Source organism: Salvia miltiorrhiza, chromosome 1 (genome assembly GCF_028751815.1).
Source record: "Salvia miltiorrhiza cultivar Shanhuang (shh) chromosome 1, IMPLAD_Smil_shh, whole genome shotgun sequence".
Lineage (NCBI taxonomy): Eukaryota > Viridiplantae > Streptophyta > Magnoliopsida > Lamiales > Lamiaceae > Salvia > Salvia miltiorrhiza.
The window spans coordinates 29,100,711-29,172,799 of record NC_080387.1 but is presented as its reverse complement, the minus strand read 5'-3'; the positions used below and the strand labels follow the sequence as shown (position 1 = coordinate 29,172,799).

At 35.1% G+C, this 72,089-nt stretch overlaps 3 protein-coding genes and 1 long non-coding RNA gene across 4 annotated transcripts; 3 read left to right on the top strand and 1 right to left on the bottom strand.

Annotated features, from left to right (window-relative positions):
* The first annotated feature begins 15,240 nt into the window (after window positions 1–15,240).
* On the top strand, window positions 15,241–18,601 carry LOC131018656 (uncharacterized). Its single transcript, XR_009100089.1, has 6 exons — window positions 15,241–15,712; window positions 16,350–16,436; window positions 16,900–17,018; window positions 17,835–17,932; window positions 18,088–18,112; window positions 18,387–18,601. It is a non-coding gene; the product is annotated as an uncharacterized LOC131018656 (long non-coding RNA).
* Window positions 18,602–39,493: 20,892 nt separating this feature from the next.
* LOC131005848 (uncharacterized) lies at window positions 39,494–40,102 on the bottom strand. The gene has a single exon (XM_057932952.1). It carries the CDS (start codon window positions 40,100–40,102, stop codon window positions 39,494–39,496), a length of 609 nt encoding a protein of 202 aa, XP_057788935.1.
* A 16,492-nt stretch (window positions 40,103–56,594) lies between these two features.
* Window positions 56,595–58,063, top strand: LOC131005838 (protein KTI12 homolog). Its single transcript, XM_057932942.1, is given in 2 exon segments — window positions 56,595–57,432; window positions 57,435–58,063. Coding segments are annotated over 2 exon segments (669 nt in total). The 5' UTR covers window positions 56,595–57,392.
* Window positions 58,064–64,886: 6,823 nt separating this feature from the next.
* LOC131018650 (protein KTI12 homolog) lies at window positions 64,887–67,816 on the top strand. Its single transcript, XM_057947368.1, has 2 exons — window positions 64,887–65,253; window positions 66,677–67,816. The coding sequence occupies exon 2, from the start codon at window positions 66,677–66,679 to the stop codon at window positions 67,583–67,585; it is 909 nt and encodes a 302-aa protein (XP_057803351.1). The 5' UTR covers window positions 64,887–65,253; the 3' UTR covers window positions 67,586–67,816.
* Window positions 67,817–72,089: the final 4,273 nt, after the last annotated feature.

Genomic DNA, 72,089 nt, shown 5'->3' with positions numbered 1-72,089 from the left:
AAGAGAGATTCGGATGGTGAAGTCGCAGCTTTTAAAGCTAGACTGGTGGCGAAAGGTTATACCCAGGAACAGGGTATAGATTATGATGAGACATTTTCGCCGGTTGCCATGCTCAAGTCTATCCGAATACTCCTTGCCATAGCAGCCCACATGAACCTTGAGATTTGGCAAATGGATGTCAAGACCGCTTTCTTAAACGGTTTCCTTGAAGAAGGAAGGGACATCTATATGCAGCAACCTGAAGGTTTTGTGAAGAAGGGCGAAGAGCATCTTGTGTGGAAGCTTAAGAAGTCCATTTATGGACTTAAGCAAGCTTCGAGGTCATGGAACAAACGTTTTGACGAGGTCATTAAATCCTATGGATTTACTCGTTGTGAGAACGAAAGTTGCGTGTACCGTTTAGATGCCAATGGTGACGTGGTTTTCCTTGCACTTTATGTAGATGATATCCTCCTCATTGGCAACAATGTTGAGCTATTATCGGACATAAAGAAGTGGCTATCCGAACAGTTTCAAATGAAAGACTTAGGAGATGCAGCGTATATCCTGGGGATCAAGGTCGTTCGTGATCGCCAGAAAAGGATGTTGAGCTTATCTCAAGCGTCTTACATTGATACTGTGATTGCTCGTTTTAGCATGCAAAATGCCAAGAAAGGCTTGCTACCTTTTAGACATGGCATTCCTCTGTCTAAGGACATGTGTCCTAAGACGCCTAGTGAGGTTGAGGAGATGAGGAAGATACCCTATGCTTCCGCCGTAGGTAGCTTCATGTATGCGATGCTATGCACGAGACCTGATATTTGCTATGTCGTTGGCATGGTTGCAAGATATCAGTCGAACCCTGGATCAGGACACTGGACTGCGGTAAAGCATATTCTCAAGTACCTGAAACGGACTCGAGATTATAGGCTAGTTTACCAGTCAGACAGTCTATTTCCTTTGGGTTACACCGATTCGGATTTCCAGGCTGACTGGGATGAGAAGAGGTCTACCTCTGGTTATGTGTTTACCTTGGGAGGTGGAGCCGTATCGTGGCGGAGTGCAAAGCAGAAGTGCATTGCAGACTCCACCATGGAAGCCGAGTATGTAGCTGCTTCGGAAGCTGCTAAAGAGGCTGTATGGTTCCGGAACTACCTCTTGGATCTAGGAGTGGTCCCTAATTTGCCTAAGAGTATCATAATTTATTGTGATAACTCGGGTGCAGTGGCAAATTCTAAGGAACCCAGGAGCCACAAGGCGTCAAAGCACATAGAGAGAAAGTACCACATCATACGAGAAATCGTAAACAGAGGAGATGTGCTAGTAGAAAAGATTGACACATTGGAGAACCTAGCTGATCCTTTCACGAAAAGCTTACCGCAAAAGACCTATGAGAAGCATGCTCAAGGGATGGGATTGCGGTTGATGCCACCCACTTAGAGAAAAACTTTCAGTATAAGTGGGAGAGATGAAGTGAAGTTTTTGTAATAGCTAGTATTTAGACACATTGTATACTAAAAGTTTTGCTTTAGTATAAGTGGGAGATTGTTGGATTTGTATACTGAAAGCAAGAACTTTAGGCTTGTATACAATGATTCCTGTTATTCACTATTCTTATCTCCTATCTGATTGTGTTCATGATTGCATATGTATGTTCTTTATCTCTGTATAAGTAGATTATATGGTGTGTTGTAGATCACAGAAGACCATATAATTGGAATAACCTTAAGAGATATAATATGATCACAGCCGAAATAACTCTAGGACAAGTTATTGGTTTAGGCTGCAGTATAGATGGAAGTAGTTTGTCTTGGCTACTTGTCTATACTGGTACGTCTTTACGTATTGATAGGACCACAGTTTGAGATGTATTCTTCTATCTGACTTAAGTGAAGAATCAAGATCTCGGTGACTTATAAATCTTAATACTAATAAGTATTCAGATATATATGTTAACTCGTATATCACTTTGACTTACTATGGGTGAAAGTTATATACTAACTCGAGTACTCTGTATCTTGGGTGATAGCGGTTAATATATGATATTTGATTATCTGTATTAGTACCCGTATCCGGTATAGGATAATGACATCCCCTTAAGGAGCTCAATAAGGTTTATTACGCTAAACCCTGCAGGTTGATTAAGTTCAGGCGTAATAATAAAGATTGAGTGGTACTGCTTAAGGAATTATTAAGAGATTAATTAATTTAAGCTGTCAGAGCTGTAATTAGTTAATGGATGTCGGATATTTTAAATACGGAGATTTAATAAGTCTAAATACAAGCCCCGACTCATCACCGGCAATAAAGGGGTAAGTCAGTATCGGTTCTCTAGTGGAATGAACTGATATTTATAAATTAATTATGGTCTGGGCTGACCATGGATAAATTAATTTATTTGAGGCCCATCTTTATTCCTTGTATCTGGTCCCTGGGCTGGCCCAATGTCTCCAAGCCCTAGAAGACAGTAATTTTCGGCCCTCTCACTTTAAGTGGCGCCTCCTCCCTCTTTTCTGTATTATTAATACAGCTGTCAGCTCTCAGGAAAACACACTGATAAAATTAGGGTTTTGAGAGCAGAGGGAGGCGCAGAACGTGTTTTTGGCTTTCTGTCTTGGGAGTTCTCATAGCTCGTTGTCCATCCAACGTTGGGAATTGAGCGGGATACAGTCGAGAAGATCAGAGCTGGAGTCTGAATCATTCGACGCGATCATCAATCATCTGTGCATCCGATTCTCAAGTAAGTATTTCCTAACACCTATGTGCAGCTGTTAAATTCATAGGAGCATGTTAGGAATTAATCGTTGTATGATGAATTAATAATAATCCAAGAAACGATCATCGGGCAATCGAGTATTAATTCAACTTAATATTCCTTCATCTCTCCCTCTTCCCTTATCTCTCACTTCTCGCCCTCTTCTGGTCGACGGCAGCTGCCACCATCGCCGCCTCCGCGTTGACAGCAGCACAGCCCAGACGCCGTCGCCACCTCCCTGCCCATCTTCGCCGGCCGCCGTGGCGCGGCAGCGCCCGGCGACGCCTACTAGCCAGCTCCCCCTTCGCCTCTCCTATTTTCCAGCAATCATACACCCGATTTCCCCTTGTTCTATGCCACAAACTCCATCTCCACTTTCTTCTCCTATTTTTCCCTTTTCTGTGTAATTAATAATATCTGTGTTCTATTTGATTTCCTTATGGAAATTACAGAAAATGGATGTATACATGTTTTGATTTGAAAACAGAATTCTGTTGTAAAGTTTTGGTTTTTGGGCAGATATGAAAACAATGAAGAAATCATTGATGTGCTGGAATAGAATTGCATAATCTCTGCACATAAATTTAAAATTTACCACTGGAGGCGAGAGGAACAACACTGGAAATGAGCAGCTGTGTTTTCGAAATATTTCCAGAAAATGAAAGAAGCTACTTTGATAAAAAAGTGAGGCGGTGTTTTAAGTAGGATGAATACAAGATTTCAAAAGTAATCTGATAGATGAAGTGAAAAATATAATTGTGGCTGAGGAATGGAACACGTCCAAAATCAGAAAATGTGGCTGAAATTTTGAGTTGATAAAAAAAAAGCATGTATATCCAAAAGCAATACAAGTAAGTGAAGCCCAAAATAAATAGACTACAACTAGTTTTATTCAGGCCCAATAATATAAAAATATATGCAAATATTCATTCAGCCCAATTATGTAAATATTTATTGCTAAGTAAAAAAATCTGTAATCTAAAATTAATGATCTAACTAGGGGCGCGACTAGATTCATCACAAACTCGACTGATATATATATATATATATATATATATATATATATATATATTAATAACTCGAAACTATAATAATTTTCAAATAAAAATTACAAAGGAAATAAACAGTTTTGGGCTGTGACAAATGCAGCTATATTAGTTTGACATTTCTCACAACTCAAAGCTCTCTCTTTCTCTGCCAAGCAAAACACAACCGAAGAAGGTAAGCTTTGAACTTTGATTCACTTCATCTCTTTCATGTTCCATCTTTCAAACTTTTAAAGGAAGCAATATGTGAAATCTTCTTACAGCCCCACTCACAGAAGTCCAGCTATACCACACGTTTCTGGCTACACAAATTCAACCGAAAGCTCTAAGGGCTTCATCTGCAAACCACACCCATTTCACCTCTATTCACGGTTAGCACCCTAAATTCGGTTCAACGAACCCAAATCTGAAATGGACAGCAAGCAACATTTTTTTGCTTTCATGTTATATTCACATATGAATTGAACCAAGACTTTTGAACAAATGACAATTACAAATGTATCTGCAAACACTCCGTTCATGTATATATATAGATATAGGGGAGGGCTAGAATAAAAACACTCTTAAGTGTATAAAATATAAATGATTTTCAGCCCTTAGATCATCAAGATCTACGGTTGATTCGCAACCCTGTTGGATGAATTCGTGGTCCTGAGTTCGAATCCCAAAGGTAACAAAAATTTATTTTTCGCAATTTGTAACTCTGTTGGATAAATTCATACGTGTTCTACATAAAATTCGTACATTAAGAAACGTTTATATTTTATACATTTAAGAGTGCTTTTTTTCTAGCCCACCCCTATATATTAATATATATATATATATATATATATATATACAAGCATGTCTGTTTTTAAAAAGAAAAAGAAGAAAGAAGGAGTCTTGTGCTTTGATTGTGCTTGTCATGTCTGGGTGTTTGCTATTGAGTTATCTGTCAACTTTTCCACTATCACCCCCAAAAAACCAAACTCTGCCTTATGTAAAGTTGCCAGAGTACGATTAACCTCTGGATTTGAAATCACTACTTATATACCCGATATTGGCCATAATTCACAAGAACATTATTCAGTCTTAGTAAGAGGGGGGAGGGTTAAAGATTTACCCAGTGTAAGATATCACATTGTTCGATGAACCCTAGATGCTGTCGGAGTAAAGGATCATCAACAAGGGCGTTCTAGTGCGTTGTAGATTCTTATCCAAGACTTGTATCATTTGATGATGCCATGTGAATGGCTAGAAACATGTGAAGTGTATGGCTAACCCAATAACGAAAGTTTCATAAGGGGACTGGAGCAGGCTACCATGAGACAAAAGATCTTCTTTCTAAAGAGATTCGATTCGGAACTCTTATATATCCAAGGTTCAATATTGAAATCATTTCAGAGGTTTTCCCTGACTTTGTCCGTGTCAACAAACAATTCGAAATACCTCGACTTTTTTAGAACAGGTCCGAATCAAATAGCAATGATTTGAAGCACACTATTTCGGAAATCCAATGACTCAATCGTATGGATATGTAAAATACAGGATTTCCAATCCTAGCAGGAAAGGGATTGTGACACCCAAATCTAATTAAAATTTAAATGAAAATTTATGCGGAAAAAGCATGAATATAAATAAATATTTAATGAGAAAATCATGAAATAAATACTTTTATTATAAAATACATTACAAATAAAATATCGTTTTCTTAAAATAATTTGTTGCACCATTCGACCTTCCACGCGCCTCCGATGTTAAAATACCCGAAAATGATTAATATGGGATGAGCATACAAAGTACACTCAGTGTAGGAACGTGCAATCATTGTCCACGTTAATAAAATGGTAACACATATGATCCACTATAACATTCAAAACTGTAAGTCGCACAATGGCATACCAAGGATCTTTACCATCCTGGACCAATTATGCTGGCCCCTGGCGACTATGATTGCAATCATAACTTTAACATGTATATCGCATTGTGGCATACCAAGGATCTTTACCATCCTGGACCAATTTTGCTGGCCACTAGCGATATTTAATTTAACTCACATATGGTAAACACATCATATTAAAATGGACAATAATTAACTACAACATGTAAATAAATAAATTCCACACCTGAAATTTGAGCCTTGAAATTCACTTGAATAATTCAAATCAAAATCCACGTCATAGTCGCGCCGCACCTAGTCAGGTAAATGATAAATAGTCTATAAATACCTTATTAATCTAAAAAGATTACAATCATTTCTTTTCCTTTATCTTAACTATTTTAATATTCTGAAATTCAAATTAAATCAATATATCTTAATTAATCATCATGATAATAATAATTATTATTATTAACATATATGTGCATGCAAACATATGCATTATATGATGCAAGTGTTCTGTGCGTGTAATAATATATATATATATATATATATATATATATATATATATATATATATATATATATATATATATATAGGGGAGGGCTACGATATAAACACTTCTTAATATATAAATTATATACTAGTTAAAATGCATGAGTTCTATATATATAGAACATGTATGAATTCGCTGGGTAACTGTATGAATTGTAATTATTTTTTGCTACCTATGAGATTTGAACTCGGGACCATGAATTCATCATACAAGCTGATGAATCAATCGTGGATCTTAATAATTTACGGGCTAAAAATGGTTCATATTTTTTACTCCTTCCGTCCCAATAAGCTTGTCCGGTTTCTTTTCGGCACGGTAATTAATGAGTGTTAAATTAGAGGAATAATGGTGATGATCCATCTAATTAAGGATTTGATTAGTAAGACTAAATTCTGTAAATTAAAGGCAACAACAAAAATGCAACAAATTTCTGCAAATTTCAACAAAATTTTCATCCTCCTCAACAAATTTCAACAATTTCTTCTGTAAATTTTTCATCATCTTCGTTAAGCAAGAACAAAAAATGCAACAACCAAAGATGCAACAAAATTCTGCAGATTTCAACAAGAAATTTCAACAAAATCTTCATCCTCCTTAACAAACTTCAAGAATTCCTTCTACAAATTTTTCATCATCTTCGTTAAGCAAGAACAGAAAATGTCTGCCGGCAGAAGTAGAAGGAGAGAGAGATGAGTCGACGACAGTAGCTCGATGCTCCTATCCCGTCCGGTGGGAAGAGAAAGAGAGAGACTGGTGGCGGCTATCAGTCTTTGTCGCCAGAAATTGAAGGGAGTAGAGAGAAACTTTAGATCTAGGTTTAGAGAGAAAGAGAGAAACTTTATAGAGAAATTGAAGGGAGACAGGATCCCGAACACTTCTCTACTGCTGAATCCGCCGCTGAAAAAAGGGGAGCAACGCCGTCTCTACTGCTGTTGTCCAGCCGAGGTCAGAGGGTATCCCTGTGGTGGTAGTGGCGTCATTCTCAGGAGTTGAGGAGTTGAGAGAGGGACGGAAATTGGGGACCTAGGTTTGAGAGACATGAGCTGGAGAAAGAGAAGGGAAGGGCGATGGCGGCGGCGCTGCAGCTGCGATCACCGGAGATCGGAAGGGAGACGACGTGTGCTGGTGTGTGGGCGTGCTTTGTGTGTGAGAAATAGAGAGGGTGAGAGTGTCGAGCGAGATGAAGGAGAGAAGGAATGATGTTTAGTGGATTAATTAGGATGGTGTTTAATTAACTAATCAAGCCCTAAATTTTTCCTAAAAAGGAAATGAGACAAGATTATTGGGACAAATCAAAAAGGAAAGTGGGACAAGATTATTGGGACGGAGGGAGTATTCTAAAAAGTATTTTTATTTTAGCTCACCACTATCTATATATATATGCTAAAATAAAAACACCTCTTAGAATATAAAATAGGAACTATTTTCAGCCCTTAGATCATCAAGATCTACAATTAATTTATCACCTTGTTGGATGAATTCATGGTCCCGAGTTCGATTCCCATAAGTAGAAAAAAATTATCTTTCACAATTCATGCGCAGTGACACAACGAATTCATACGTGTTCTACATATAATTCATACATTTTAGTTAGTTCGTAGTTTATATGTTAAGAAGTGTTTATACCCTAGTCTTCTCATATATATATATATATATATATATATATATATATATATATACTAGTATGTCCGCCCGTGCAACGAACGATATATTTAAATATATAAATATAAATAGTATGATTATATAATTAAAAAATATTTAATAATAAAAACTAGCATTACACATTATTCTTATAGAGTATTGCACGTCACAATAAATAAATATTTTCATATACAAACATAAAATTATATTTTGATATATATAAATAAAAATTAAATTGTAAGTGAAATTATGATGATAATAACACAATTTGAGATATATATACTGTTGATGAAGATGGAGTTGATGAAGAATTTCCTCCTTTAATCATTTCTGGATTTTCTTTTCTAAAAACTTTCTTCCATAAAGAATTGATTGAATCTTTATCCATTGTTTGAAAAAGATCTTTAAGCAAGGAATTCTTTGACGGGGTCTGATAATTCAGATTTCTTTCAATGACTTGAGATGGTTTAATAGAGAGAATGCCTCTTCTATCAAAGGTTCTTCCTTCTCCAAAGAAGTCTTCTTTGGGCCACCATTTGATAAGAATTCTTCTGGCTAAAAATGCAGTAGAGAATTGTAGTTCATTTTTATCTCTTTTTTTATTCTGAAGAAAAAATTCCAAGAGGTTAATGATAGCCTTGAATGTCTTGAAGCAACCTTGCAGTTTGCAAACTACTATTCTGTTCCATGGATTTTAAGATGGGATTATGTTCTTCAAAAATCAAAAAATAGATAAAAATGAACTACAATTCTCTCCGGCATTTTTAGCCAGAAGAATTCTTATCAAATGGTGGCCCAAAAAAGACTTCTTTGGATAAGGAAGAACCTTTGATAGAAGAAGCATTCTCTTTATTAAACCATCTCAAGGCATTTCTTCTTAAAAAAATTCTAACTAATTTATTCATTGAAGAGTTTTGATTGATACTGTCAAGGATTTATCATACCTTACCCTTAAGGCTTTACAGGCTTTACGGTACCTGACTTAGAGCAGAGCTCGTGTAGAGTAATCAAAAAACTTCAACTTATAAAATAGATAGAAATTTTCTAATGAAGAATGAAGATATTACTTCTCTTATAGGAAATGACATCACTGCTTGCATATTTGTGCATTCTGAATGTTGTGTTTACTATTGTCTGATGTCTTTTAACAAAAAATTATTGAGATCGCCAAATGGGTCTTGGGCTTCTTGAAAATCTTCATTATCAATCATTTCTGTGTCAGAGATGAAATTCTCTACTGTTTATGAAGATGGACTTGATGAAGAATTTCCTCGGCTCCTCCTTTAATCATTTCTGGATTTTCTTTTCCAAAAACTTCATTCCATAAAGAATTGATTGAATCGTTATCCATTGTTTGAACAAGATCTATTACCAAGGAATTCTTTGACGGGGTCTGATAATTCAGATATATAAATATGTTGTTGTAAATACATATTATTATAGTTGGTTTATTTTTTATATAACGAACAATAAAAAAAATATTATACTCCCTCCGTTCTCAAAATAGGTTCCTCTTTGGGGACGGCACGAGTTTTAAGGAAAATTGGTAAAGTTTATTGATAGTGGAAAAGAATATGTTATAATTAGTATTAGTATTGGGAGTGGTGAAAAGGTGAAAAAATGTTATAATTAGTATTGGGAGTGATGAAAAAGTGAAAAGTAAGAATAAATAAAGTATTATTAGTGGTGGGGTAGTTGTCCAGAAATGGAAAGAAAAAAAAAGGAACTTATTTGGGGGACGTCTCAAAAAGGAAAAAAATGAACTTATTTCAGGGACGGAGGGAGTATTATATAATATTAGAATTTTAAATGAATCAAATAATATTATTGGATTCATACAAATATAGAATCGTAATATTCAATTTGATATTCATAAATATTCAATTTAATATTTAAATATAATATATATATATATATATATTAAATATTATATTATATTATATTATATATTAAATATCTAAACCCCAATATCTATAATCTATAATAATTAAGTAAAGGCCCAACCGCCCAAGATGATTCTTTTAAAGCTCAACATTAATGTTTCAAATCCAATCAGCAAAGCCCAACACGATTTAAAACTACTTATTTTAGTGCCTAAAAACCTATTACTCTCGTCTTCTTCATCTCTCTTTACTCCAAATTCCCAAATCAACATCAAAGGCCTTCTCCTGCGGTCCTGCCACCAATTCCTTCAAGTCCGGCGACCGCTCGCCGCCGCGACGTAGCCGCCGTTGTTGCCCTCCACCTTCTCCCTCAAAATCTTAAACCTTCTCCCCATCTCTCCATTTGCCAACGATTGCGAAGCTGCCATCTCTCCCTCTGCCAACGGCCGGTCAAACAGCAACAACCACCTGGACCGCCACCGTGGCCGTTCTTTCATTTCCCGGTCGAACAACAAATCGCCCAATCACCAGCTCTTTTGTCTCCTCCTTTATCCATCTGTTTTTTTTTTAAAAAAAGATCTTTGTTCCTTCTTTTCTAATTCTTCTTCTCTCTACTCGATTCACACAAATTGCTTTGGAAAAAATTGAATGATTCAAATCAATTTTAGGATTTGGAAAAATATAATTTAACTGATGTTCCCACTTTTATATGTAACTAGTACGGCCATTCGTGCGATGCACGACGAACATTGAAATTAAACAATAATTTAAATAAATAAATATAAATATTAAATAAAATTATAATATAAATAAATATTAAATATATTCTAAAAATAAAATAAAATAATCTATGTCAATTACTCAATGAAATCCTGAATTTGAATATATAAATTTTAACTTTGTATAAAGCGTAATGATAATAAAGTTATTAAATAAATTTTAAACAAAATCGATGATAGAAATTAGCATTACGCATTATTATCATTATAGAGTATTACACGTTATAATAAATAAATAAATATTTTCATACACAAACATAAATAAAAAGTTGTAAAATTTTAACAAAGAGAGAAAATAAAATATTTTACATTTTAATCTTTTTCATACCTTTTTTTTAATTCATTTTTCATGATTTTGATACTATATTAAATTTAAAATGCATATTGAATATTTTTTTCATGAATCAAATGTAACAATGTTTAGAAAAGAATTAAAATACATAAAAAAAAATTAGTGAAAGGATTAGTGGGAGAAGAGAGAGAAAAAAGAGATGCAGAAATTGGAGGAAAAAAATTCCTCTTTTATATATTATACTATAGATATATATTAAATTTTGTCATTCTCTTTTAATTTGATATGTATATTGAAGATTTTATTATTAATTAAAATATATAAATTTTAGAAAAAGAAGAAGAAATGAAAATAACAAAAAAGAAATAGAAAAAGGGTATATATATAAAAAAATTAGCATGAAAAACGGGTACATTAAGATATGCTTAGGGGGCTTCTTTCTTTGTAGCATTAAGTTGGCCGAAAATGTAGGAACGTGAATTCAAAAAAAAAAACTGATTTTGTTTTTTAAATTTTGACAGTAAAAAGTAGCCGTTGAACTGCTCTTTTATATAATATATAGATTTTGACGATGATCTCTTATGTGGATCAGTGGATTGTATAGATAATTGGTTGTTGTGTGAAGTATCGTGGTTTTTGGATGCTGTTTTGAGGAATTATCGTGGCAGAGAGAGAATTGAGAGAGATTCATAGAATGTGGGAGAGAGAAAATATGGCGGTAAGAAGTTATTGATGTTTCATATATTAATAATAGTAGTACATTTTTTGCATTAAAATTAAACGATGTAGTGTGTATGGCTAAGCGATTAGGGGTTAATGTCTTTCCTGTGCCGCGGCCTTTAATTTTTTTTAGTTAATCATGTTAATTTATAAAAATAAAATAAAATTAAATAATGTATCAAATAAATAAATAAAATAAAATATTAAATATAGTTAGAATATAAGTAAATATAATTTTTTTTTCTTAAAAAATGAAATAATCTACATCAATTACTCAGTAAAGATCCTTAATTTTATTTTATAATTTTCAAAAGTATTATTTTTAATTTTTCACCAATTGGATGGAAACTTTGTTTTCTTCCCTAAAATTATAGAATTACACATCATTCAAATTAAAAGAAACGAAGAAATAATAAAAAAAAAAAGTATTCACATCACAATATAGTATATTTTTAAAACATGAGCTAATCATGCATAAAATTATTTTTTCTAAGTTAACTCATTACTTATGTCATCTTATTAGAAAAGCTTCAATTGATCAGTAGGAAAATAAATTATATTATTAGAATTTTTTAGAATACTAATAAAGAATTGAATAATTATTTAATGCCAAAAAAATAAATCCCAATAAAAATGAAATATGTCATTTTGCTTTAGCTTTCTCCTTCAAACATACTTATTTAAATACATTTCTAAAATCGATTTTTTTGCTAAAAAGGTATAATTTCAAAGTTTATAAAATTTTATTGTTTATAATTTTGAACATGGTATATAAACATATAGTTATAATTATTTGTAAACTATTTAAATTATCTTATGATGGCAATTGACATCACACATTATTATTATATAGTAATTAAATACCTTATTCACAATCATAAATATATATATATATATATATATATATATATATATATATTTGGAATTCTATTTTTCATATAATCCTAGCTTGACATAAATATGACCGTGTGGTAAAATAGAAATAACGTCAGTTGGATGGAAACAACGTCGTGTCAGGGTGTTAGACAATTAAAAATCCTAAAATTATTTTCATTCCTATTTTCGTTTTCTCCTAATCCTTATATCTAATCAAATTTGTTGTAGCAAAATGAGTTTCTATCTATTACTTTGATTTATTAGATTACTTGTCATTTTCTCTCATCGTCTTCATTCATCTCACTTTCTCTCGATTTAATACTTGGATTCTTAATTTATTTAGTTAGATGCTAATTTTAAACGTAAATGACATTGTTTTAATATGCCCAAATTAACATTGTATTAGTAATCGACAAATATGGTACGTGGGATTTCATATAGTATTTCAGCACAAAATTTGACCAAAAAATAAGCGAGTATGCAAAATAAAAAAATATATAATAATTGGATAATTTTAATATATATTTCAAAATTGATGTGCAAAGGCCACTAAATTTATATACAGTAGGAAATCAAAGAAAAAAAGTAAACGTTTGTTTAGTCTTAAGGAGATGTGATATTTCCACAAAAGAATTAAAGGTATCTTTATGTTATGCTTAATAAAATAATCCAACATATAAATATAATGTTTCGATGATATTTATTTTTTTTTATCAAAAGAGAAGAGAGTAGAAACAAAATTTTGTAGTAGAGAAGTAGAGAGAAAAAATATTAATAATAACGACAACCTTAAAACAACCATGTAAATAAGAAAAGACAAAAAATATGAAAAAATTGATTAAAAAAAAGAGGGGAGAGAAAAAATAAACATCTTAAAATTTTAAAGTATAATAATTTATTTGTTTTAAATTCATATTTGATAATTTTTATTTCAAATTAAAGATCTTGCATTATCTTTAATTTAAGATATATATATATATATATATTGAATATTTTTTAAAATAAAATTTATTTTATTTAAAAAAATCACAAAAATATGAAAAAGAAAATATGAGAATGAGAGAGAGTGTATATAGAAAAGTGAAAGAAACGTGCGATGAAAGAGGAGAGAGGAGATAGAAAATATATGAGATTTGTTGAGTTTTGTAAATACCCAACATGATTCTTTAATTGCCATTTTGCCACAAACTGTGTTTTCATATAATATATATATATATGTGTGTGTGTGTGTGTGTGTGTGTGTGGTGAGGTTAAAATAAAAATATCTCTTAAAATATAAAACATGAACCATTTTCTGTGCTTAGATCATTAAGATCTGCAGTTGATTCATCACCTTATTGGATGAATTCATGATCTTGAGTTCGAATATCATAGGTAGCAAAAATTTCATTTTTTGTAATCACTACTAGAAAAACGCTCATAGATAACGGATTTTATCCGTTATCTATGAGCAAAAAAACCGTTGTGTATAGTGGTGTTATCTATTCTATACGTCATACACAACGGTTTCAAAACCGTTATGTATAGTAGCATAGATAACGGTACGATGCGTCATACATAACAGTACGCATCCGTTATCTATAAAGGTTATACATAACGGTTTTGAAACCGTTATGTATTAAGATTTTTCCGTTATGTATTAATTTTTTTTTTATCATAGTTAACAGTTTTTTGCACTTTTTATAACGGTTTTAACCGTTATCTTTGATAGAATACATAACGGTTTTTCACCGTTATGTATTAAGATTTTTCCGTTATGTATTATTATTATTATTATTTTTTTATCATAGTTAACAGTTTTTTGCACTTTTTATAACGATTTTTGCAATTTTTATAACGATTTTAACCGTTATCTTTGATTAGAATACATAACGATTTTTTACACCTTTTATAACAGTTTTTTGCACTTTTTATAATTGTAGTATATTTTTAAATTTTGCAATTTTTATAAAACGACAAAATGATAAAATCAACAATAACAATATTATATATCATCCAAAATATTCATACATTATTATACAAATGAACCAAATCTCAAGTATACATCATCATTGCATATTCCGATTCAAAATTGAAAATACCAACTACCTTATAGCTAAAACAAAAATCTATCATACAATGTTTCTAGCACTAAGTCCTCAAGAACTAGTTAATCAACCTGCTATGATTCTCCGGTTGTCTTTTGACCTCAAGCCATCCCAAGCTACCATAAATTCATTACGCATTATTCTAGTTGCCTCATGCTCAAAAGCATCGCCACGGGCGCCAAGTATGCTGTCAACCTGCACTCGGCACATGGCGAAAGATAGTAATGAAGCCAAAGCAGGAATGTCTAAGTTGCACTAAGCTACTGGACAAATTATTATGCACAAGATAATAATGAAACCAAAGCATGATTATTGCCCTTTGTATATCATCTTATGCTATGGACAAATTATTATCCAACCCATCATCTCAATTCACTACTACAAAAATACACATACATAACACTGCATACATAACGGTTTTTTTAAAAAACCGTTATGTATGAGCGCATTTTTATAAAAGACAACGGTTTTTACAGAAATCCGTTATCTATGTAGTGTTACTCATAAGCATAGATAACGGTACGAAGTAATTCGTTATGAATAAGCGTTATCTATTAGGTGTATACATAACGGTGTTATCGAACCGTTAAGATAACCGTTATCTATGAGTATATTTTTATAACGGTTGTTTTAACCGTTATGTATGAGCGCTTAAATACTGTTATGATTACTTTTTATATTTATTTTTAATTTTAACTTTAATAATATTATAAAAAATAAAAACCCTAATTACATAATTCACCTTCTTCTCCCAAGTTTGAAGTCTCACCCACCACTCTCTCTCTCTCTCTCTCTCTCGCCGTACTTCTATCTTCTTCTTCTCTCTGCCACCGCCTTACTCCCTTCAAACCCGGCGGCTACTGTCGCCGCCAGCCACCACTGCCACGGTATCCCCTTTGTAGGCCTCGCATCTGCCTGCCTCTCGTTCCCTCTCTAAATCATGAAAAATCCCCAAAAATCCCTAGCTTTCTTCCCTTTCAATTTCCGACGAGATTACCGCCTGAACCACCCTCTTCTTCTTCAGTCGACAGCAACGGTCAGCCGGACCGCCGTCATCTTCCCTCATCTCTCAAGCCTCTATCACCGTCTCCCTCTCGACTCCGATGAGCAGCCGCTATGAATCCCCGCCGCCTTCACCGCTTCCCTCCATACTAATATAAAGATTCGATTTTTCCTCTTTCCCTTCCATTTCTTCACTCGAGCTCCATCCCTGCTCTCCAACAAGACTTCACTCAAAAGGGTATGTGGATATCAACTCTTCCTTTCTGAATTAATGAATCAATTGGTAGTTAGATCATTTATTGAAGAAATGGTTCGAAATCTTGATTTTGATGGGAAACCCTTGAATTATTGCTGCCAGTTCAATTGCCCCTTTTTTAAGCTGCTGGATCTTCGTATTTGTGGCCGATTAACCCTAATCTATCTGTGTAAGAATTTAGATGGATTATTACCTGTTGTGGGCAGGAAATGATTTGGATGCCCATAAATGTGCTAATCTTACTTGTTTTTTGATATTTTTGTGATGTTATTCGAGATGATAATGAAGTATGTTGTCAAAATAAGTTCTTACTAGTGTGTATCTAGCTGGAGAGTCAGTTTGTTTGGTTCATAATTTACTTTTGAATGATTTCTGCATTTTACTCTTTCATTTAATGTTATTACATTGGCTGTTGTCTTTTCCAGGGTAATATTTTCATATCTTTTGTACGTCTATGTAACCGAGACATCTTTTATGTTTCTTATGCTTGTGGATATATCTGTGATTCAGTGTTGGAACTGATTCTTCTGAAAGTATGCTTTCCGATGTGGATGTGATTGTTTTGGATGAAGTGCATTATTTGAGCGATATATCCAGATGTTAATTATTGCTTATATAGGTAATTTACTGCCCTAAACAAGTGCAATTAATCTATCTTTCTGCCACTGTCGCAAACCCAGATGAGTTGGCGGGTTGGATTGGTCAGGTACTGCTTCTACTCTTGATCTGTCATGCAGTTGTTGTGCAAGGTAGTATTTGAAAAAGTACTTTTTTAGAATTGCATGGAATTTGTAGGTTAAAATTCTTAATATCCTGTAAGGATGTTTGCTTTAAATCTAGAAAGGTGTGATAAACTATCATTGTACATCATCATAGTTCATCCTGGACAAATGGTACTCGGAGGGAATTTTTAGTGGAAGGTAATACAGTGTCTTTCAAGATTGATAAATGAACTACAATCCTGCTGCAAGAAAGAGTCCCTTCAAATGATTGATTTTTTTATAACATTCTATTTCATTAGTCATTACTCATCTGCAATTGGTCCTCTAGAGAACTATTCAATGGACAAATTGGCATCCATTCTTTTTCTCACTTTCATCTATTTCTTTATAGAGTATTCACTTTGCTTTCTCATATATAATACTTTGTTCTTCTGTTGTGCTTGAAAGATTCATGGAAAAACTGAGTTGGTAACATCATCTAAGCGTCCAGTTCCGTTGACTTGGCACTTCTCAACAAAGACAGCATTGTTACCACTTCTTGATCAGAAAGGCACTGGCATGAACAGGTGACTTCTTGTGGTAGATATTGCTAGAAACCAAGAACTTCTTAATTAATTAAATACTTTAGATATTTTTTGATTGTTGCCATACAAGTTTAATGATGATTGGTATGCGCGGTGCTTCTCAAGTGTTCAGTTCAAATTTTGTACTATTACGTAATTTGAGTTAAGAAGATAGTCCTTTATGCTTGAGTTTTATGGGATTTGTGGCTGAAATCTTCCAGAAACTGCTATTGTATGTCACTGTGGTATAATTTTTAGTATAGGTTTTGTTAGATTTGCTTTATTAGCTGCAGTTTATAATAGTACGAGAAATCCAATTGCTTACAATTATCTTGCCACCATATGAAGCAGGGATCTGGACATTTGTAGTTAACTTTTTAATAATTTGATATGTGAAGTGTTTATCCTATCTGCACTATAATAGCTTTTCCTAGACTAAGATGATTGGTCTTCCTTAATTCCTTAATTTCCTATCTGCACTATAATAGCTTTGTCTATGTGGAAAGCCTACACTTTTTAGAATTGAGGTTTCTGATGCTTCATAGTATAAAGTATTTTCATAGGACTAGCAGATAGCTTGAAATTTGATATTTTGGTACTTTGATTTGGTATCTATTTTTTTATATTCATAGCTCTGATTTCATGAAGCATATGATTTTTAGTTGTCATTCTAGCTAGGCATTGACATTGAACAACGTGATGAAATCTTGAAACCAAATTGCCATTTAATTTGTAAGGCATCTGGAGTGTGGTCTTTTCTTTTCTTTTCCATATTAATTAATGTGTGTGTTGTGTTTGATTTGATGGGACTAATTGCAGATGGTGGGATATGGATGGGCTGGGATGTTGAGAAAATACTTGGTTGATCCAGTTGACATGTGGTGGCCTTCCAATGTCACGCAAGTTTCCTTGTTTAGGTAAAATAAATCAAAATTCTGTTATTAATTTCTATTTCCAAGAGTATTGATGTAGAATACAGAATCACTACCTATGTAGTTATAGAAAGATTTAGGTTGTTAATATCTTTCATATTTCTTTTATTTAAGAAGCTCGGGTTGGCTATGTTTTGCAGGTGAACTCGCTCGTGTTGGTGGAGGGTAATCTTCTTCTCATTTTAACAATATAGATAGAATATTTAGATCTTGAAGATTACTTATGTGTTTTCTGTAAAACCTTTTACCAAAATATTGAATCCAAACCAATGTCTTGCTTTTGAGAAAATCATTCATCATATTTATATATCTATCAAATTTGATTTAGATTCTGCATTCTGTTATATTACTATGCATCAATATTTGATATAACTCACATGTTGCCGGATTTTTTTAATTCTCCAGCTCATTAGTGTAATTGAGTTTATCATCTTGGCAGATCAAGTAGATGGGAGTCGATGAGCTATGAGGACTACTACAAAAGAGAAGGCTGAAGCAGAGAACGTCGTTTCAAATGTCTAGCAAGTTGCGCGCATTTGTAATATTTTTTAATTAATCATATAGCTAACTAGAATATTTGTGTTGTTTTCATTATATTTGGATGATAATGTATGAATATTTCGGATGTTATATAATATATGTTATCGATGGCAATGCCATTTGTTGTTTTAAAATTATTAATTTAATTTTTTAGATAAATAATAGGAAAATAAAAAAAATATATATTACAGTTATAAAAAGTGTAAAAAACTGTTATAAAAAATGCGAAAAACCGTTATGTATTTCTATCAAAGATAACGGTTAAAACCGTTATAAAAAGTGCAAAAAACTGTTAACTATGATGGAAAAAAAAATATATATATATCAATACATAACGGTAAAAACAATAATACATAACGGTAAGAACCGTTATGTATCACTTGTAAAGATAACGGATATTAACCGTTATGTATGAGCGCAGAATACCGTTATCTATACGACTATACATAACGGTAAAAACAATAATACATAACGGTAAGAACCGTTATGTATCACTTGTAAAGATAACGAATATTAACCGTTATGTATGAGCGCAGATACCGTTATCTATACGACTATACATAACGGTTTTTTTACCGTTATGTATGACTGTATCATAGATATCACCACTATACTTATCGGTTTTTTGGGGTCATAGATAACGGATTTTATCCGTTATCTATGAGCGTTTTTGTAGTAGTGATTATGCCCGGTTGTCTTCACATGTATGTCTAGATTTCAGGAACAAGTGTCATCGCTAAGCAACAGCTCTCAGTTCAAAACACATACAATTATAAAAGATCAACCTTATTGAAAAAAATAAAATATACAAAGCTTAATCTGTGCATGAGTCAAAATAAAGCAACTGGCTAACCTTGAATCCATTTTCATGAGTGCATGGGGGGTAGGAGGTTCTGAGTCATGAGGTCTACCTTCCCCATTTCTCTCCTACAACAGAAAATAAAAAAAAAAGCTCAAACTAATGTTAACAGATAGCCCTGAAAATGTACATTTTAGGAAATGGAGCAGGACTACACAACCAAGCAAAATCATGACATGATAGCACATATGCAACCTAACAAATGATATAATGCTTTTCGTTTAGAAGAAAGCAGCACGAGGATTGGTAAGTATACAAACTAAAAGAATATATATTTTAACAAGGCATTCAGGATCTCATCTTAATCTTTTAAGGAACCAGAGTGGTTAACTCAAAGTAGAGAATACATGCAACAGATTAATATTGGAAATCAGGATTTTCAGGAACATGCTCTCATAGCTGAGAGGTAAGAAACTAATAATCTCCTTCATAAATTAACATTATAAAAAGAAATGAAGATGTAACTACTTAAGGATGAGTCATTGATCTCTTTGATATTTTTCCAATCTGAATAACATGCAGAGCAGAATTAATCTCAAACAGGAGAAACCTCATTATGAGTAGTGCATGTGATCTGAACACTACAAATAGAATCTGAAATAATTCATTCGGATCCAGACAGTTCAGCAGATTTCAAGATTTAACTGCAGAGAAGGTCGTAGACAAACAAAAAACTAGTTAAGGTAAACATGTTTACCATGTCATTAGAGGGAATGCTACCATTAGGAGCAGCGACCCTCCAAGCTATTGTAGCCGCCAGCTTTTCTGCGATTCTGAAGCCTTCACTTCAGATCCGGATTGCCCCCTCACAGCAGCAGCGTCCTGTTCAAATCACAAGTCAGCCGCAGCACATTTAAAGCTGACTAGACTAAATCAAACACAACTATAATCTATTAGTGAATTTCGTTTGATAGCAAAAAATTTACATAATTAATTAAGATGAACTTAAGTAATGACAAGAGGAAGAGGAATATGAGATGGAACTGTAAGACTCACGATTTTCCAGCACCACTCGTTTCCATAACCACTGTAGCTTTGCCTGTCCAATGTTGGTAGCATCATATAATTACTAACATTATCAAAAATAGATGACTAATCAAGTCATTGATTTCAATTATGTATACCTTTATTAAATGTCATCTGATATACCTTTAAAATGCATATATAAGATCTCTCTTTCCCATCAAATAGCTGCTGTCAAATAATCATTCATATTCAAACAACTTTGAGACACCTAACATGACTTAGTCACACATAAACCTCTATGTTAAAAGGGGCAGCACGCATCTTAGGCTTCAAATCCCGTCTGAAATGGCTGTGGATTCACCTTTCCCGGCCTTCCCCTAGGCCTGCTAGTCTTGGAGATGCTCGGGGGGTGGGGGGAGGGGGGTTGATGGGGGGCTTCAGCTTTTTGAGTTTTCTTCCACCAACTGTTTGTGTACCTGTTTCTGAAGCAAGCAATAAACTAAGTGCCATAAAACTTCACCATTCCTTCAAATGCAAACTTTTATGACCAAGCAAGAAAATACACTTGACAATGAGGACCCAAATACTACGACGCGAATTTCAATCTTTTAACCACTGGAAAGTTGAAAACGGAAGAGAATCAATGATACATAAAAATAAGTCTTATGCAAGCAGCTTTTGTCCTGTTTCTGCGATACATGAAACTGTAAATCATATATTTGACTCATTAAAATGGAACCATAATATCGAAGAAACGAGCTCGTAGTTCACTGAACAGGAGCTTCTCAAGGCTGCATGCACCTAATTGTAGTCCATTAATGGAAAACTCGAGAAAGCCATCAACTTTTCCTCTAATCTTAGACAACTACAGGGGTCCAGTTCTCCAGTAATACTAAACTCGCTAATGCAGGGAGAGAGAGAGAGAGAGAGATTGCATCTACATTAGACAGAAGACCAAATCCACCAACTTTTCCAATAGTAATCTACAAATATAAGAAGCAGATTCATTTCAATGTATCAAAGTGATAAATCCACATAGACAGTCAAAGAGCACACATATTCTTCTAATTCTTCTTATACAGTAGAGCAACAACACATTACACATAAAAAAAACACAAGTACGCAAAATTCTAACATCCAAACCATCAAAAACAAGGACGTACAAGTGTATAAAAAAGAAGAAGATGGATTTTCATAATTCTCACCAGAATGGGGAATCAAGTGATACCCAACAACAGAGCCAGTGCCTCTGATAATATTGCTGATAAATTCATATTCCTAGTTACAAAGACTAATCTGTAAGCAGAATCTAGTTAACACAAACTTCACAAATTGAAACACGCACAAGCTTCACAAACTTCACAAAGACTAATCTGTGAAGAAAAACATGGATGATTAGGTAATGCAAACCTTAACAAGCTCATCAAGGACCGAAAAGGCCAGTGATGTACCTCTCTCCGGAATGAATCTGTAGAAAGATAGCAAATAGTATCAGAGGCCAATGTCTGTAGAAAGATAGCAAATAGCAAGTAGAATAAAATCGTATTCTGATAAACTTCCCACTAAGATTTCAATTTGACACCTAACGAAGGTACATATAGACTTTGAAGTTGCATCTTTCAGAGCTCTGGTCAGAAAATTCAAGCACTCGGGGGGTTACTAGGGTCAGCTGAAGCACCCTCCAGCCAATATATCACTCTTTGAAATTCCATAACCAGCACTAATTCAATCTACTGCATACTCTAATGTAATTACTCTAACTCGCCAGAAACTAGCAATTTCATCTTCAACTTGCTCTCACTTCGCACAGCAACACAAACACAATATCCCCCAAACTGTGGAATACAGAAGTGCTTACAAAACGCTACAATTTGAAACTCCACCTCAGCCAATAATACAACCAACTCAAGAACGGTACACTTCAAACACAACCACAATCATCCAACAAACGCAACGAACTGCATAACACAGTAATTATCTTTTAATAGAAAAAAGGAAAAATAACGTACGGGTTGAGATAATCGGAACGGGAAACGAGACAATCCCATCCTAGAGAAGAGTAGAGAGCGACTAAATCCTTCAATTTGAACCCTAGCTTTGGCATTTCCACACAATTGAGAGTCGAATCGTGTGATTGGGCAAGAGGGATTGAGGAATTGAAAGGGGTTTGGGCGTGTACAGGCTGCGTGAGGAGAGGTCGGCGGAAAAGGGCGGCACGGAGAGGTCGAAGTCCTAGGGTTCTAGATTTGGGGTTCTGTGGAAGACAAAGAAGGGAGAGAGAGCACAGAGCCGTTGAAAGCGGCGGCTCGCCGGATTTCATCAGAGGCCATAGAGAGAGGCGATGAGGGTGAAATGGCAGCGAGATCGCGAAGAGAGAGAGAGAGATTTGGGGAGGAGATGAGACGCAGCGAGGGTGGGAGGCAGCGGCGCGACGCAGCGCGACAAGGGTGGGCGGCGACGGGCTGGCTCGGGGCAGCGGCGCCGGCGGCGGAGTCGAGAGGGGAGAGAGAGAGTCGAGAGAGACAGGGAGGAAGAACAAAACTAGGGCTTCTAGTTTTGGGGGTTAATTTCTAAATTTCCTAAAAAAATTTTCTTTTATTTTTTCACTTTTAATATTCAATTTTTGGTATTTAGATTTCTAATTTAGATATTTAATTTAGATTTTATATAAGTGTTAATAAAATAAAAAAATGTTATGAATTTTTTATTTTTCAAAGTCCATATCTAGGAATAAATTCAAATTTTAGGATAAATAATTTATTTGTTATTTTTAATATAATATAAGATAATATAATATTATTTTAAAAAAATTAATAAAAAAAATTATACATAACAGTTTTTAGAGACGCTCATACATAACGGTTCAAAAACCGTTGTAAATGATTCTTATACATAACGGTTCTTTAACGTTATAAATAAACCGTTATAAAAGATGGTCATAGATAACGGTGGCACAACGGTTTGTAATACCGTTATGTATGCAACTAATAGATAACGCAAAAACATAACGCATTTGTTCAAACCGTTATCTATGCATATAGACAACACTACATAGATAACGGATTTTTCGAAAACCGTTATCTATTCCTAAAAGTGCGCTCATACATAACGGTTTTTTCAAAAACCGTTATCTATGCACTGTTATGTATGTAAACTTTTGTAGTAGTGAATTCAGACATTTATACAGAGAATTCATATATGTTCTACATAAAATTCGTACATTTTAGCTAATTCATATTTTATACGTTAAGAAGTGTTTATATCGTGACTCTCCCATATATATATATATAGAATGAGAGAGAGAGAGAGAGAGAGAGAGAGAGAGAGAGAAATTTCGAGGTAGCCAAAATGAAGTATAAAATACTACAATTTATGGCCGCTAATTGAAAAAATGTAAATTTTGGCATTTTTTTAACGATTTTGGACGTTTTTACCCTTAATGAGGCGGACCGGGTAGGATTAGGCATGCGGGTAGCGTGCCGGGTCGGGTTAGACACTTATGGCACTATTAGTGCAAAATGATCATTTTGGCACTTATGACACTAATAGTGATAAGTGTCGACGGAAATCTAAAATAAAATCATGTAAAATGGTCATTTTGACACTTATGACACTAATATTGCCATAAGTGCCATACGTGCAGCACAAATACAGAAATAACAGCAATAGAATGAATAAATCACGATGTGAAGAAAATGAAGCACATGAAACAAACAAACAAACAAAAAATCCTAAATGGATAATCTAAACCCTACGAGAAAGTGTTTAAAATGGTTCTTTTGGCACTTATGGCACTATAGTACCATAAGTGCCATACGCGCAGCACAAATACAGAAACAACAACAATAGAATGAAGAAATCACGATGTGAAAAAGATGAAGCACATGAAACAAACAAAACAAAATCTCGTATCAAAACTCGCCGAATCATTGCAAATTTGTCGAAAGCGGCGAGAGAGAGAGAGAAAGACGAGAGACGAGAATTGCTTCTCTTCGTCGACGGGGACGAGAGAGAGGAAGATAGGAGAATCACGCGTACAGTGGCTACGAAATTGGAATCAGTGTGAGAGAGGGGGAGAATCGGCTCTTCAACGACGACAGCGATAGAGAAGGTTAGTGGGTATAATAGGCATACCGCCTAATTAATGACCAAATTTTAATGCTTTAAGATTAGGGGTCAAACATTGATATCGTTCCTCATTATGGCCAGTTGAGTGGATTGTTTCTATATATATATATATATGAAAGGGAAGAAGACCCTATCTTTGGCACTTTTGTTCGAATTTTATATGTACGTTATTATAGAAATAATTATCCGTCTATGAGTGTACACACTGATAGTATAAAATATTGTAGCATCATTAAGATCGAGGTTTTCACATAATTAAACATTTAAGAACATAGCATAACCATATATGCATGATAATATATATCCGACAGTCAGCAGGTTCTCGTCAACTTACATCTCTATGTTTTCGTCAATTAGAGAAAACACTAATGTGTAATGATGAGATATTTATAACTGAAAACATGTTTACGTAGCATTAAATAAAATTAAAATGGCAACTAAATATCCAAACACATCATCCTAAAACATACTCGCTCCCTCCCACTCCAAATGTCTCATTTTCTATTTTGAGTTGTCCCACTCTAAATGTCTCATTTCTTTTTTGACAATACACTCTCTCTCTATACTTAATATTTAAACAATTTCCATCAACCCACGTCATCTACTTTATACTCACTTTATCTATTTTATTCATATTTCTTAATCTTTGTGCCCAAAAGAAATTAGACATTTAGAGTGGGACCGAGGGAGTATCTTCCCTAATTTCATTTTATTTTTTGAGAAAATATCTTCCCTTAAGCTTTGTATAATAATTAAGGCTAATTATCTATAAATCCTATAAATATAGATTATTGAACTTTCATGATCAAATTATAATTTTAAATATAAACTTTAAGATTTGACATGATAATTATTAAATTATTAAATTTATCTAATTTTGCATACCAATTGCAAATATTAAAGTTTGATAAAAATTAATAATTTCTAAGCAATCGTCCATAATAATTATAATCTGAAATTGTTTCAACTATAATTTGATGAGTTCTTCTTTCTTGTTTGATTCGAATTTATTGGAAAGATATTTTATATAGGGCAAATTGTTTTTAATACCCACTTCTATAATACATCTATCAAATCTACCCACCCTTATAAAACATCTATGAAAAATACCTACTTCATAGTGAAATTCCATTCCTACCCTTATACTATATCTCTCTTAATACTTCATCTTATACATTAATTCGTGCTTTCAAAATTGGTATCAGAGCGGGTTTTTATAGAGGAATTACATTATATTTAATTTATTTTATAATTTACCTATGAGATTAACCTATGTGGGAGGAGACTCCATAAGAATTGAAATGGATCCGGACGAATGTCCGAGATGTCTTGTATACAGGATATCTTTCCAACTCTTGGAAAGAAGGGCTAGTCACCTAATGGGTGAATTACGATGGTATTGGTGAACTCTTATGCTCAACATTACCGAGGACGAGGAGACTGTTCGTGAAATCATTACGAACATCCAGGAGCATCTTGATGCCCTACTGGAGAATGCCGAGGCCAAATCGGCAAACAGACAAGCGAGAGCCAACCTCCATGCATCAACAATATCATACTTGATGGAATCAAAGGACAAGACAGGAGTAGCTTTTCCAAGCTACCATAAGATCGAGCCAAGCTCTTCCGACAATGTCAACTTGCGGGAGATTCAGAGAACGGTGGAATATTATGGCGTCAAGCTGTATGAACTACCGAAAGAAATAAGTAAAATATCACTTAAACAAGAGGAAATTTTAAACCTCTTGTGTGATATCAAGAAGAAGGTGGAGGACATCGAACGGCGAAAACCATGTTCCAGAAAAATTCGGAATAAATGGTCCAAAGACCCGATGTATCCACGACCACTCAATGTAGCACCCAAGGAGTTGCAGCCACAGGAAATAATTCGATTCGTGAAAGGAAAACAACATGAATAACCTTGATCGAATTGGATTAGAAGATCTACAAGAGTTAGCAGAATCTTTTGCTAACCTCAATATGGTTGATCTAAAGATGAACCAAGGAGGAGAGGTGCCCAAAGCTGAGCATCAACAAGCAGAGTCGTCAAAGAAATGAGGGGCTCAAGAAGATTCGAGCCAATATCAAAGAACCAGACGACGCAGGCCTCAGATGCGGGATACTCCTGTAGGAAAGGCCACACTTGAACCAATCCATCCATACGGATTGATTCTCAACCTCGATGAAGCCAGTTTCAAAGATTGTAACTGCTGGACATGCGGTGCAAATGGGCATATTTCTACCAATTGCCCAGACAACGAGAAAAGAGGGGTTAGGAGATTCGAATCCACACCGGATATCGAAGATGCCCTTTACCATCAGGAATTGATACCCGTGTCTCAGTTCGAAGATATATCCTCTGACGAGAGTGTATACGAGCAGGAATAAGTCTTTAGTTCTGAGGATTCGGAATTAACCGATGGATCAATCGGAGACGAGTCAGACTAAAGAAGAAAACGAGATTTTTCACACTCAGACGGAGGATCAGAAAGGGTTTACCAGCCATTTTCTGATTCCACAAGAAGAAGTGGTGAAGAAGCTCGTGAAAAAACTCAAGAAGGAAACCGATGAGGTACAAACATACCAAGGGTTTTCTAGCGGAAGAATGAATCAAGTCTTACATAGCTTGAGTCCATTTAAAAGGAGGCATCATGTCTATTTCGGTGTTACCAGTCGAGAATTGGCGCTTCCAATAGAAATAACAAGCAACCAGGTGGAGATCCAACTTGTTCCAGCCGAAGACATCCGGCGGGATCTCAAAAGAATGAAGCCAGAAATCGCCAGTACGATGAAATGGATTCACATCGGAGCAATACAGTTAGTAATCAAATCTGCCCTCTCACCCGGGACAGATCAACCGATTGATGTTGCACTCTGCGACAAGAGGATAAGAGATGCCAAAGATTCAGTTCTTGGAGCTTTCTCAGGCAATCTCTATGCCAAGAAGATTATAACCGAGCTTTATCCATAAATCGTTTATAATCTACAAGATTCATCCTTCAGCCGAGCCCTGACACTTTATCAGGATTACAAAAGGAAGGATCTCATGATGGGAGGAAATAGGCCATACTCGCTGACATATCAAGTTTCGTATGCCCTATCAAATTCCCATCACACAGAATTATTTCTGGGAAAGAAATTCATTGAAGTACCAGAAATATTCAAAGAAGTAGCCAAGGCAGTCAATCCGAACCGAGTAGAAATTTCTCAGATTAGGGAAATTGATATCGAAGTCGGAGACAAGCAGGTGCTGAGTCATGATCAGAGTCTCAGATTAGGAGCACCAAGGCTATCATTCCAGGGAGATAGGCTAACATCAGGGCCTATAACAAGGAGTTTCTCTCATTCCTATGAGAGAATGGCGATTCAGGAAACACCAAGTCTAGACATGAGAGTCAAACTCAAATGTCCCGAAGGATGGAGAAGGGCTTCCACAAGATTTGATACAACCGAAAAGAGAAACCAGTTTCCTTGTAGTACGTTGTATCATTTGGCAAATCCAGAAAGTGGCCGATACATCGGAATTCTGGAGGTCAGAGGCTTTGAAATTCAAGTCGAAGGCCAAGCCGGACAAGAAGTTGACGTCCTGAGTTTGGGACGTGATTTCCTTGACAAATATCAGCCATGGTCATGGAAAGCAGGTGGAATGGAGATCACAATCGGATGCAAAAGATTGATGATCCAATGACAAGTCCATTCTCGATATACATCTCTGTAGGGATGTTATACGAGAAGTTCAAAGCAGAATATTTTGCTGCTTATGTGGATTCAGGAGCAGGAATCTGTACAGCAAAACGAGGAGTCTTTCCAGCAGAAGTTGAAGAAGAACTGCCTCGAATTGCGGGAAGGGATTTCTCCAAAAAGATTTTACTCCTATCAAAAGGAGTAAAACAGACGGAAATATTGATCGGAGGCACATGACTGACACCTTGGTACAAGGTCAAGACCCCACCGATATATTTCCATGATACCGGAGCAGATATATTATTCGGAAATAATTTTCTGCAAAACTTTAAACGGTACACACAGTACAATGAGGCCAGGAGGCTGGTATTCACAACCAATTGTGACCACAAAATCATTGTGCAAAGGCTCGAATGAGCTTTTAATCGTTCAATGCCATTACAATTCCGCAGCAAGCGTGGTGATGATGGCAGACTCCGGAGACCACAAATGAAGGATCAAAGGAGATTCAGAGAAGTTCTGCTCAAATGCAGAATTGAGGGATTCCCAGACCTCTCCAAGGAGGAAATACAAATCCTCAAAGTCTCCTTGATATCACATAAAGATATTAAGGAAGAAGAACATGTGTCCATAGCCGACGTCAAAAGGAGGATCCAGAAGTGCTACCACGAGAATCTTTTGGCATGGTGGGACAAGAACCAGCTCGAAGCTTCCTTGAAAGTTAAAACTGGAAAGGAGCATGAGTTCGTAAGGTTCAGACCTATCCTGATGAACACGCAAGATCAACAGGATATGAGGAGTATAATCAAGGAACACCTTAATTTGAAGCTGATCAAACCAGGGAATTCGCCCTACAGTAGTCCTGGATTTCTGGTGAAAAATCATGGGGAGATCAAGCGAGGAAAACTAAGATTGGTCATTAACTACAAAGGGATTAATGTCATTCTTGAGTTTGATGGATATTTCATCCCGAGCAGAGAAGACCTTATCAACTGCATCAGAAGTGCAAGGGTATTCTCAAAGTTCGATTGCAAATCAGGATTTTACCAGATTCGCATGGAGGAGGGGAGTAAGAAGTTCACAGCCTTCTCAACTTCACAAAGGCATTATGTCTGGAATGTCATGCCAATGGGGTTAGCCAACGCGCCCCAGATATTCCAAAGGAAGATGGATAATCTCTTCAAGGATTATTCTTCGTTTATGTTTGTTTATATTGATGACATTCTTATTGCATCAAAAAACATTCATGAACATGTCAGGCATCTGGAAATCTTTGCGGATGTTTGCCAACAAGAATGACTAGTGCTGTCTGAAAAGAAGGCAGTCATAGCCACCCAGAAGATGGAGTTTCTGGGGATCGAGATCGATGAATCTGGAATAATTCTACAAGACCATATTGTGGAAAAAGTCCAGAATTTCCCGGAGGATCTCAAGGAGAAAAAGCAGCTCCAAAGCTTTCTCGAAGTTGTCAATTTTGCAGGATGTTTATCAAAAACCTTGCAGAACATAGAAAAGTCTTCAGTTCACTACAGAAGAAAGATGTTCCATTTATATGGAAGGAGGAGCATCGAGAGGGTATGAAGAAGTTAAAGGAGATTTGCAAAAATCTCCCAAAACTTTCAATACCACAGGATGAGGATGACCTGGTCCTCTACACCGACGCGAGTGATTCCTGGTGGGCAGCCGTGCTCACAAAGATCACCCCTTATGGAGAAGAACCATGTAGATACTGTAGTGGTCTCTTTTCCGACAGTGAAGCTGTGCGATGGCACATCAACGAAAAGGAATTCTATGCAGTTAGAAAGGCGTTCAAAAAATGGCCGCTATTCTTACTTGCGAAGAAATTCATCTTGAAAGTTGATAACACTAATGTTAAAGCTTTCTTAACCAAGAAAATAGAATCTAAGCCTGAAAAGGCTAGATTACTTAGATGGCAAGCCGAATGCCAATATTATGATTTTAATATTGTCATTTTAAAATCTGATGAAAATGTTCTTGCAGATTTCTTAACAAGGGATGGAGCCAACTGAGGTTGACACCATCATGGATAACCAGAGGCAGCTCATGGACAACCTGGAGATGCTACAACAAGAATGACAAGAGTGCTTACTCCATGCCAAACAAGCAGGAATGATACAAACGGATGATGAATCTAAAGTGTCCAACCGTATACGAGAATGTCTCAAGAAGATGTTAAGTCTTAATGAGGCAACCCACAAGCCGCTCCTGCGCGGGATCATGGCTCCCATGATCGAAGCAGGCATTACCGTATCGGCCGGATTACCGGTAGCAGGGGATTCAAGTACCCCTAGCACAAGTTCTGAGGCTAAGGTGTCAAAACCGGATCCTCAAGAAAAGGATGTTGCTAAGGCTTCACCGCCCGAACCAACATGTCAACCCTCCACCTCTGGGGTAAAAGAGGGAGAGATCAGTCTTAGGCCATTGACGGGCAAATCTAAGATTGATATTAATAGTATTGAAATTTCCCCTATTTGGCAGATGTACCAATCCAGGTGGGAGAAACTTAATACCAGAAAGGGACTTAATCCGAACTATTGCCGGGTTGATGTCAGAGGAAAATATCCTCGTGACCACCGGAGCCAATCCTCAGGAGGTCAAGGAGTGGTATGAATTTGGGGCATTAGCCTCAGTCTATACTATATCGCCATCATTCAGCGAAATCAAGGGTCTACCAAGGTGGATCCAAGAAACAGTTTATGATGCTTGGTCGAACAATCCGTCTCTGAACAGGGGAGACGTCCTGGAGTTATATTTTCTCAGTGCAGCTCCAGAACCAGCAGGCAAAGGGAATCATGAAGTTTTTCATTTCATTAAGCTTCGGAGACCCGACACGGAGGCCTTAAATAGAATTAAAGCACCCGATCACCAGATCTCCATCGTCACCACTTATACGGAGGATCAAATCTCCACAAGACGTGCATGGGGACTATGGGTCTGTCTCACGGAGATGGACAAAGTAAAGTACCAATTCAAGTTCTCTCATAATGCAGGACTTGGATCTTTCTTGTTAAATTCTATGACAGGAAAAACCACAAGCTTCGCGGAGAAGGCCTTCGAAGAAAAAAGGCAGACTCTCTGGCGCAACAAGGTGGCGGGAAGCAAAGAAACCCGTCACAAGTTCTGCAACATGGCCCATCTAGGCCATTGGATAGATCACATCTGCGCGGAGTGTCCCACGCAGAAGGAACCGGAGTTTGGAAAAGGCTTCTTTCCAAAGCCTAACAAGAAGAAATTTCGGTCCGACGAGTATGAGGAGCGCAAGACTCCACATGAACGAGCACCGCGGGCACCAAAAAAGTAACGGGCCCGACAAAGAAAAGGGAGTCATGTGACTCAGGACAGGAGGACCACTCATTAAAAGAAAAACGACGAAAGTGGGTGGATAATAATGCAGGCCAACTACCCACTGACCAAAGTGGGTAATTCTACAGAAGCTCCATTCATCAAAAGAAGACAAAAGGATGGTGGAAAAGTTGTAGGCTGGCCCCTCACAGCATTATCAATGAAATAATGGAGTATGGGACCAAGAAAGCACCACTCACCGAAAGCAGGGAACAAAGCTGAGTGGAAAGAAAAGTAGCTGGACCTCACTAACCATTATCACAAAAAGATAAAGGAAGGTGCAGCATGTGAAGGCACTAACAGATGTCGGCAATTATGACCGACAAAAGTAGGTGGCTATCAACATCCAAGTTAGCTGGCCACGAAGAAGGAATCCAAGGCCAACTACCGAGCAATTATAGAGGGTCTCAAACCTCTATATAAACCCAAGCTCTGGAAGAGAAGAGATGATCGGAAAATTCACAACCATTTCACACAACACACTCTCTCTCTAGAAAATTATCTTTGTAATTTTAATTTTGTTTTCAAAGTTTTTCAATTATAGTTTTTAGTTCTTTTAATTTTATGTATACAAGTATTAGCTACTAATGAGTAGCTAAACAAGTTTGTCTCATCCCTAATGGAGAATTTTATGAAATAAATTAAGTATTTTATAATTCCTCTATAAACGTCTTGTTTTTGTTCAACTTTCCGGTTTAGTAGAAAATTTTCTTTCATTTTCCAACAAAGTATTATACGTCGGCACTTAGTGAAGGAGGAAGGTTGCAGCCATCTCTTGCGAGCGCGTGGTTGGACGGAGCCATGGGGGCAGACGGTCCGTAAAACGCAACAAGCACTGACTCCTGAAGAAGACCAGTCGACTAAAGGTATAATGTTGGTTTATGTTAAGATTATTTTTGAAGTGTTACGGAAGCATGTTGGGCCTGATAAGTCTTCATCGACTATTTTCAATTTGAACATGGAATTGTATTATGATGAATATGTAGAGGATTTGTTAAAGGGTAGTTTTGTCATTAATTATGAGTTGGATATAGTTGATATATGTTTTATGAAAGTGGGTATTTTTGATAGATAAGTTATGGAGGTGGGTATTTTAAATTTTGACCCTTTTATATATATGTTAGCTTTAAATTGGAAAGTACAAAAATATCTTTTAATTGAAAAACTTATGTAGTTATTATCCGTAAAGAAAGTTGGCCTTTTAAATTTAGGGGTTTTGGCAAATAAAATCACGAACTATTTCGAGTTTGTAATTTTAACGCGATTTTTGAAGTATGGCGAATCAAATCACCACCTTTTTAATTTTTGCAATTACGTCCCCCCCAATTTTTTTTCGGTCGCCAGATTGTTGAATTGGAGCTTACGTGGATTAGTAAAGACGGCACTGTTTTTGTGAGGCTTAAACGACGTCGTTTTTCACAATTTCAATTGAATCTTTCTCCAAATTATAAAGAGATTGTATCCTATGTTTGCACTATGATTTTCAATATTCATCAATTTTATAGAAAACAACGTTGTAACATTAATATTATACGACGAACTAATCCACGTAAACTCCAATTCAACAATTCGGCGGTCGAAAAAAATTGGGGGGATGAAATTGCAAAAATTGAAAAGGTGGTGATTTAATTTGCCACACTTCAAAAGTCATGTTAAAATTGCAAATTCAAAATAGTTCGTGATTTTATTTGCCAAAACCCCTTAAATTTAATTACTACTATTTTTTTTTCTTTTTTTTTTGAATAAGAATGTATAATTACTAAAGTTAATCCGACATTTGCCAAACGCACCGCAAAATAATTGAATTGATTTGATTCAACAGTACATCTATTAGGCCCAACGGGTCCCACTGATCTTATTTATCTTAAATATTTATTTTTTCTGTAGGTATATTGAGTCGGTGAGAGAACGAATTCAAGCCTTAATCCTTAAGCTGATTATATGAAATATAAATTTCTGAAAAAAAAAAGATTATATAAAATATAAAAGGAATATTAATGGTAGAAATACTTTACGCTACATTAAATTACCTGTTACCCTTGGCTTACTATTTTGATGAATTTCGTTAAGGTCATGTTTCTTCAAAAAGTTCTTTTTTTCTTTTTTCACATAGTAAATATCTTCACATCCTGAAATAATATCTCCATATCCTCTTATATACTTTTTAATTTGTTCATTTTTATGTTTAATGATATCTTAAACTTGCCAATAAATTCCTTGATTGTAAACATAAGCTATTTATATGGGACAGTGATATTTTTCACACGCAATAGAAGCATGTATATAGCCATAAGGGAAATAAAAAATTAAAAAAAATATACATATATTCAAAAAAGGCAAAAAGTTATCCAAATAAGAATTTATTGAAAGGGCAATTTCGTCTTTTAGTAACAACGAAGAACAAGAAAGAATGACTTTCAGTTTCGTATCCCATTGGTCAGTAATTCCTGTTTATTAAGCATCCCACAAATATTTCTTCTCAAAACTCTCTCTCTCTCTCTCTCTACATACAAACATATATCCGTTAACGAAAGCGAATAGAAAAAAACAAAGAAGAAGCGAGATGGAATCGAGCCTCACACAGCTAGAGATGGACGCAGTGGTGCAGCTAATTCAACTGAGCAGCGGCGATTCCGGCGCCGATTTCCACCTATTGTGGGTGGATTTCCCGGCGGAAATCAAGCGGCAGAAAGTAGAGCGAGAGGAGGAGCATAAAGAAGAAAGCGTGGGCGAGACGTCTTCATCCAGTGTGATTAATCCGGAGAAGTCGCTAGAAGAAGCCTTGCCCCGAAGAAGAAAGCGCGTTTTGCCCATCGCCGATATCTACCGCAAGACCGCGCCCTTGATCAACAATCGCACTCTTAAAAGGTCCAAAATTTGAGGGCTTTTTCGCACCTTTTCATTTCCTCGGCGTATAATTTCTCCTCAGACTTCGGTGAATTGTATATATTTGGTTTTGATGTTTGCTTACCTTTACTCAGTCTAGAGAGAGAGAGAGAGAGGGGGAGGGAGACTGTCTTAGTTATACATGTATGTATATATATATCTATAAATATGGTTATATAAAGTAAAGACTTCCTGTGATTTTATGTTTCATGCGAAGTTTGATCGATGTTGTCAGAAATTTCAGTTCGTAGATTTTGAAGGTCGATAATTTCAGGTTTTAATAATATTTGTTTGTCAAAAACAATTAGTGTTTTGAAGATTTATTCATTATTAATCAATGATTAGAGCGTTTATCAGTATTCAATTAATCATGCAGCAGAAAACAGTTCGATGTCATTTTTGTTTGAGTGATATTCTATGTGTGTGTGTGTTTACGCATATATATGTGTGCGTGTTTTCGTATAATCGTATTACGATTGTCCGATTAATTTTCAGATCTTGAGATTTAATTTGATTAATGTTCAAGTAGAAACACTATCGTTATCGTTTGTAGATGATCTATGTATTCTATCACGTTTCAGTCTCGTGTTTTGCTTGATATTTTGTAAATATATGTATGATGTTATACCATATGAAAATTGAAATTTATGAGATTGGATGAATTGAATTAATGAGCAGCATCTTCTACATTTTCGAAGAAAGTGAACACAGCCGAGTTATTCTCGGTGAACTTCGTCTTCCTCTTTATACTCTTGAATTTTTATCTAAATAATGTTAAAGTTAATAAATAGAATTATAGGAGGTTGAGTCAAGGATTTCTTGGCGTCAGAGACGGATGGACTTAGAAATTATAAATAAAAGTACTATAAATAAATAAGGGTGAGATTAATTGACTTTTTCCACCGTCCCTCTCTGTAAATTATTCTCAAAAACTGGATGTATAAAAAATTAAGCTAATTTTATTAAGATAAATGACTGAGATAAAATAAGAATTGATGCATTTATCACTTTTTATATATAAAAACTAACAATAAGGGATTGCAAAATAAAAATAAAAAATGAACGTATGGATTGCCAAAAAATAGTAGAAGTTAGTAAAATATCTCTAATTAATTGTATTTTCAAGCGTGTGGGTTTCGTGAAATTATATACCAGAATAATGTGGAATGTCAAAGGTGAAACCATATAAGGATGATTTGTAAGGGACGCAATTGATATCAGATATATGCAATTGATTGTTGAAATAAGGGAAATATATTAATCAATGTTAAGGATATATCATCAAATGATAATAAAAATTGAGGGAAGGGAAATGATAAAATAAAAATAAAAACTGAATAATTGATATTTATATGATTTATGATTATTAAAAAAAAACGGATTGATATAATATACAAACAAATATTAACATAAAAGAAACATTGACATAATTAATAAAAAAAAAAACATAAAAACTTGGGTGCAATCAGTTGCACCGTGCAACCGGATTGACCCGCATCTAAAATAGTTATACGGCTAGGATCATGATATGAATTCAAGTTAAAATACAGATCATGATTTAAGTGAGGGTGCAACCCCGTTGCACCCAAGACCACCTCTTAAAAAAAGTGTTATCATATAAAGAAGCATGATTCACAATTTCTGTATAAATAGTTTTTTTTTATAATTCAACCTTATATTGTACTCTTGTTAATTTTCTAAATTCTCAATCAAATTGGTGAATCGGTGAAAAATAGAAACATCAAATTTGTATTTTGAGTTATTTTCTAGTTGTAGAAATACATTAACTTTGATGCATGGGATATATATATATATATGTGTGTGTGTGGGTGAGAGTAATTTTACATACGAATGATGCTTAGATTTAGTAAACCTATAAGTTGTGTGTGTGTTGGCCTAGCGGTAGGAGGTTAATGTCCAAGACCTAAGGTCTTAAGTTCGAGTCTTATTTACTTATGTAATTTATCAAAAATATATATATATATATATATATATATATATATATATATATCCTATAAGTTAGACATGATTTTAGCAGTAATTAATTATTGTAAACAAATAGCTTATTTATTTAATTATTACCAAAATAAGACTTTAGAAACTTCTACACATGCTTTCTAATTACAAAAACGAGGAAAGCCAAACTTCTTTTCATCACAAATTAAATGATTTTGTACAAGACTTAGCTATTGTAATAACAATTTTATTATCGTTAACATGCATCGTACAAGCTCGATTATAGAGAGCAACATTCAACAAGTTATGTTCCAAATAAATTATAGTATTACCTATTTACCTTACAATCAGACATATAGGAATTTCTAAATTAATTTGAATAACATAAAATATATATTTTATAAAGTACACCCAAAAAATAATATTAAAATTAAAAAAAATTATATAAAAAAATGGTGAAATCAAATGTAGATTAATCTCATTTCGATTTATTAAATTTAAAATGACTTTATCCTCCCTTGAAAATCTTCATATACGAGTGAAAGATCACGAGTCTAAAAAGCACACACACGCTTTTAATGGAGAACTAGAATGATTTCCCGTGCGATGCACGGCAAGTATCGAAATTAAACGACATCAATTACTCAATAAAATCATGTGCATCGTTATTAAACGACATTAATGACTCAATAAAATCTTGGATTTGAAAATATAAATTTTCAACTTTGTATAAAGTGTAATGATAATTATAGTTATTAAATAATTAATAATTATTTGATAATAAAAATTAGCATTATACATTATTATAATTATAAAGTATGATGCATCATAGTAAATAAATAAGTAATTCACAAATATAAAAAAATATTTAAAATTACATTTTTAATATATATATATATATATATATATATATATATATATATATATACTAATTTCATCTACAAAGTTATATTAAAAATAATACAAAAAAATCTATATATATGTAAACACAAACACATGATATTTACTTATTTTTATCTAAAAATACAAAAAATTGAAAAATAACTTAAATTAATATAATAAAAATAAGTAAACACGTCATTAAAGAGAAAACTAACACTCATTAAAATAGAGAGGAAAGAATAAAATAAATTTTAAATTATCATAATTTATTCATTCTAAATTAATTTTTCATCAAAAGAGGAAAAATAAGAGATAAATTTTTTAGTAGAGAGAGAGAAAAAAAATATAATAACAACAATTATTAAATTACGATAAAACAATTACGAATAACAACAATAATAATAGAGCAAAAAAATAAAAGATAAAATAATAAAATAAGGGTAAATATCATGAAAATCCCTGAACTATCTCCACTTTATCAAAACTATCCTGAAACTTTGGAAATGTTTTCTAAACCCTCAAACTATCAGGTTTTTATCAAATATATCATTTATCTATTTTTCGGTTACCAGAAACATGATGTGGCTCGCCGGATGCCACAATGTAATTTATATTCTATTTTTTTTTAAATGAAATGGAAAAAACGACTTCGTTTCGTATCATATTCTATCGTGTTTATCCCTAATTCTAGGTTATTAGCGTGAATTTCAAACACGATAGGAGTGAATTTTAAATTTCAGAGTGATTTTTTTTGATGATATGGCATGAAACGACGTCGTTTTTGCCATTGTATTTTTAAAAAATAGAATATAAATTATATTGTGCCATCCGGCGAGCCACATCACTTTTTGGTGACCGAAAAATAAATACGGGATATATTTGATAAAAACCTGATAGTTTAAGGGTTTAGAGAACATTTTAAAAATTTCAGGGTATTTTTGATAAAATGGGTATACTTTAAGAGTTTTCATGATATTTACCCATAAAATAATAGAGAAAAAGAAAGAGGAGAGAGAAAAATAATTACCATAAATTTTTTAACTATAATAATTTATTTGTTTCAAATTCATATTTTATGATTCTTATACCAAATTAAAGATCTTGTCATTATCTTTCATTTAAGATGCATATTTAATATCTTTTCATATATCATTTTTTTAAAAATCACTAAAATATGAAAGATAGAATAGAAGAGAGAGAGAGAGAGAGTGAGAGAGAGAGAGAGAGAGAGAGAGAGAGAAATTGTATGAAAAAAATAGTGTAAAATGTGTGACAGAGAGAGGAGAGAGAAAAAGTGAAAAAAGTGCATGGTAGAAGGAAAGAGAAAAATTGACGGGAATAAAAACTGGTGTTTCATATATATATATAGATAGATTAATTTAACTGAGGCATTTTATTTATGATCACGTACTAGAAACTTCCAATATGAAGAAAGTACATAATTATTCGAAATGAACGCGCATTCAACTAATTCAAATCACCAGCGGCGATCCTACGGATAGCGGCGGTCTGGCGGAGCTCCGCCGTCAGCGGTGGTGTAACGATGAGAAGATGGCATACGTACGTACGCGCCGTGGATGTTGGAATTAATACTCATTTTACTAATTAAGGACCATTTATTATAAAATAATTATCTAACAATATCATATTCTACACACGCTCGGTACAAAAATGGACCATGAAAGAAGATTGATTTTTCTTTGCTATTGACACCTAAATATTATACTATATAATTGCATGAGATTACGAAGTATATTATACACAACACCAAAAGATTTATGATTACGTTTAGTTCTTTATTGACGCAGCTTTCTCACCTTTAGCAAGTAGCAACGTAATTAAGGAACAGATTATTTAACTAAAAATATATATTTTTTAAATAATTATAATTAATTTGTTGATTCAACAAAAGATAGAATATATTACATCGTTGCTTCACTAGGAAGTAAGTTTATAGGTTAGTTATTCAAATAAACTGATTGCCTCGACAAAATTTTTTTTTAGGAAAAATGAGAAAATATCATTAAGAGGATAAATTAGAGTTCACATCGAAAGGATATGCTCGAGCAACATAAATGGGCGAAGAAAAACATAGAACAAATTTAGCTAAACTATGAGCAGTAGCATTCCCCTCTCTAGGGGTCCAACTGAAAGCAATACTAGGAACAAAAGAACTCTTCTCCTTAATCTGTGATAAAGTATCTCCCAAATATGAAAGATCCTTCTCTTTTTTGACCAAACGCCAGTAGAGAATTTGGCAATCCATTTCGACAATAGCATCATCAACACCACTTGATAGCTTCAAGAACAACAAATGCCTCACCTTCAATGGCTGAAAAGGCTCCCGGGACAAAACCAAAAGTACAATCCAACAGAGATCCGTTTGCATCCCTTTTAACCACACCCATTCCCATTCCACGACCCTCCTCAATAGCTGCATCACAAGAGAATTTTACCTGGCCGCTCCTAGAACACATCAGCGTGCTAGCTACTGGAGAGGGCGAAAAAGCGCAAGGCTGCGAAGTCCATCTAGCCCGATTAGCAACATTTAAACAGTCCAAGTGGGTCATCGCCTTCTGTTGGAAGACAAGAAGGTTTCTAGCAAACCAAATCGACCACAGTACCGTTGCAAACATCGCATGTGTTTCACGTTGGGGGCAGCTTTGGATACTTTGGAACCATGGAGAGATTGAGCACAATGTTCCCTTCAGAATAGGCTCCAATCGCAGGGGCGAAATGGACCATAAGAAAACAGCCCACAGGCAGTCGCGCAGAGCGTGTTCAACCGTCTCTTCCTTCTCTCCACACCGTCTACACATAGGATCAACCTCGATCGAGCGGCGTCGAAGGGCCACAGACGTTGGAGTTGCACCCGATAAACATCTCCACATGAATCATTTTACCTTTGGGATAACATCCAAACCCCATATCCACTTCCATATACCAGATTGTGCATTGGATGACGACACCTCCTGACTTCTCCTAAGACTTAAAGCCAACCAATAATCGGACTTGACGGAATACGCATTGAATCTGCCCTTCGGCCAAAAAGGGTTTATCAACCAAGTTAGGATCACTTCTCAACTGTGTGCAGATTTTCCAGCGATCTTGGGTTTGACAAATCAACTCAATCTTCTCCTCGTTCCAGTCAGAGTAATCATCCAAGATGAGATCTTTTGCTCTCAAAGTTTCATGTTCGGCTGCCACATTAGCCTTCAACAGACCATTATCTCCATTGGGAACCCATTTATCAATACCAATTTGAATGCGCGATCCATCACCTAATTTCCAAGCAATACCGGCCTCGATCAGTTCTTTTCCTGCTTGTAGACTTTTCCATACAAAAGATGGGTTAGTACCGGGCTTTAAACGAGCGAGCAAGAAGTGACGTATCAATCAGTAAAAGCCGCCATACCTGTTTAGCCAGCATAGCCTTATTGAAAAGGCTCAAATCACGAAACCCCAAACCACCCTCATATTTTAAAACACACAACTTCTTCCAGCTCTTCCAGTGAATCTGTCGTTCATCATTCTTTTGGCCCCAAAAGAAATGTGTTGCCACACTATTAAGCCGCTGTCAAATTTGCGCAGACAAAACAAAACAGCTCATGAGGTAGGAAGGAATTGATTGTAAAACAGATTTGATTAGCACCATTTTCCCTGCCCCAGAAAGATAATGCCTTTTCCAATCTTTTGCCTTCTTCCTCTTCCTATCTATCAACATCTGAAAGATTTCAGATTTAGATCTGCCCATCGTGCTAGGAATACCCAAATACGTACTCATTTGTTCCCCTCTGGTCACACCCAACTTCTTAGCCAGCTCAGCTTGTCTTTCCTTAGAGATGCCTCCACTAAAAGTGATTGTGGATTTCTCCAAGTTTACTTTTTGCTCCGAAACATTCTCATACGCCTTTAAGATGTCTCTAACCACCATCACTTCTGACTCGGTCCCCTTGCCAAAAATGATGCAGTCGTCAGCAAATAAAAGGTGGCTTAATTACTCGAGGCGTCGTGCGACAAAGTAAAGCTAGAAAGAGAGCTTATGCACAAAACAAGAAAAGAAAAGGAGATAGGGGATCTCCCTATCTTAAACCATGACTAGGTTGAAAAGAATCACCAGGATAACCATTAACAAGCACTCTAAAAGAAACTGTTGTCATACATCTCATAACCAGATCCATAAAAGAGGGATTGAATCCCAAATGCAACATAATAGATTTCAAGAAACACCACTCTACACGGTTGTAGGCTTTTGCCATGTCCAGTTTGAAAGCAAACACGCCATTAGATTTAGCTTTATTAAGCTTCATCATATGAAAAATCTCAAAAGCCAATAAAGAGCATTATCAGTAATAAGACGACCAGGAACAAAAGCGGACTGACTCTAACTAATAATAGACGGCAGACACAACTTGAGACGATTGGTGATGACCTTAGAAACAAGCTTATACACAACATTACACAAACTAATGGGACGAAAATCAAACGGATAAACACACTTTTTCTTCTTAGGGTGTGTCTGATATATAAATTGAGATAAATGGTGATTAATAAAACTTAAACAAATAAAACTTAGATAAATAATACCAGAGGGGATGAGATATTAAATTTTCCAGTGAAACAATGATATAAGAGCGGGCCTTTTTGTTAATCAATATTGCTATCAAACGCTTAGATAAGATATGATTATTTATCTATCTTGTTTTATCTAGGGCTATCAAACATGTCCTTAGGGATAAGACATATAAACGTAAAATTAAGAGGACCAGAAGATGCACTATTATTAAGAATATCAAGAAGCATAGAGATAATATCAGATTTCGCAGAAGACCAACAAGAGGAGTAAAAAAGGGCAGGCATACCGTCTAGCCCGAGGACCTTTAAGGGATGCATATGTTTGAGAGACTTAACAATTTCCTGTTGAGTGTAGGGAGTAGTCAAATCATGATTCATTCTTTCCGTAACGACAGGAGTAATGTTAACAATTGACGACATTATCAATGACTCAATTAGACGGTGATCCATTCAATTTTTTTAAGTGATCAAACATATAATCAACCTCATCTATGGTTTTAGATAAAGGGCACCTTTCCATGCATCCATCCGCACTATAGATTTTGTATTAGATAAACTATATATTAAACATGAGGAGATTTTGAATCGAGTTATTTCGACAAACCCCAACATACATACATTATGTTTATGATTGCATATCTTTCTAAATTTAGTATTTGTGTTAAATTCCTTTGGTCAAATCCCATAATTTGTTACATCAAATTCTATTAAAGTAGGATTGGCGGGTCCCTTTCCATTATTATTTTGGGTTGTACTTGCATGGATGGAATAGCATCTCCGACCAAATTCTATAATTGCTAATTAAGGTTCATTTAGGCAAGGTTTGACATTTTTTTAATACATCGATACGGTTCTCTGTTTCTTCCTATCCTATGGTGACTAATTTAATAATTAGAGTGTAAGCGTTTTACTAAATTAAATTATAATTCGTTGTCAATTCATTATGGAAGTAATAGATACTCTCGTCGTCTCAATTATATAGACTTTTTTTTAATGAATGCCTCAAATATATAGATTTATTTTTATAAAAAATAATATTTTTTTACTCATTTACTATTATATCCCTATTTAATTCTTTAATTTACTCTAACTTTAATTCATCATTACATAATAAATATGGAATATTAAAAAGTTTACTTATATCTTTTCATTTGCAATTATTTTTCTTAATCTTTGTGTAAATGTGAATCAACCTATATATATGAGACGGAGGGAGTATATCCAAAGTTCATCCATCTAATAATTAAATAACCATCATCTCTCTCTTAATTATAATCCACTAGTATTTGCATCCCATACAATGCACAAGAAATGTTTTTATATTTATATAAAATTGATACAAATTTAAACAATGTAATTTTGATAGAATATATTTTAGCTGAATATTGAAAATAAAATAAAATAAAGAACTCACAATAATAAAAATTGATATTATGAAAAGAAAAAAAATAAGTTAAAAAATAAAAATAAAAATAAAAAGAATTAAAAATATATTTATTTCAAAAAAGATGAGAGAGGAGAAATAATTTTTTTAATTTTAATTTTTAAATAAATCTAACTTATACATTTTAAATCAAATATTTATATAAAATATATCAAATTGAAGCTCTTATTATGATCTTTAATTTGATATGCATATTAAATATTTTATAATTAGTCAAATTTTATAATTTTAGAAAGAAATAAAACAAATAAGAAGATAAAGAAAAAAATAGAAATAAAAAATATAATTTATAAATAAATTTTTAATTTTATTATAACTACAAAATTGCCACTTAATTTTATACTCCCTCCGTCCACAATTTAATGCCCCACTTTGTAGTCGGCATGGAAACTAAGAAATGTGAGAATTGAGAAAGGTGTTGTAAGTGAAATATAAAGGTAACTCGACTAAAGTGATAAATGTAGTTGACTAAAGTGATAAAGGTGTTGTGAGTGGGTCCACTAATGATAAAGTGTAATAAATATAGAATATAAAAGTGATAAAAGTGTTTTAAGGTGAGTCCATTAGTGGTAAAAGGTAGTAGTAAATATAGGAAAAGAAGGAGAGTAAAAAAGTACAAAAAGTAGAATAGAGCTTTAATTTGTGGACAAAATTTTAAGGGCAAATAGGGCTTTAAATTGTGGACAGAGGGAGTAATTAATTTCAAACTAAAAGTTGTCATTTTAATATATTATAGATTATAGATTATTTAAATAAACCTATTAAACACGTTTGCGATAGAACTGCTGAAATAGAAATTTGATTAAAAAAGAATAAAAAAGGTCCGACTAGGGAAAAAACAAAACAAGTGAAAACACCTGCAAGAAACTACGGGTAATCGAAAAACAAACAAACCAAGACTAGGAGAATGATTTTAGAGTGTCTTCCTCGTCCAACATATCTCCCCATCTTTTAGAAACCACGGCCGACATAGCTCGAGTTGCGTTCGAATTCGAGTGGACCACAAAATTCTGCAGAATCGCGCCTTCGGACTTAGCATGTTGCACTTTATTGAAGAACTCCACCGGCGATGGGGTGTTCAGAACGGCGCCCTGCAACGCGGCACCAGCAGCACGGCCAGCTGCTTTTTGGAAATCCGAAGACATACCATTCTTGATTATACGCCGGAGCCGATGCTTGATAGAGGAATCAGAAACCTTCCCCTTCTTGGTAGCCCTCTTCGGACGCCCTCGGCCGCGAGTTATGGGGGGATCATCCATCGTCGCCTTTCCTGGTGTCACAACCAAAGCCAGATCTGGACTGACAGTAGCAATCTGTGTATCAAAAGCAGTAGTCGTATCCGCCAATTGTCGGGTTGGAGAAGTATTAGCAACAACTTGAATCGGAGGAGAACTACGAGAGGACCGACTCTCCTCAGGATTTTCCTTGTGATCCTCTACTCCAAGGATAGCAAACGCATTGGAAGTAGAGACTCCAACAGTTGGTGTGGTGTTCGATCCATCGTGTTTGGGCTGATCCCCAGCGTTGCTATAGCCTTCAGAAACAGAAGCATGGTGAGTCCCCTCGGGGGTTTTGGAACCTGACGCCACAAATCAACATAACGTCCCCTAGATTTCCTGTTTTTACCCCTAATGCCGCCAGACTTCTGACCTTGTTCCCTTATTGTTGGCCGGGGAAGAGGATTCCATTTCAAAGTTCTTCCTGCAGTCATCAGTAGCGTGGCCAATAGAAGAGCAAAAACAGCAGAAATATGGCAAACTTATGAGAAAGTCTCATGTGATAAGATATTAATCTTGTTAATTGCTAAGAATACAGATGAGTTTTGTATTGAATAATTATTTGTTACATATTGTAAACTCTAATTTTCGTTAAATTAAATATGCTTGATTTCCCATACTGTAAATTCACTTGGGAATACAATTCAATCGATTCGGATAATAAATTAAGAAGGGTTTTTTGCAAAAAAAAAAATCATAAACAATTTTAATTTTGCAATTTTAATGCGGCTTTTAAAGTATGGCGAAATAAATCATAATCTTTTTAATTTTTGCAATTTCGTCTTCCCAATTTTTTCTGATCGTCGGAATGATGAGTTGAAGCTTATGTGGATTATTTTTGGCACGTATTAAATTGCCGAGTAAGATTAAGTGTTTTATAAATATTGACATAATAAAAAATGCAAAACAAGTAAGTGCACGGTGCATCCTTAGGGGGGTGTATTCGTTGTGGATTTCCACAGACTTTAAAAAGTCCATGGAATTTAAATTCCATGGAATTCACATAGATTCCAGACGACTTTCAAAGAATTCGTGGTTGGATTTCACCCCGATTTTCACTGATTTTCGAAGACTTTACGGGATAATTTTGGAATTGAATTCCATGAAACCAGGGCCCGCGGAGAACCAGCGCCCGCTAGAAAAGACCCAGCGACCGCTGAGTTCCAGCGAGCGCTGGGATTTACACATAATTATTAGCAATTCCAGCGACCGCTGGGATTTACCTCCCTAAACATCTAAACAAGATTAACAATACAAGGAACAAAATACATCCACGTCAAGTCTTATTAGCAAAACAGAAAATTAAGAGAGGTCAAATCTATTATGAATGTGTCGGCCACCATCAACAATTTGAGGGGCTTAGTGCATTTCTCAGTAAACAAAAGTGCCATGGTCGATTATGAATGTGTCGAGCTTCGGCCGCCATCAACATCAAAGAATTCTCTGTGTTCTCATTTGAATTTTGAGTTGCAAAATCATGAATATTTCCGGCGCTAATTTGCGCGAAACCACTCAGGTTCCGATTCTGAATGTTGCATTCACCCTATCATTCTCCTTTTTTTTTTTCGGATTTTTTGTAGTCTGCAAGTGCTTGTTTATATCAAAACGTATTTCTTTTGTTTGTGACTTTTTATGGGTTCCAGCGAGTCGCTGACCACCGGACGAGCAGCAGCAACTCCAGACCGTCGATCTCAGGCAGCTCCAGGCCGCGACTCCAGCGAAGCAGCAGCGGTAGTCGGCGGCGATCTCTACTCCGGGCGAGCAGCAGCAGCTCCAGCGGCGAGCTCGTCGGCCCAAGCGGCGGCGGCGACGTTGGACTTCGCCGGAGTCAGAGATGGAGGGAGAAAGAGCCGAACCGTGTGAGAGAGAAATATGAGTGTCAGTAGAAAGTGAGAGAGAGAGGCGATAATTCTTAAAAAAAAAGGGTGAGAAGGGACTTTAGAGGGTAGATGAACGAATTCTGTATCTCTTGTCAACGATTGCTGAGTTCCAGCGGGCGCTGGAACTCAGCGCTCGCTGGCTTCTTGGCCGCGGGCGCTGGAACTCAGCGCTCGCTTAAAACTTCATGGATTTCAATTCTCGTGGTTCTTGGCCGGAATTCGTCGTGTGTATTTTTTGGATGAAATCCATGAAAGTCATTCCGGATTTTAAGTCAATGGAATAACGAATACACCTAGATTTGTATGGATTTTAAAAAGTCTTGAACGAATACACCTAGATTTATATGGACTTTTAAAAGTCTTGAACGAATACACCCAGATTTCTGCAGACTTTTAAAAGTCTTGAACGAATACACCCAGACTTTTAAAATCCATAGAAATCCATCAAATTCCACAACGAATACACCCCCCTTAATTTCATTCTTTGACTCTCTCTAGCTTTCACCTATTTAATGTTTTTAGCCTCGTGCTCAGGTAAGCCCACTGTATCCGATTTTTCTTCTTATTCAAAAATATTGAGCAGCATTAGATTCTAGAAAATATATATGAAAAGGTTATGTAGTACTAGTAACAGAAATCTGGACAACATAACTTTTCTTACATATCTAATCTTGCTTGACATCATCTACATAAATCGGTAGTTCCTGATTTGTTATTAGAATTTTTATGCTATGCATTTTTAGAATATTGAAAGGAGTAAATGAAAAGCCTACAAATTGACCTTCAAAAACAATTTAGAAACACCGAGTAAATTTCAACTTATGCAGATGTATCAAATTTAGCTAAAGAACATATGCAGATGTATCAAATCCAACCAAAGAAACAGGAAATGGCAATACGTCACTTATGATCAACACTTGAAGCAAACATATGTGTAATTCATCTCAAAATTCCATCATACTCGAAATCAGAGAACACACATCAGTTTCAAAATCGATAGTTGGACTTGCAAAATTAGTACCATGTCCTATTATTAAAAAAAACACCATTTTCTACTGTTTATACAATCAAAATAAAAAAAAAACACCATTTTCTACTGTTTATATCATTTAATCTTACTCAGCAATTCAATACGTGGCAAAAATAATCCACATAAGCTCCAACTCATCATTCCGGTTACAAAAATTGAAAAAATTATGATTTAATTCGCCACACTTCCAAAGTCGCGTTAAAATTACAAATTCAAAATTGTTTGTGATTTTTTTTGCAAAAACCCCAAATAAGAATAATTAATCACCTTCTTCACCACATAAAAAGGATTGTACGTTTCGCCAGAGATACTGAGAGTCAATAATAAGGGCTCAATATATAATGAAGTCTTGGGTTCGATCGAGTTCATCGTGACGAGACCTTTAATTTTTTTTTATGTATATTATTAACTTATAAAAAAATAAAATAAAATAATAATAAAGGCTCAATCCTAAGAAGAACAAAGATCTACGTCATTCTAATGTATGATTTTGATGTATTTCTTTATCTACATGTAGCCTATGTGGCGCTTTCCGGTTTGCCATGTTACATGAACGCCGGATATTCAACGGAGGGACATTAATGGAATTTTCTTTTAAACATTATGGATTTTCATAATAATAGTAATATGCTGAAGATGGGACACTAGTGAAAGGTCGTTAAATATATTGGGTTATAAAGTTATATTAATCTTGTTAAAATATGTGATTCATAGAATTGTTTCTCCAAGCCCTAATCAAATTTGAGTAGTTGGCATTAGTTTATTTGAGATGTATAGATGTTTCGTGAGAATCGTGTGGGGCTATATTTGTAAAAATCTTGCCATGAGGCCCACAATCGTACTTCCTTAGCGTAGAGTTTAAGTCAGGGAGTTGAGACCTAAAGTGATTTTCCAAGTCCATTGCTGTATTAAATGACCGTTCTGTCCCCTAAAATATCCATGGCAATTGGCCATTAATGAAAATTGTTCAAATACTGGGCGAATAAAGTTTTACTAGTGTATCTCCCGCGCTATGCGCGGTGATTGTCATCTTAAATTTGCATAAATTGTTTATATATTTATATTTTTTTCTTTCACAAAAAATAGTCATAGAAAGAGATGATACAAATTTTAATAAAAATTGTTAGTGTATTGTGAATGAATAAATGATCATATTTAAAAAGAAGTGTAAATAATTATAATTAATTATATTGTGAGTAAAGAAAAAGATTCATCAAATCCATCACCTGATGCAAACTTTCCAAATTTATAATGAGACTAATTTTTGTGAACGTCCTTAAATGACAAAAATATGCTATTTTTGTGGGCGTAGAGATCATAATTATAACGTAAAACAAATTAATTTTAATATCAAATTTATTATTTGTAAATTGATCTAATAGTTTAATATAATCAATGTAATTTATGCAAAAATATAATATTTAATTAAAAATAAGGTCTGCATTTTATATAATAAAGAAAGAAATAACAAATAAAACTAAAATAACATCTGAATTTTTGAAATAACATACATATATACATATATATATATATGTATATATATTATGTATTATCATTTTAATTAAATTATTATAACTTGCTTATTTTAAATCTATTTTTCACATATTATATATCAAATTAAAGGTCATTTCGTGAGCTTTCATTCAAGATGCACATTATATATTTTATCTAATACATAATTGCTTGAAATTTTTAAAAATATGTATTCTATCTATAAAATAAAAAAAAGATAAAAAATAAAAGATTAATTTAATTTGACGGTTACTTTTTTTTGAAATCGAATTTGACGGAATTTGACGGTTTCTAATTATGCTTAGTTGTTGGCATTTTTTTTTATTTTAAAATAGATACAATATATTAAATTTTATTTTTATTTTTTAACTACTATTTTTTCCAATTCCAATTATATCCTTCTAATTGAACTTATTTACATTTACTTTGCTTTTTATATATATAAAGATATAGTAATTGAATTCGTTAAAAAAAATTAGTTGTCTTAAAAACACAAAGAAGCTTCATTAAAAAATAAAAAGAGAGATAATGCACGATTTTGTAGTTTGTGGAAATGATTGGCAGTTTTTTTGCTTTATAAATTTTCACTTCAATTCCAATTATGTCCTTCAAATTGAAAGAAATTACATTTACTTTGCTTTTTATATATATAAAGATTTGTATCATAAATTAATGCTACTATAATTTAGTATGGAAAGGCTCAATAATTTAATGAGTAATAAATTATCATTTTGTCCATATGTTTTGGTTGATGAATAGAGTAGTTGATGACTTAGGTAAAAAAATTGATGTTCGAATTTATTGTTATACAAATTTTGAAATTATTTATTCATTAATAAAAAATATAATTTCAATACTAAGTAGGAATCAACAAAAAATAATTATACTATAGATTTGTAGTAATTGTTACTCCCTCTGTCCCAACATAAGTGAGACGATTCTTTTCTGCACGGAATTTAAGAAGTTGATGTTTATTGTATTAAGTAGTATACTAGTAAATAGCTCGTCGAAATTCGAAGGAAATTTATTATTATACTCTCTCCGTCCCAATAGTAGTGTCCCATTTTTCTTTTTGGGTCGTCCCAATAGTAATGTCTCATTCTCTTTTTGGCAATATATTCTCTCTTTATACCTAATATTTAAATAATTTTTACCAACCCACTTTATCTACTCCCTCCGTCCTGCGAGTCTTGACACGTTTGGGTTTGGCACGGGAATTAAGGAGTTGTAGATTAGTGTTTTAAGTGTGTAATTAATAAAGTATAAAATTGATAAAATAGGAGAGAGAAGGTAATAAAAGTGATAAAGTAGGAGAGAGAATATAATAAATGTGATAAAGTAGGAGAGAGAAGGTAATAATTATTACTAAAAAAGGAAACGTGTCAAGATTCGTGGGACGGCCCAAAAAGGAAAACGTGTCAAGATTCGTGGGATGGAGGGAGTACTTTTTACACACTCCTTAATCTTCGTGTCCAAAAGTAATGAGACACTACTAAAGGGACGAAGGGAGTATAAATTTGTGAAATTATTTAAGGGAAAAAGGTGCAGATTGGCCCCCGAAATAGTAGCCCCTATAGCGTATAACCCGTCTTACTCACTGTATGTGCAACTAAACCCACGAACTCAAAAAAACTGTGCAGATTGCCCCTCTGACCTAACGCCGTTTACGGCCGTCAATCAACACTTTTTTTATTATTTAATTAAAAAGTGGGGCCCACCATAAGTATTTACGCGGGTTTTTGGCACCGAACAAGCATTCCAAGCGTCGCCCACCCAAACCTTTGCCATTCCAAAGATAATCGAAGGAGAAGCCCGGAGAAATCTTCGCCGACGACGAACAAGAACAAGCAGTGCAACCACAAAAAGGTTAGTATTCATCATATTTTAAGTTTCAATAATGGTTATTACAGAACATGTAATTCCCCTTTGATGTCAATTTTTTTTTCAATTTTTCGAATGGTTCGTGATCAACATTTTGATAAATTTTTTGTGTTTCATCTATCTTTGTGTCCAGCATGCCGTCTGTTAATTTTGTTTTCAACTTTTGGGGTATTTGGAAGAAAGATGATGAGACTGGTGAATTGTGTTATGATGGATTTAATTATGAGGAAATTGAAGAAACCGTAGATAATATGACCTACGATAGAGTTCTTATTGAATTCGAGAAATGCTACTCTTCTCCACCTAATAGAGTATATGCCCTAGATGAGGACCGTCAATTAGATGATGGTCTAGTTCTCCTTAGGGATGCTAAACATTGTCGCCAAGTTTTTGATTATTTTGAACTAGTTGGCCAACAAGAAATTGAACTATTTGCTGACCACGATAGGGATCCTATGCCTTCTATCACACTGCTATTATTGTTTCCAGAGGAGAGTGTTGGTGATGATCTAGAGATTGTCCATGGTGTGCAAATTAGTAATGTTACTGAGGAAGAGAGGGTTGGAGAAAGGGTAGATATTACTGAGGGTGAGAAGGCTGGAGAAAGGGTAGAGGTCACTGAAATTGTTGAGAGTGTTGGGGAAGGTTTAGAGGGTATAAATGAATTAGATGATGTTTATGTTGCAAAATTTGATAGTGAAGAGGGGCATGTGGATGAGAGAGATGTTGAAGGAGAGGCAGAGCTGGTGAGTGATTCTAGTGTATACAGTAAAGAGTTTTCAGATAGTGAAGAAGATGGTAGTGGTAGAGCAAGTTATGGGGTCTGTACAAGATGGTGAAGAGGGTGGCTTTGCTTTGGGTATGACATTTGCAAATGCCAAGGACTGTAGGGATGCCATTAATGCCTATGGGGTAAAATTTGGTTATAAGTTAAAGTTTCTGAAAAATGAACCAAGAAGAATTAGAGTAGTGTGCAAGAATGAGGCTAGTTGTCGATTTATGTTATTTGTTTCAAAAGATGGGGATGTCCAGGGGCTGCTATAAACAAATAGAAGTACCCAGTGCAAGTAAAGGTTACTTAGCTAAATACTTTAAAGCTGCTGTGTATAGGAATCCTAAGTTCACTTTGAAGGAATATTAAATTGAATTAACGTTCCGCTTTGCCCGATGATCGTTTCTTGGTTATTATTAATTTATCATACAACGATTAATCTTAAACATGCTCCTATGAATTTAAATGCTGCACGTTGGAGTTAGAAAATACCTGAAGAATTCCTAAGAATTCGTCAATCCGTCGCTGAACAGGTCAGCCAACTTCAACGCTCTGTTTGACCCCTCAAACGACCTCCAATCGTATTTTGTGTAGAAATACGACTTCTTCGTCTTCGAAAGAGCTTTCCGTGGCCTCCTGTTTCACCACAATCGGACTTCTGTAGAGGAAGTTATGGCTGTTCTTCGGATACTGCCAGAACTTGATTTCCTGCGAAAATCTGACTCCAGCTCAGATCTTCTGAACTGTATCCCGCTCAGCTTTCACCGTTGGATGGACAACGTTCTATGAAAGTCCCAAGAGAGAATGCTCCACACGATTTCCTGCGCCCCACACAGCTCTCAAAACCCTAATTTTATCAGTGTGTTTTCCTGAGAGCTGACAGCTGTATTTAAAAAATTAAAATACGTGTAGGGGGCGCAGATTAGGTGTAGGGAACGATTTCTACTCCTTCTAGGGCTAGGAGACTTTGGGCCAGTCCAGGGACCAGATACAAGGAATAAAGATGGGCCTCAAATAAATTAATTATCCATGGTCAGCCCAGACCATAATTAATTTATAAATATTAGTTCATTCCACTAGAGAACCAATATTGACTTACCCCTTTATTGCCGGTGATGAGTCGTGGCTTGTATTCAGACTTATTAAATCCCCATATTTAAAATATCCGACATCCATTAATTAATTAGAGCTCTGATAGCTTAAATTAATTAATCTCTTTGTAATCCTTAAGCAGTACCACTCAAACCTTATTATTGCGCCTGAACTTAATCAACTTGCAGGATTTAACGCAATAAACCTTATTGAGCTCCTTAAGGGAATGTCATTATCCTATACCGGATACGGTTACTAATACAGATAATCAAATATCATATATTAACTGCTATCACCCAAGATACAGAGTACTCAAGTTACTATATAACTCTCACCCATATTAAGTCAAAGTGATATACGAATTAACATATATATTTGAAAACTTATTAGTATTAAGATTCTATTAAGTCACCGAGATCTTGATTCTTCACTTAAGTCAGACAGAAGAATACATCTCACTGTGGTCCTATCAATACGTTATGACGTACCAGTATAGACAAGTAGTCAAGACAAACTACTTCCATCTATACTGCAGCCTAAACCAATAACTTGTCCTAGAGTTATTTCGGTTGTGATCATTTTATATCTCTTAAGGTTATTCCAATTCTATGGTCTTCTGTGATCTACAACACACCATATAATCTACTTATATAGAGATAAAGAACATACATATGCAATCATGAACACAATCAGATAGGAGATTAGATAGTGAACTTAAGAAATATTGTATACAAGCATAAAACGTTCTTGCTTTCAGTATACAAATCCAACACACTTCAAAGGACATGCATGGACATGTTAAAGATCATTTGAAACTCCATGTCAATTTGCACAAGTGAGGGAGAAGAGGGATATAATAACTAAGCTAGAGGGTAGTTACAAGGATGAGTTCAATAGGTTATGTGTATATGTAGATAAGGTGAAAGAAGTGATGCTTGGATCAAAGATGGAAGTGCAATGTCCAATGACCAATTACAGAATGGGAGAAGGGCATTCAAGAGGATGTTTGTACTGCTAGAGCCATTAAAGCTGAATTGGATGAGGGGCTGTAGGAAGCTGATATGTTTAGATGGCTGCCACCTAAAGGGTGTTACATTCGGCTGTCTACTGACTATAGTAGGTCAGGATGGCAATGATGGGGTAATCCCTATTGCCTGGGCAGTAGTTAATAAGAAGAATAGGAACAACTGGACATGGTTCATGAGGTGGTTAAAGCAAGAGCTACAACTGGAAGAAGGAAATGAGCTTACTATAATGTCTGACATGCAAAAGGTATTGGATTATATAGTCTTTTCCCTTTGTTTAATTGTTACTTTTTGCTTTTTGTGCAACTGAGTAATATGCGATTGAACAGGGTTTAATGGAGGCAGTGAAAGAGATCACACCATATGCCAAACACATATAGTGTGCAAGGCATATATACTCCAACAGCAGTAAAAAATGGAGATGAGAGGAGCTGAAAAAACGATTCTGGCTAGCTTCTTGGAGCTCATATGAGGAAGAGTTCAAGCTCAACATTGCCAAAATCAAGTCAATAAACAAGAAGGCTGCATGTGACCTACTACACTATCCTCCAGCCAACTGGAGCAGGGCATATCAAAGCACCAGAGCCTTTACATACATGGTAGATAATGACCTTTCTGAGTCTTTCAATTCTAACATAATTGATGCTAGACATAAACCCATTATCAGTATGCTAGAAGACATTAGGTTATTGTGTATGAAGAGGATTACAGATAGGAAATCTGCCTTGTTGTCTTGGAAGAGTGAATAGGCTCCAAATGCTATAAAGCTGTTTGAGGCCAACAAATTTGAGTCAATTGAATGTAGTATAGTCTAGAATGGTGAGTACGGATATGAAGTGAGTGAGGGAGAAGTGATTTATGCCTAATTGTTCTAAATTCGAGGGTTTGCATGTGTTAATTTTAAGCTAAATATCCTGGAAATTGGTGCGTTTATAGGTTTGTTTTATGCTTTGCAGGAGATTTAGATTTTATAGATGGAAGAGTGTTATTTTGGAGATTTTGGGTTAGAATGGCGTACTTAGGCGCAAACTGGTGTCCAGAGCTGAAAAGCCCGCGCTAGAGCAGAGCTGCGCGGATATGCCAGAGCCAGAGCTGACTTCCATAGTTAGACCTGACCATCTCCAGAGCTGAACTTCACTATTAGAGCTGAATTCTCCAGAGCAGAACAAACTTGTCAGAGCAGAGCTAAATTTCCAGAGCTGACTTCCAGCTCTGCCATAACTCAATAGAGCTTAACTTTCCAGACCGTACTTCCAGCTCTACCATGACTCGCCAGAGCTGAACTTTCTAGAGCTGACTTCCATCTCTGCCATGACCGCCAGAGTTAACACGTTTCCAGAGCTGGCGATTTCTCGCTACAGCTACAATTTCTCTCCAGAGCTAAGATTACTTGCAGAGCACGATCCAGCTGGACTTACCTTTGAATGCACGATTCTATTTCCCTAAGAGTCCAGTTTTGCAAGGCGAGTTTGATGATAATTAGGGTTGGAAGGAAGTCTATAAAAGAGGCTTAAACGTGAATTAAGAAAATAATTCTTCTGCCTCCTGCACTTAGTTAGAATCATCCTCAACCCTAATCTTTAGTTTCCGCTAGGCAACCAAAGACTTTTGGTTTTTATTACTTTCATAGTTCTAGTTTCGAATTCTATTCTTAGTTAGTTTATTATAGTTCTTTCAATTCATGTTTTAGTTAGTTCTTTGATCACTATTTTCTTAGCAATAAAAATACCGCAACTAACACGGTGTAATTGTAGTATAAACAGCAATCGAATATCGTATCCACAGGGACTGACACAACAAAATAACTCTAGCTATCTCCTAAACAGACTATAACAGTAGACAGGCAAACGAAAATAAAGAAGGTTTGATTAACTTAAACTAAAACGCAAATAACAATAAATCAAAACACGTAGGAAAAATCAAATATTAAAAGACAACTGATCCTAGGGTAGTAAATTCATTAACTAAATCTATGCAATAAATCTATCAATCCTATGTACCAGTTTAATCCAGTTATGATGAGAGATCACTTAATTAATCAATCACTCTCGCTAGAGCAGCAACGATCGTAGATTAGTAAATTATCTATCTCCGTTAGGTCTCAAGAAAATCTATTAATTACCAACCAAGCAAGCAGCTGCGCAGCACAAGCCGGGCCAATTTCCAAGCAACACTACTGTCAATCCTAGGTAATTAAGTGATCTCTCATGATAGATATCTTATTTCCCACATTTGTCTCGATCCCAGTCATCTTCATGAGCATCTGCTTCATCATGTCTTCCATCGAATCTTTCTTTGGCTCATTGATTACCCCTCCACTAGAAACAGAGAATCCTGGTGGAGGTTGCACAACATTGTTTGGGTTGCCATAAGAAAGATTCGGTTGCGGGCGTCCTCCTGGCTGGAACTGCTGCTGGCCCTGCTGATATTGCTGACCTCTGCCATACATTACTGGCTGACCTCGATTCAACTCACTGATCTTAGTAGTCAGCTCTGCCAGCTGCGTAGCAAACGCTGCCTGCTGAGTAACCATCGCTGCCATAGGATCAGAACTGGAAGCAGCTGCAACTTTTTTCAATTGTATTCTCTCTGATGGCCATTGATAGCTCGTAGAAGCCATACTATCCATAATGCTCCATGCTTCAGAACTGCTTTTCTGGAGTAGAGAGCCACCTGCAGCTGTATCCATGTGCATCCGTGTACGCTCCCCGCAGACATTATAGAACATTATCACGAGTGTGCCTTCATCAAATCCATGCCTTCATCACTGATTACCATCCCTAGATTTGCCCAACAGTTCATTCTAGTTTTCCCTTCTTTTTTGTGATCTTGTTTGGTTAGTAGTCTTGGATTAATCGATGTATATTGCGTAAAATTAGCTGGTTTAGATGCCAAGAAGATGTTGGCGAGAGACTGAGAATCAGTATTTGTTGTATTGGTATATATCTGTGTTTGGTTGTAGTGGCACTGATTCGAAATATCATGTGTTGAATTAACTTTGATATATGTAGAAAACCTAGTTATTTCGAATCATGCGGACTTGATTGAAGAGCTTTCTACGCTATAGGATTTTCTTATCCTAGGATTTGCAGACTGCAGTATATGTAACTTCAGCTGGGGTTTCAGTTTGATGAAGAAGTTTGCTATTAATCTGTTCTGTTTGATTTCCACATTCTTATTTGGAGAAGGAAGGCTACTCCAGTTCAGCTCAATTCCTCTGTTTGAAACTGTGTTTGAACATTATTAATAAAGAATGGTCTGTATTTTTTAATGTTGTCCAACAATAGGGATGTTAGGGAAACAAATGATGATACAGTGATTTGTAATGGGATTCAAATCCAAGGCGTTAGGAACTAGGATTTTGATAATGCCAAATCCAAATACCCCTTAGTTTACGTGTGGTGAGAATTCGATGGATAGTATGTTCGTTTTTAACAATAGATGTAGGAAAAACGACCAATTGACAAGGGAAGGACTACAGTCTGGCTAGGTTTGAAAATGGAACTGATCTGTGTATCTCACAATGTTGAGTTCATAATTTAGTCTGCAATAATTTAGTGTTCAAAAATAGTCTTAGTAGTGGTTTTGGTGGCAAGTGTTTTATTGTATAAATTGCACTATTTTTTCCTTGAGAGTTCTTCATATGGAAGTAATGAATAAAGGCTATAAAGCTCACAAAAACAAGTCTTGTAGATGGCTCTAGTTGTTATTTGTGGTCAGCCTTGCAGTGGGAAGTCACAGCCGCGGCCTGCTTGGTTGAAGCCCTTCAAGAAACAGAATCTAAGCCATCAGCTCGGATTGTTGATGAATCTTCATTTCACCTTACACGGAACGAAGACTATGCTAACATGCCATCAGAAAAGAATTTAAGGGGAGTATTGAGATCCGAAGTTGATAGGTCGTTGTCTAGAGACAATATTATTATAGTGGATTCTTTGAACAGCATAAAGGGGTACAAATACGAGCTATGGTGTCTGGCTCGGGCAGCTGGTACAAGATATTGTGTCGTGCATTGTGATATTGAAGAGACATACTATCGGAAATGGAATGAAGAACGGAGGGAGAAATCAGAGGCGAATTATGATGATAAAATATTTGAAGATCTGGTTAGAAGGTTTGAGAGGCCGGACAACAGAAACCGTTGGGATTCACCGTTGTTTGAGCTACGGCCCTCCCGAGATGGGATTGAAATATCGTATGCTGCCATAGTGGATGCTGTGACATACCTGACAAAAAGAGTAGACTCGAAAACCAAGGATGTTAAAGTGTTGCAGCCCACTATGGCAACACAGGGTGCACGGCTAACAGAGGCGAATTCTCTCTACGAGTTAGATAGAGCAACACTGTCTCACCCCAATTCTTGAATGAATAAATACAATCGAGGAGAAACTAAATCATGAAATAACACAAGGAAAAATCCTTGTTGAAACCGAATAGAAGGTAACAAGTCGGGCTAGGCCCATTTGGATCACAAGTTTTGTTTCATACTTCTGATAACCTGTATTCATTAGCATAAAACTAAGAGTTAAGTGTTTAGGCTCAATCAGAGAAATCATTCTAAATCTGATATGAAAGTCTTAAGTTGAGAAAACAAAAGACAAGACATTATTTACTGCTATAGCGGAAGTCTTAAAAGGTTTCTTGGTCAACACACATAAGATATATCTAGAAGATATATTTACAACACTTCCCCTTGATTGACCAATCCCTAAAAAATGTTGCCTCATTAAAACCTTGCTAGGAAAACCCAATGGGACAAAACCTAGTCGAAGGAAAAAGAGTACAACTGCTTCCCCTGAATTTGAGATCATTGAATATCTTTGAGTCGACGTATGCCGATCTCGTGTACCAACTTTCTGAATGTCGATGTTGGTAATGCCTTGGTGAATAAGTCCGCCAGATTTTCACTTGAGCGAATTTGTTGCACGTCGATATCGTAACCCTTTTGAAGGTCGTGTGTGTAGAAGAGCTTTGGAAAAATATGCTTCGTCCTATCTCCTTTGATGTATCCTTCCTTGAGTTTCGCGATGCAATCAGCATTGTCTTCATATAAAACAGTTGGTTTGGCCTTTGATGAAGCTAACCCGCACGACTCTTGGATATGACTCGTCACATTTCTCAACCATACACATTCTCGACTTGTTTCGTGGATTGCAATGATTTCAGAATGATTTGAGGATGTTGCAGTCAAGGTTTGTTTCACAGACTTCCATGATATAGCAGTTCCACCACATGTGAAAATATATCCAGTTTGTGACTTAGCTTCATGTGGATCGGATAAAAATCCTGCATCCGAATACCCCACTAGAGTATTATCAGAATTTTCTTGATAATATAATCCAAGGTCAATGGTACCCTTTAGATAACGTAGAATGTGCTTAACACCATTCCAATGTCTCAAAGTGGGTGCAGAGCTAAATCTTGCTAGAAGATTAACAGAAAAAGCTATATCTGGTCTAGTATTATTAGCCAGATAAGTCAATGCTCCAATTGCACTTAGATATGGTACTTCAGGACCATGTATCGTTTCACCCTCTTCAATTGGTCGAAATGGATCTTTCTTAGTATCAAGAGATCTAACGACCATTGGTGATGCTAATGGATGTGCATTATCCATATAGAAGCGTTTTAACACTTTTTCTGTATATGTGGATTGATGGATAAACGTACCTCCACGGATACGTTCCATTTGCAAACCAAGACAAAACTTTGTCTTTCCCAAATCTTTCATCTCAAATTCTTTCTTCAAATATTCAGCAGTTTTATTGAGCTCTTCAGGAGTCCCAATTAAATTTAAATCATCAACATAAACTGCTATGATTGCAAATCCACTTTCGGTTTTCTTAATGAAAACACAAGGGCAGATATCATCATTCTTGTATCCTTCTTTCAAAAGATACTCGCTCAGTCTATTGTTCCACATACGACCAGACTGTTTCAACCCATACAACGATTTTTGCAGTTTAATTAAATACATGCTTTTGGGTTGTGACTGAAATCCTTCAGGCATTTTAAATCCTTCAGGAATTTTCATATATATGTCAGTATCTAATGACCCATATAGATAAGCAGTCACTACATCCATAAGGCGCATATCAAGCCTTTGTGACACAGCCAGACTAATCAAAAATCTAAAAGTAATAGCGTCCATTACTGGAGAGTATGTTTCCTCATAATCAATTCCTGGTTTTTGTGAGAAACCTTGTGTTACGAGTCTTGCTCTATATCTCGTAACTTCATTTTTCTCGTTTCTCTTTCTAACAAAAATCCATCTATATCCAACAGGGATTTTAGATTCCGGAGTTAAGGCTATAGGCCCAAATACTTTCCGGTTATCACAGGAATTTAATTCCCTTTCTATAGCTTCTTTTCACTTTGGCCAATCAAGTCTCTGTTTGCATTTAGCAACAGATGTATGTTCAGGATCCTGATATTTAAAACTTCAAGAGCTATATGAAAGGCAAATATATCATCAACAATGATATTTTCTCTCTCTAGTATCTGATGTAAATAATTTATTGAGATCTCATGATTTTCAGATACTTGTAATTCTTTAGGAATTACATCACTTTCATTTGATTGATTAGTCGTTTTCGTCATTGTTTGGTTTATATCTTGCCCCTTTCTTTTTTCTAGGCATAGAATCTTTGGAACCAACTGGTCGACCACGTTTTTGACGAATTTTGGACTCATTTGCTGCCAAAGCTATTTGTCCTTCAGGGATATCAATTTTAGCTAGAGTATTTGCAGCATGTATGTGAGATTGTGTCACTTTTCTTGTATCTACAAAAGCATCAGGAATTTGATTTGCAATATTTTGCAAATGAATGATCTTTTCATTTTCTTGTTCACATTGATTTGTTCTAGAATCAAAATGTGATAAGTTTTTCTCATTTCAAGAGATTTCCTTGTGCTTTTCTGGATGTAGATTTATTCCTCCTAATGTTGGAAATGTCATTTCATCTAAATGACAATCTGCAAAACGTGCAGTAAATAAATCACCAGTTAAAGGTTCTAGATACCTTATAATCGATGGTGAATCAAATCCAACATATATCCCAAGTCTTCGTTGGGGACCCATTTTTGTACGTTGTGGGAGTGCAATTGTGACTTGAACCGCGCAACCAAAAGTTCGTAAGTGAGAACATCAGGTTCTCGGCCAAATATAATTTGCATTGGGGAGTATTCATGATTTGCTGATGGCCTTAGTCGAACTAATGTTGCAGCATGTAATATGGCATGACCCCAAACAGTAGTTGGTAGTTTTGATTTCATAAGTAATGGTCTAGCAATAATTTGAAGACGTTTAATAAATGATTCCGCTAAACCATTTTGAGTATGGACATGAGCTACTGGATGTTCAATCTCAATTCCAATAGCCATACAATAGTTATCAAATGCTTGAGATGTAAACTCACCAGCATTATCAAGACGAATTCTTTTAATTGAATTGTCTGGGAATTGAGCTCTTAATTTTATGATTTGAGCAAGTAGTCTAGCAAATGTTGCATTTCTAGTAGAAAGCAAGCATACATGGGACCATCTATAAAAGGCATTAATTAATACCATAAATTATCGAAAAGGTCCACAAGGTGGATGTATAGGTTCATAAATGTCTCCTTCAATTCTTTCTAAGAAATATGGAGATTCAGTATTATCCTTCGTATATGAAGGTCTAATGACTAACTTGCCTTGCGCACAAGCATCACATGAGAATTCATTTGTAGAAAGAACCTTTTGATTCTTTATGTTGTGCCCATATGAATTATTGATTATTCGGCGCATCATAGTCGCTCCAGGATGTCCAAACCTATCATGACAAAGCTTAAAGCTTTTTGTATCATTGAACTTTACGTTCATGAAATGGTTTGTCTCAATTGCTTTTATGAATGTGTAATACATTCCAGAAGGTAGTGTTGCTAATTTTTCTTTTGTCAGCTTATAGCCTGAAACAAAAGAATTTATGCAAAGATATTCATTTCTACCTTTCACATAATTGTCTCGATGTGGTATCCATTATTTCGGATATCCTTGAAACTTAGTAAGTTACTTACTAAAGTGCAGGGCATTTTCAATATCTAATTTAGTATCATTTGGCAAAATGATACAAGCTCTTCCGGAGCCTTCAATGATTTTTGATGCACCTGATATTATGTTAACATTATTCTCATCTAATGTCAACTTAAGGAAATACTTCTTCTTTTGAAGAATAATATGTGTATTTATTTACCAAGACAAATATCACAAGATTTCATATGATATTAATATATATATATATATATATATATATATATATATATATATATATATATATATTCATGCCTTGTTAAAAACCTCTCCGTAAAAACCCCATGGGAAAAATTTGGTAGAGGAAAATAGTACAAGACATATATATTTACTCATATATTACACTAGTTGCCTCATTAAAAACCTTAACTAAGAAAACCTCGTAGGAAAAAACTTAGTAAGGGAAAAAGAGTACAACCATTCGGCCTTTAGGGCCGTTTGACCTTCAAGGTCTAATTTTCAAAAGCATATAATATGGATTGCTCTTGAAGAGTATGTAATATCCTTCATGGAATATTGATTGTGCTACATCGGGAGCAACAATATGAATCAAATAGATAAAGATTCAAGGATATGTTATCCAAATATTTAATTTACTTGCTCTTAGAGCATGTAATATTCTTCAGGAATATTACTTGTGCTACTTTAATAGCATCAATTTAAGATCTTGAATGTAATATTCTTCAGGAATACTACTTGTGCTATTTGAATAGCATCAATGAGTTTTTCAAGATTATTTAAAAAAAATACGTTGTATATATATAATATACAAAGTATATATCCACTATGAATTAAAAAATTTCCCAATACATGATAATATCAATAGTGATTCAAGTAGTAGAACATTGAATAATACGAAACAAGAATTGCCACGTAGTAGTAAATCATATTCAAGATTTTGTAGAATAAGATCCAATCAAATATTGCACTCTTAACAAACAAAATAAATTAAAACTCAATTATATATGTTTGTCATCTCACCGAAAGGGTGCACAAAAATATTGAGATTAAATCTATTGGCATCATATCTTTTTAACATAATCGGGCGAATCTCCAATTATCAAAATAGTCTTCTATTTTGCGTGAACTTTTCATATTTTTCTTTATTATTATTCTAAAATCTACTATTTCACATTGACTTTTTATACCACATCAAATACAAGTTTACATAAAATGACATATTTCGTCTAAGTACAGATCAAAAATTTACTTTATATCCTCCAAATTCCAATCAAAATTCACTTTTGTTTGGTGGAATGATTAAGATCAATATCATTCGAAATGCATCACTAATTTAATATGCTCAAACAAATGCTATTTTAATAGCATCAAAATATAACTTTTAGGATTATTTGTATTTCTTCAAGAATAACGAAAATTATATCATTCGTAATAAACAAATATAACATATTTGCATCAAACCACAAATATAAGGGGAATTTGTACAAATTTCAATAACAATCTCTTTTATGCAAAGCATATATGTTACCATGATTCCGTTTTCTGGTTATTTCCAAGCCAATTTATTGATATAAACATATTAAACAGTATAATATTCTAATACTTCAAAGTTTCTTTCGTCTGGATTTAGATGATTACTAAAATTATACGGATTGAAATTCAGATGAAAAGAAAATTAGTCGTACCTTATTGGAAAGACACAATTCTTTCCTAGGGCATACCTCCAATCCTTTTACGATCGAAGGAAGATGAGAGGACTAGAACTATCGTGCTGATAACGTGTTATAAACTAGAGAGAAGCGAGAGAATATAGTAGAGAATACGAATATCGTTATTATGAAGTTCACAACACACCCATATTTATAGGTGTTAAACCAAGTGTGAACGTCCGGTGTGAACGTTCACACACGTCCGGTGTGAACGGAGGATAGTCAACTCTGGTGGCTTGAAGATGTCAAGTGTTATTCTCCCTCTAGGTTTCTTGGTCAACACACATAAGATATATCTAGAAGATATATTTACAACACTAAGCATGTTAAAATATTTTTCATTTGTGCGCACATGTCACACTCCCTTTCCGTTACTCGCTGTGATCCCGGACTTTTTAGCCACCGACGGATCCATTTCTCCCATTGCAGTTGCCCTGAGGACGTAACTCAGACAAGTTGAATTGACCTCAGGACGCTACCCAGGCAGGCCTTACATGATACATGCTCCGGAACACATCCCGTCGAGCACCCTTATAACGCCTCTGGCCAGTGCCCGATGGAGATCAACCCACTAGGTCAGCTAGCATGTGTACACGATTCTCAGACAAATGTTAGGTCATAAGAGAACCTCAATTGATTAACTTTGCGAGCCTTAAACAGAGCAGAGTGCACATAAATATTTTATTGGATAAACAGTTTGCATATCATTTAATAAACAGTTTGCATTTCATTGAAATATTTAGAGCTTAATAACTCAATCATACTTTATACATTTGAAAAATAAGCCCGCCTGGTTAGGCAAAGCCTGAAGATCATAATCACATAAATTCATCTCGGAAAAGCAGCACTAATCCCCTTGGTCCACAAAGCCTACAAGAAATTCTATTCTTAATAGGTCTGGTAAAGCTAATCTTACTTCTTAGTGGATGTACTAAACATACTTGATTCGTCACGCCGAGTTTTCAAAATTTAATGAATAAATACTTGAAAACTAAAATTCTTGAGTTAAGGACACCAACAATATCCTTATTCGATTTTCTTTTATAAATGGATTATAAATAAAACCAATTAAATCATAAATGCTTTTATTGCAAAATGCAAATGCAATACATGTCATGCTTTAAACATGTGATAAGTAATTACTTAAAATATGCACATAATAATAATATAATATTATTATGCAAATCATTCATTAAATAAATTAATTAAACTGATTAATAGTCCAATTAATTAAAATAGGGCAGCCCAATTAAAAGGGCCAGCTTTAAAAAAAAAATCACAGCCCATATTTAAAATATAGATCAGCCTCAATTGAAAAAAAGCGGGCCCAAGAGTTTCAATTGAAAATAGGCCCATCTTCTCTAAACAAAACACAACACAATAAAATAAACAAAAAATCAGCCCAACTTCTCAAAGCCCAAACCTAACCCATTTATCACCCTTCTTCAACACACCCATACACACAAACACACGCACCCAGCAGCTGCGCCGCCCAGCCTCCCTCTTCCTCCTTCTCTCTTCCGGCAGACGACGGCAGCCACCGCCGGACACGCCGCCGCCCCCTGACTCTCCTCTCCCTCGTCTCTACTCTCTCTTCCTCTGAATCTCCGGTGCACAGCAGCAACAAGCCACTGTCACCATCAAATTCTCAACCCTCCGGACTCCCTCTGTTTCCAAGCAACGACGATGAGACCGCCGCCGGTCTGAGCCCTAGCCTCCAGCCGGCAGCTCCCTTCGTTGCGCCTCCACCCGACGTCGCCGCGACCCACGCGGCGTCCCCATCTTCGAACTTGCTTATTGCTTTTCTGCTCATAAAGGTACAGCTTTCTTCTTCAGTATTTGTGTCTCTTGTTTAGTAGTTTTCATCTCTCAAAGCGCTACATAATCTATATGTTATGTTGTTTTTCCCCTTGTACGGTATCATGCTCAACTTTAGAACTTCCCTTTGTAAAGCTTGTGAAATGTCAAAGTTTATGTTTTTTAATTTGTTTTAGTTTTTTGTTTGAGCGTTACATATCCCACGATTCCCACTGGAGATGTTTTAGATAATATATATATAAGATATTAAGATGTTTGAGCATTATATAATGTTGTAGTTTTGTTTTATGAAGGCAAATTATTGTGATTAATTGGAAATGGCTGCTTCTCTCATATGACTACAGTCTGTCGAATTATTGGGGAAAAAATATACTTGAATTGTTTGCACTTCAATTCTTTTGTGACTGCAAACCGGTTAACCGCTAACTGGTTCGGTTAGCAGTTATCGATTTCAGGTGTCTTCAGTTACCGTTAACCGAAAATTCGCTTCGGTTAACCCGTAACCGAACTGATTACCACCCCTAGATTTGCCCAACAGTTCATTCTAGTTTTCCCTTCTTTTTTGTGATCTTGTTTGGTTAGTAGTCTTGGATTAATCGATGTATATTGCGTAAAATTAGCTGGTTTAGATGCCAAGAAGATGTTGGCGAGAGAATGAGAATCAGTATTTGTTGTGTTGGTATATATCTGTGTTTGGTTGTAGTGGCACTGATTCGAAATATCATGTGTTGAATTAACTTTGATATATGTAGAAAACCTAGTTATTTCGAATCATGCGGACTTGATTGAAGAGCTTTCTACGCTATAGGATTTTCTTATCCTAGGATTTGCAGACTGTAGTATATGTAACTTCAGCTGGGGTTTCAGTTTGATGAAAAAGTTTGTTATTAATCTGTTCTATTTGATTTCCACATTCTTATTTGGAGAAGGAAGGCTACTCCAGTTCAATTCAATTCCTCTGTTTGAAACTGTGTTTGAACATTATTAATAAAGAACGGTCTGTATTTTTTAATGTTGTCCAACAATAGGGATGTTAGGGAAACAAAAGATGATACAGTGATTTGTAATGGGATTCAAATCCAAGGCGTTAGGAACTAGGATTTTGATAATGCCAAATCAAAATGCCCTTAGTTTACGTGTGGTGAGAATTCGATGGATAGTATGTTCGTTTTTAACAATAGATGTGGGAAAAAAACGACCAATTGACAAGGGAAGGACTACTGTCTGGCTAGGTTTGAAAATGGAACTGATCTGTGTATCTCACAATGTTGAGTTCATAATTTAGTGTTAAAAAAAATAGTCTTAGTAGTGGTTTTGGTGGCAAGTGTTTTATTGTATAAATTGCACTATTTTTTCCTTGAGAGTTCTTCATATGGAAGTAATGAATAAAGGCTATAAAGCTCACAAAAACAAGTCTTGCAGATGGCTCTAGTTGTTATTTGTGGTCAGCCTTGCAGTGGGAAGTCAACAGCCGCGGCCTGCCTGGTTGAAGCCCTTCAAGAAACAGAATCTAAGCCATCAGTTCGGATCGTTGACGAATCTTCATTTCACCTTACACGGAACGAAGGCTATGCTAACATGCCATCAGAAAAGAATTTAAGGGGAGTATTGAGATCCGAAGTTGATAGGTCGCTGTCTAGAGACAATATTATTATAGTGGATTCTTTGAACAGCATAAAGGGGTACAGATACGAGCTATGGTGTCTGGCTCGGGCAGCTGGTACAAGATATTGTGTCGTGCATTGTGATATTGAAGAGACATACTGTCGGAAATGGAATGAAGAACGGAGGGAGAAATCAGAGGCGAATTATGATGATAAAATATTTGAAGATCTGGTTCGAAGGTTTGAGAGGCCGGACAGCAGAAACCGTTGGGATTCACCGTTGTTTGATCTATGGCCCTCCCGAGATGGGATTGAAATATCGTCTGCTGCCATAGTGGATGCTGTGACATACCTGACAAAAAGAGTAGACTCGAAAACCAAGGATGTTAAAGTGTTGCAGCCCACTATTGCAACACAGGGTGCACGGCTAACAGAGGCGAATTCTCTCTACGAGTTAGATAGAGCAACACTTGAGGTAATGAACATGATCGTGGAAGCACAGTCCCGTGCAGTGGGAGGTCCCCTCAATGGCGTGACTCTTGGACCGGGCTTACCTAGTGTTGATATTTCAAGGCATGTTGGCCTCCCTGAGCTGCGTAGGCTCAGACGAACTTTCATAAAATTAACAGGGCAGTCGAGCTTGAGTGGTCCGCCACCACCGTCAGATGCTGATAGTGCAAAGAGGATGTTTGTGGATTACTTGAACAGGGAATTAGGAAATAGTTAAGAGGAAGAGGCGGATTGCATTCTAGGAATGAATACACATTTGCATTCTCCTTGGAAAGGATATATTGGAGCAAGCATGCCATGATTTTGAGCTGAGGTGCGCTAGCATTGCAATGATAAAATAAATAAGCTTGTTTCTCCAAAGATCATGTGCTTTATGTTTCTTGTATTATGGTTTGTAATTGAATATATATGTGATTAAGACATATATGCAACTTACTTTTCCCATCCATCTTTTGTTAGATCATTCATCTTTGCTTTCAGGCTCATTGTTTTCTGCTAGATGTCTACATTCTTGTTCCTTTTATTACTAACTAGTACACCCACCACTACCAAACTCGTGCGATGCATGAAAATTATAAAATCAATTGATACTATTTTTTAGTAATTACATATAAAAATTAAATATAATTTAAACAATATATTTTACTTCTCCTTAAATGTATTAAAATCAAAATTATAGTTTTTAAAAGTTTATTTTTAACAAATATTTTTTTTCTCCTTAATTGCATTAAAATCTATTTATAAATAAAAAATACAAAAACATATTTTTACCAAAAGAGTAGAAAATAAAATAAAATAAATATAGAAAAAAAATCAAAGAAAAAGTAACGTACTCCAACTTTAAGAAGATAGGAGAGAGGAATAGAAGAAAATTTTATTTTAAAATTTTAAATAATTATAACTTATTTATTGTAAAAGTATTTATAATATTTTTCACACTAAATTAAAGATGTTAAGAGCACTCCCAGCAGAAATCCCATAATTATGCTCCTATATTCCTCCCTATAGCTTCCCTATTTAATTTTAGGATCTCGATTTTATAAATGCATACATCAGATCTCCTATTTTCTACATAAAAACAATAATTATGTGTGGGCCCTACTAATTATAAGCTTAAAATAAATTTAGGGTGGGTGTAAATTTAAGATTGAATTTAGGTAGGTGTAATTTTTTTTGTGGGCCCCATCCAATTTAGGGGATCTGCTGGATGCATTTTTTATCTCATTTTCAATTGTTTTAGCCTAAATTTAGAGTTAGTGATAGATTTAGGTGATCTGCTGGGAGTGCTCTAAGATCTTTTTTTTACTTGATCTTGTTATGATCTTTAATTTAAAATGCATATTGAATATTTTTTTATGAATTAAATTTAATGATTTTAAGGAAAGATTTAAAATAAAAATAAAAGTGGGAATTATCACTTTTAGCCATTTTTCATAAAAACATAAGTTATATAGCCTTTCCTTATGAAACATAAGTTAAACAACCCTTTTTAACTTAAAAGACTAGAATGCTCTTTGACTTTTCAATACTTTTATTTCATACTTATATTATATTTTTATTTAAACTTTATATATAAATAAAACAATAGAAAATCAACAATTTCTATCATTCTAATTCATGCACGTCTGCAACATATATAGGGTTGGGATTTTTTTAAAAAAACAAAAGAAAGTTGACGTTTGGAATTTCACGTCGCCGCCCAGCCTCCAAGTCATTGCCGGCGTCCACGCCAGTCGCCGTCAGCCACAGCCGCAGCAACCACGTCGCCGTCCAGCAGCAGTCGCGGCGAAGCAGCAGCCACCGAACAGCCGTCCGCGTCGCCGCCAGCAGCAGTCGGCGCCACCGATCGCCGCCGTCCGCGCCGTCGCCAGCAGCAGCAGTCGCGCCACCGATCGCCGTCGTCCACATCTCTCTCTATCTCGGGTCTCTCTCTCTTCTGCTCTCTCTCTCTCTCTCTCTCCACCAACCCATGAACCACCATTAATGTCCATCTATGAAAATAGCTATATGAAGCTATATCTTTTGTAGGGAACAAATTACTTTTCAGATACATACTTGATTGAGTGAATGTAATATAAATGAAGCCACCTTTTACTTAATTTCTTGGAAGAGAGTTGTTGAAGAGAGTTGTTGGAGACATACTCGAAATTCATGCAAAGAAGGAAGAAAGAAAACGATGAAAAAGCTCTTTCGTTTTTCCTCAAGAAATCGTTCAAATTTGTATAAAATAGAAGCAAATACTCCCTCTTAGTGCACTATTCTCGTAAGAATTTACAAAGGTACGTAAAAAATCTCTTTCTTGATGATATATTGAAAAAATCTACTTCATATGACATAGTGTGGACTTTTATGTTCAAACTTAGGATATGTGCCACGTTTTCAACGATTAGCACACCCCATGTTATATAATATCCAAATATACTCTCGTTGACGTTATAAACAAGGAATGTGGGTTGAAATCACAATAATTGATAAAAAAATCACCATTGTTCTTCACTACGCGGTCGAGTACTCGATGGTGAACGCCATCGAGTACTCCATCGAGTAGTGAAGAACAATCTTCAATTTCGCTATTTCTCTAGTGAATTTTAATGATACGAAGCGTTCCGTCGCTCTTAACTAACGTGTTTATGCTCAATATGGTGAAAAATAATCTATTAAATGTATTTTACTATTGCACTAGAGTAAATGATTGAAGTGTAGAATATCTACTTCATAAGACATAGTGTGGACTTTTATGTTCAAACTTAGGATATGTGCCACGTTTTCAACGATTATCACACCCCATGTTATATAATATCCAAATATACTCCCATTGACGTTATAAACAAGGAATGTGGGTTGAAATCACTATAATTGATAAAAAAATCACCATTGTTCTTCACTACTCGGTTGAGTACTCGATGGTGAACGCCATCGAGTAGTGAAGAACGATCTTCAATTTCGCTATTTCTCTCGTGAATTTTAATTATACGAAGCGTTCCGTCGCTCTTAACTAACGTGTTTATGCTAAATATGGTGAAAAATAATCATATTAAGTGTATTTTACTATTGCACTAGAGTAAATGATTGAAGTGTAGAATATCTACTTCATAAGACAAAGTGTGGACTTTTATGTTCAAACTTAGGATATGTGCCACGTTTTCAACGATTATCACACCCCATGTTATACAATATCCAAATATACTCCCGTTGACGTTATAAACAAGGAATGTGAGTTGAAATCATAATAATTGATAAAAAAATCACCATTGTTCTTCACTAATCGGTCGAGTACTCGATGGTGAACGCCATCGAGTAGTGAAGAACGATCTTCAATTTCGCTATTTCTCTCGTGAAGTTTAATGATACGAAGCGTTCCGTCGCTCTTAACTAACATGTTTATGCCAAATATGGTGAAAAATAAACATATGAAGTATATTTTACTATTGCACTAGAGTAAATGATTGAAGTGTAGAATATCTACTTCATAAGACATAGTGTGGACTTTTATGTTCAAACTTAGGATATGTGCCACGTTTTCAACGATTATCACACCCCATGTTATATAATATCCAAATATACTCCCGTTGACGTTATAAACAAAGAATGTGGGTTGAAATCACAATAATTGATAAAAAAAAATCACCATTGTTCTTCACTACTCGGTCGAGTACTCGATGGTGAATGCCATCGAGTAGTGAAGAACGATCTTCAATTTCGCTATTTCTCTCGTGAATTTTAATGATACGAAGTGTTCTGTCGCTCTTAACTAACGCGTTTATACTAAATATGGTGAAAAATAAATATATTAAGTGTATTTTACTATTGCACTAAAGTAAATGATTGAAGTGTAGAATATCTACTTCATAAGACATAGTGTGGACTTTTATGTTCAAACTTAGGATATGTGCCACGTTTTCAACGATTATCACACCCCATGTTATATAATATCCAAATATACTCCCGTTGATGTTATAAACAAGGAATGTGGGTTGAAATCACAATAATTGATAAAAAAGTCACCATTGTTCTTCACTACTCGGTCGAGTACTCGATGGTGAACGCCATCGAGTACTCCATCGAGTACTGAAGAACGATCTTCAATTTCGCTATTTCTCTCGCGAATTTTAATGATACGAAGCGTTCTGTCGCTCTTAACTAACGCGTTTATGCTAAATATGGTGAAAAATAAACATATTAAGTGCATTTTACTATTGCACTAGAGTAAATGATTGAAGTGTAGAATATCTATTTCATAAGACATAGTGTGGACTTTTATGTTCAAACTTAGGATATGTGCCACGTTTTCAACGATTATCACACCCCATGTTATATAATATCCATATATACTCCCGTTGACGTTATAAACAAGGAATGTGGGTTGAAATCACAATAATTGATAAAAAAAATCACCATTGTTCTTCACTACTCGGTCGAGTACTCGATGGTGAACGCCATCGAGTACTCCATCGAGTAGTGAAGAACGATCTTCAATTTCGCTATTTCTCTCCTGAATTTTAATGATACGAAGCGTTCCATCGCTCTTAACTAACGTGTTTATGCTAAATATGGTGAAAAATAAACATATTAAGTGTATTTTACTATTGCACTAGAGTAAATGATTGAAGTGTAGAATATCTAGTTCATAAAACATAGTGTGGACTTTTATGTTCAAACTTAGGATATGTGCCACGTTTTCAACGATTATTACACCCCATGTTATATAATATCCAAATATA

Coding starts and splice junctions, on each gene's coding strand:
- LOC131005848 (XM_057932952.1), bottom strand. CDS start 40,102: ATGTGGAGATGTTTATCGGGTGCAACTCCAACGTCTGTGGCCCTTCGA.
- LOC131018650 (XM_057947368.1), top strand. CDS start 66,677: ATGGCTCTAGTTGTTATTTGTGGTCAGCCTTGCAGTGGGAAGTCAACA.